Source organism: Glycine max, chromosome 13, assembly GCF_000004515.6.
Source record: "Glycine max cultivar Williams 82 chromosome 13, Glycine_max_v4.0, whole genome shotgun sequence".
NCBI lineage: Eukaryota > Viridiplantae > Streptophyta > Magnoliopsida > Fabales > Fabaceae > Glycine > Glycine max.
The window spans coordinates 9386684-9458772 of NC_038249.2; the positions used below are offsets into that span (position 1 = coordinate 9386684).

The 72089-nt window shown below is 33.4% G+C and overlaps 5 protein-coding genes and 1 pseudogene across 9 annotated transcripts; 1 reads left to right on the top strand and 5 right to left on the bottom strand.

Moving 5' to 3' along the window:
* Positions 1–5081: 5081 nt before the first annotated feature.
* On the bottom strand, positions 5082–7056 carry LOC102669502 (protein MAIN-LIKE 1-like). Its single transcript, XM_006595219.1, has 6 exons — positions 6835–7056; positions 6683–6721; positions 6329–6601; positions 6066–6226; positions 5341–5875; positions 5082–5258 (listed from the first exon to the last, which is right to left on the bottom strand). Exons 1-6 carry the CDS (start codon positions 7054–7056, stop codon positions 5082–5084), a joined length of 1407 nt encoding a protein of 468 aa, XP_006595282.1.
* Positions 7057–15715: 8659 nt separating this feature from the next.
* Positions 15716–17938, top strand: LOC100797847 (transcription repressor MYB5). The gene is made up of 2 exons (XM_006593760.4): positions 15716–16371; positions 16496–17938. Exons 1-2 carry the CDS (start codon positions 16022–16024, stop codon positions 17208–17210), a joined length of 1065 nt encoding a protein of 354 aa, XP_006593823.1. The 5' UTR covers positions 15716–16021; the 3' UTR covers positions 17211–17938.
* Positions 17939–25827: 7889 nt separating this feature from the next.
* Positions 25828–36207, bottom strand: LOC100796243 (multiple RNA-binding domain-containing protein 1). Its single transcript, XM_006593759.4, has 15 exons — positions 35941–36207; positions 35468–35578; positions 35254–35368; positions 34405–35141; positions 34042–34173; positions 33072–33158; positions 32849–32972; positions 31621–31944; positions 31154–31218; positions 29764–29935; positions 28462–28566; positions 28264–28365; positions 28005–28178; positions 26361–26492; positions 25828–26109 (listed from the first exon to the last, which is right to left on the bottom strand). Coding segments are annotated over exons 1-15 (2556 nt in total). The 5' UTR covers positions 35943–36207; the 3' UTR covers positions 25828–25935.
* Positions 36208–37750: 1543 nt separating this feature from the next.
* LOC100795718 (blue-light photoreceptor PHR2-like) lies at positions 37751–40052 on the bottom strand (annotated as a pseudogene).
* Positions 40053–41157: 1105 nt separating this feature from the next.
* On the bottom strand, positions 41158–51785 carry LOC100820030 (NAD kinase 2, chloroplastic). Of its 2 annotated transcripts, XM_003542095.5 has the most exons (8): positions 51275–51771; positions 47939–49912; positions 44245–44366; positions 43991–44132; positions 43113–43337; positions 42722–42796; positions 41808–41909; positions 41158–41593 (listed from the first exon to the last, which is right to left on the bottom strand). In XM_003542095.5, the coding sequence occupies exons 1-8, from the start codon at positions 51482–51484 to the stop codon at positions 41390–41392; spliced, it is 3054 nt and encodes a 1017-aa protein (XP_003542143.1). In that variant the 5' UTR covers positions 51485–51771; the 3' UTR covers positions 41158–41389. The 2 variants fall into 2 exon arrangements, 1 of the variants encoding a protein (XP_003542143.1); XR_417501.4 differs by lacking the exons at positions 41158–41593; positions 43991–44132 and having other exon boundaries at positions 41842–41909; positions 51275–51785.
* Positions 51786–55124: 3339 nt separating this feature from the next.
* Positions 55125–68839, bottom strand: LOC100795185 (ubinuclein-1). 4 transcript variants are annotated; one of them, XM_026124975.2, is made up of 13 exons: positions 68259–68839; positions 66165–66251; positions 65914–66003; positions 65683–65759; positions 64292–64886; positions 62232–62340; positions 62031–62140; positions 61719–61802; positions 59387–59512; positions 58840–58971; positions 58703–58750; positions 57505–57606; positions 55125–56239 (listed from the first exon to the last, which is right to left on the bottom strand). In XM_026124975.2, the coding sequence occupies exons 1-13, from the start codon at positions 68505–68507 to the stop codon at positions 55784–55786; spliced, it is 2265 nt and encodes a 754-aa protein (XP_025980760.1). In that variant the 5' UTR covers positions 68508–68839; the 3' UTR covers positions 55125–55783. The 4 variants fall into 4 exon arrangements, with proteins under 4 accessions (XP_025980760.1, XP_006593818.1, XP_040863800.1 ...); XM_006593755.4 differs by having other exon boundaries at positions 61719–61805; XM_041007866.1 differs by having other exon boundaries at positions 62232–62331; positions 68259–68838.
* Positions 68840–72089: the final 3250 nt, after the last annotated feature.

Below are 72089 nucleotides of genomic sequence, written 5' to 3' on the forward strand. Positions count from 1 at the left end.
TGCAGTATACAAGTGGAAGCTTCTCCTATATGGAAAATACAGGGCATCCTTGCCTTATATAGGCAAAGGATAAAACAGAAAAATAACAAAATAAACTTTCATATGGATTTTGGTCGCAGCCCAACAAAAAGTTTGGGAAATCGTTTTTTTTAAGTCATGGCTTGAAATGGATACTTCGTCATCAGGGTTTAGGTACATCATCATCCTATCGTCAATTTAGGTACAAATTTACCAAACATGCATAACAGCAAAAAGGGAAAAAAACTTGCCTATTGGATGCTTCTTCATCAATAGCCTAGGAAAATAAAAAAGGAACCAAAAATAGAGTTGAAAAATCAGTAAGAAAAAATAACTATTATTAAGAAGAAAACATGCATAACAACAAACAAAATTAGAATCTTGCAAATAAAAACAAATAGTAATGAAACAAACATGCATAACGGCAAAAGAGGAAAAAGTGTGCCTGTTGGATGCTTCTTCATCGATAGCCCAGGAAAATAAAAAGGAACCAAAAACAGAATTGAAAAACCAATAAGAAAAAATAACTATCATTAAGAAGAAAGCATGCATAACAACAAACAAAATTAAAACCTTCCAAATAGAAGCAAATATCAATGAAACAAACATGCATAACAGTAAAAGGGGAAAAAACTTGTCTGCTGGATGCTTCTTCGTTGATAGATTGCCAACCTACAATCACAAAGAAATGGTAAATCATTTCCTTACCGCTTCAAATTTAAAAGAATAAGCATGGAGAAAAATAAAGCCTTAGTGCCAGAACAGATTAATAAAGCATCACCAATAACAAAGCATCCTTACAATCTCCTTGTATCTCTCCTCATCTAACCCTCTTCTCGAAAATAAAGCATGCATAGTTCAATTGTTAAATACCATATTAGGCAGCCAAGATCAATGTCAAAACTGGGAAAAATAACTAAAAATTAGAACCTTGCAAATAAAAAAAAATAGTAATGAAACAAACATGCATAACAACAAAAGAGGAAAAAACGTGCCTACTGGATGCTTCTTTGTCGATAGCTCGGGAAAATAAATAAAAAGAAACCAAAAACAGAATTGAAAAATTAGTAAGAAAAAATAACTATTATTAAGAAGAAAACATGCATAACAACAAACAAAATTAAAACCTTTCAAATAGAAGCAAATATCAATGAAACAAACATGCATAACAGTAAAAGGGGAAAAAACTTGCCTGTTGGATGCTTCTTCGTTGATAGCCTGACAAAATTAAAAGGAATGAAAAGAGGAAAACGGTGACAGATTATTGAAAAAGATAAAAGGAAGGGGAAAAAAAGTGGAAAAGAAAAAACCTTTGTGAGAAACAGGAACTTTCTGGTAAGAGGAACTTGCATGAATGATCCTAACACCGATTTTCATGTTGGGTCGAGACCAATTGTAAGCGATTGAACGCGAAATACCATTGAGCCACAAACACCCTGATCCAAATAAAAATTGCAAAAAATACAAAATGATAATGTGAGGTGCAGAGCTTGCATGCAAATCCAGATAATTAAGAACTGAGGAAAATGCATAAAAACTCGAAATCAGACAAAAAACGGTGATAGATTAGCGATAAGCAAAAGGGGCTTACACGATCAGTATGTATATCCTTTGTAACCTTCGATGGCTTCACGAATCTCTTTCCTGCGGAGGAAAATGATGACAAATTATTGAAAAAGATAGAAGGAAGGGAAAAAAGAGTGAAAAAGAGACATGCACAACAGTCCCTCCTTGAACTGCAAAAACAACGAAAGAGGAAGAAGAGAGCCAAGCGAATAAAACCCGGAATGACCAACCCAAAAGCACAACCTCACACCAAGAACAAAATCAGCAGAGCACGTGGCAGCAGAAAATAAATCAAGCATGGACGTGTCAACAAAAACTACAAATGGGAAAATTGAAACTGCAATATCAGAACCAACGCAACAAAAAGCAGCAATCCACGTGCTAGAAAACCAAGCCCAAAACTGGAGGGATATAAATTGACGAAAAAGTCAAGAAAATTACCACATGTCAAGCTCTCAGCCATGGGCACACCAGTAATTTTGACATACCTCAGTTTTATTAGATAGATATTGATGATTGATGCATTAAATAATATTAAATAAAAATAACATAATATTTATAATTGAATTATATTAATAATTAAATTTCATAACTCATAATATAAAGTGTTGAAAATTATGCCTGACGTAACATACAAGTGTGCGAAACCCGACTAAAATGAAACGAGGATCGATCACACACAAAGTAAAACTCATCTAACAACTATACCCAATTAACTTTTATACAAAATATTTTTTTATGGATGTTTTAATATGTTAAATTACATGAATAATATATCAAAACACATAACGTCTTATTTCAAAATAAAATATAAAAAAATATGTTTTTCTTATATGTCACAAAAATATCAATAATTACTCATTTTTTATCAATTTTCTTTTCAATGTACACCAACAAATAATCAATAAAAAAATTATTTTCCATATCATTACTCATTGTAAGCTTGTTATTAAAATATTAAACTAAAATATGAAAAACTAAAAATGCATTTCTTTTATGTGGTGCGGTGTATTTTAGTCTTTTTCAATCTAGCCGGCAAAAACTAATTGCATAATAATTTAAACAATAATAAAATATTAAAGATAAAATATGAAAAAAAATATTGATTTTATAATTTAGAAATAAAGTTAACACATAAAAACTAATTGTATAACAATTCAAATTAATATATATATATATATATATATATATATATATATATAATATTAACTCTTAAATCATTTTTTTGTTAGAAATCCAATCAAGTGAGATTAACTCTGAAGGAATAAAGATCACCAAATAAGTTTTGCATCTCTCAATACATTATCAGAAAATTGAACGGTTAGCATATTTTAAAAACTAAGTCATCTATCAACTATAGTAAACCTTATTAGATTTTCAAATTAGATTATTTTACTTAATAAAAAATAATTTGTTTTAAAATAAATAAATAATACTAATCTATTAATTTTTTAGATGAGAAAAAATTCAGAGGGGACAGGATCCCTCCTCCTAACCTGGGTCCGCCTCCGAGTTCAACGACATATCATCACTGGCGAAGCTTTGTTGTGATTAAGGGGTCGTGACATCCCAAAAACCATTATATAATATTCATATTTACATTTTTAATTGTCACTGATAATTTGTTATAACATCCTTCTATACTTCCTACACCCCCTAAAAGACATGAACGGACACAAATACCCCTATCTCTCCCAAGTAAGCCACGTCTCCCCCCAATACCATCATCGACCCAAACATCACTGCCGCAACCATCCAACACCACCGTCCACGACCATCATGCAGAAAAACAACTCTAATGAAGTCGAGAACAAAAGAAAGCTGTAAAATTTGACTCTATCCTAGAAAGGCATTTCCATAATACACTGTTTTTTTTAATACCTCGATCATTGTTTTTATGATAGTATAAAAACATAATTCTAGAAAAAAAAAAAAAACCTTCTCAGATGTATAAATACATAATTTTGGAAAGGTCTGGAAGTATAAAAAATAGTATTCCATAAAAACCTTTTCAAAAGTACAAAAATATGCTTTTAGAAAGGTTTTTTCAGAATAAATTATTTTTTATACTTCTAACAAGGCTTTTATGAAATTATATTTTGTACTTTCAAGATGGTCTTTCTGTAATTATATTTTTATACTTCTAGAAAAACCTTATAGGAAGTATAAAAAAATAAGTATATTTTGGAAAGACCTTTTTGGAATAGGGCAATTTGTACACCTATCTTTGATTCTTGATTCATCTATGACTTTGCGCCTTCTTTCCTGCATTTGGGTGGTTCGACGCTGGTGTAAGGTGGTTTGCAAAAAGTGGTTTGGCGCTAGTATTGGGTGGAGGCGAGGCTTTGGAAGAGGCAGGAGTATTTGTGCCAATTCAGGTCCTTTGGGTGTGTAGAAAGCAAAAGAAAGAGGTGCAGGAAGTAAAATCTGAATCACTAAGCACACAACAAATATGAAGATTGCAAGATGCCTTTGTTTTGGAAGAGAGTGTTGTTAGGTGCACCAGCATTATTGTTGGTGCACCCAACATTCTAAAAAATTGACAAAATTGTCTTTGTTTGATTTTCTTCTTACGTACCGATCAACTTGATTCGTAAGAGAAAAATAATAATTTATTAATTATACAATATATTTAAAGATATTTATTTCATTAATTATAATATAATTAAATATATTTATTTATTTTATTAATTATAATATATTTATAAATATTGATTTATTATAAATAATTAATTTTTAATATATTTTTTTAGAATAAATTTGTTTAGAAGATGATATTAAAATACTTACTCAATCTCATTATAATTATTGTTTAAGATTATTTTATACATATTAATAAAAATCAATAAATACATAAAAGATAATAATAATTTTATAAAATTAATATTATCATCATTAATTTATTTTTTATTTTTATAATTAATCATATCATTAATATTATAAAGAATATAAAAAAATAATTAGTATTATATTAAAAATTAAAATACTAACTACTTTATAATACATTTTTTTACATGATCATTAGTATAAGAGGGAAAATAGTAATTATAAGAAAATTTAAAAATATTAGTACATTATATAAAATAAGGATCTTAGATAACGAATGATGTCCATTTTTTGTTTAATTTTTTTTCTACGAAAATATTAATTTATTTTTTTGTATGACCTCTATTCATGATGTCCATTTTTTGTTTAATTTATTTTTTTCTACACCCTTTTCAACTTCTTTATTTCAATTATATTTAAAATTATTTTTTATTAGTTGGTAAACTAAGTTAACTAGACCATTTATAATAATTTACATATATTATAACTAAGTTAACTAGACCATTTTAATAACACGTGTGTATATTGACACAAATGGAATACACAATCAATAGAAATAAATAAAACTAACATTACTACTGAAAATAAATAAAACCAACAATACTCATAAAATGAGTTCATGTACAATATATGTATATACATGGAATATCAATATAAAATATGTAAATAAACTACGCCTGATCCGTACGCCGCCTGCATTTAGACCTAACATATACTAGATGATCCTGTGTCACACTCCTGGCCAACCTGAGGAATTCTTCGATCACCTCATGTGTCAATGAGCCTGACGTGACCACCCCTAGACTCAGATGGCGCTCCAACATCTCAGCAGTGTCATCACAAACTTCCTATTACATACAAAACAAACTAATTACACAAATTATTATGCAAATATTGAGGTAAATGACATAAATTATTAGTATTACTTACCACTGCATGTCTAGGCTCCTCCGCAGATGTCGACGATGCTCCTGGCTCCGGCACGTGAGGGATATTCGTCTGCGAGACCTGAGGGACGACTCGGGGCTGAGGGGCATGACCATGAGGTAGAGGATCTAATGTGTGGCCTAGTGTCATGAAAGGATGCGAGATGCGGAAGAACCAGTACATGTAGTCACTAGAACACTGACCTGACACAATGCACACCTCACCTGCTGGAACGATATGATCCGAGTAGTGCATCCACCTGTCGTGTATATCATCATACGACACCCATGAATCGACAGGAGGAGCAGGAATGGTATGCGTGTATCCAAACTGCCGCATGACCCTCTCTGGTCGGTAATAAACAGCAACAGGCCCCCAGCGCAAGAGACCGAAATAGCATGATCTGACGTGGAAGTCTCGGACCGATCGATGCTCCCCATATGGGATCCAACAGACATCCGGAATTCGAAGTCGGTCCAGGCGCTCCCTATACGCCGGTGTATGAATGCTTTTCACGGTCTTCTTCGTCGCAATCCACCTACATGCACGCGGATAATCCTCATTGTACTCCTAATCAACAATGCAGTCCGCGACTAACAGAAAGTGCTCGTAAATCCAGCACTACAGATGTAACATCAAAATTATAAACATTAATAATGAAAGTGTAACAAAATTTAAAGTTGAACATTGTTGAGGCTAAACGAATGAAAAACATATTTGTTACCTACAGTAGTGTGATGTAACCGTCAAGCTGTCGGTTGTGGCTCATAGATGCATCGTTCAGCTGGTCGTACATATGTACCAAAGCAGTCACTCCCCAGGCGTACCTCTCCGTCATACTGAGGTCACGAAGGGCCTCCAAGTAGACAACATGGACATTGGTTGCACTCTTGTTAGCAAACAGAGTGCAACCCAAAAGATGAAGAAGATATGCGCGAGCCGAAGCTGTCCAATGACCTGCCTGGCATCGGCGCTCATATATATCACATACCCATTGCAGACGTACATACGGTCCACGACACTGGGCTGTCTCAGCCCTGGCAGACTCTGCAGAGACCATCAATAAGTCCACCAGCATCTGAACTGCATCGTCCACGTGCAAGGGCTCAAAGGCGTGTAAGTCGCCAACCACGGGAAGATGGAGAAGCGAGGATACGTCGTCCAGCGTGATGGTGAGCTCTCCCACCGGGAGATGGAAACTAGACGTCTCTCGGTGCCACCACTTCACAAACGCGGACAAAAGTCCCCGATTGTCGGTGTTTACCTAACACGCGATCAGAGGACTTAGTCTTGTACCAACAACAAGTCCCTCAATGGCAGGGACATGCCTGCCTAAAATGTGGACCTTCCTCCCATGAGAAGATAACTTCAACTCAGGACGCTCCTGAATTGAAGTATAAAGGAATGCAAAATTCGTTAAAATCATCATTTAAAGGAAAACTAATTTCAATCATAAAGTATAATTTACAAGTAACTAAAAATAAATATTATAAATACCTCTCCCGTCCAAACACTGCAAGCAACGTGATCCGCATACTGGGTTAACACGGATGGGTTGCTCGGACCACCCGAAAATCCCTCATGCTCATCCTCAGCAGCCTCTGTGCCTGTGTCCGCAGGAATGTCTGCCACAATGTCCTCTACAGCAGTTGGTGCCTCCATCGGGTCATCCTGAACATCTGGCATAGGGATCACTGGCTCATCGTGCGCCGCAGTCATCACGATCTCCTTTGCCCACACCTCTGCCAGTAACCTGACCTAAGACACGACCTAATCCTCTGGTCCTAACCATGATCTGCAAATGAGTACCGCAAAATCCATCACTCATTTCATTTTCTCAAATTTCATGCGTCTAACGCATATAGGCATTATGTTTTATCAGGCACTACTTGGTAGAAAAAGGATATTCGAACTTTGAAATTAAGATATATGCATTGCTTATAAGTGACACTGATTTGGGACAACAAAGCACCATCACCCAATGCTTGTTGAAGCATTTGGTTGACTCAATTCAATTACTCTAATGGCCACTTGTTGTTTTATCATATGTTTTAGTTATTAGAGAGAAACTTGCTGAGCTTTATGAATCTGAGAAACAATGGTCAACAGCATCTCAAATGCTTAGTGGTATTGACCTTGATTCAGGAATCTGAGAAACAGATCATTCCTGTTAACATCAGTATAGTATACCCTAATTCCATGCATGGTTTTGGTTGTGTTCCTCTCATTCAATGGATCAAAGTTAGGGCTTTGTTGCAAGAATTAAGGGTAAAATTTAGGGAAATTTCATTAAAAAGAATTAGTCAAACTGAATAGGCATATGGGATATGTGGGGGATTGATGGTCTACAAGCAAAAGAATAAGGGTTAAAGAATTATCAGGCACTCAAAGAATAATACTCTTAAGGGCAGAGATTTGATTGTTATCTTAAGGATCCATAATAAAAGTAAAGAAAGCTGTAGAAATTGAGAATCTCCCCCAGTTTCATTAGGTGTTGGTGGGGGTAGCATAATTGGATTCCTAAGATCAGCATTTAGGACTGTGGAAGGTGTTGGTGGGGGATGCATCTTTGTGCCCGTGCTTACTCTAGTTGTGATTTTTATCTTTGTAATAATGAGACTAGTTTTACTTGCAATATATGGTTTGTAATATTTGGATAATTTCATACAAACACTAGGTATCTCTTATAATTTTTTAAATGAAGTAATTCATGCTAATCAATCAATACTATTTATCTATAATCATAATTCATACAAGCACTAGGTGTCAACATCTCAATATAATCATAATTCATGCTAATCAATATATACTATTTGGATAATTTCCTAAAAGAGGATTATTCAAGCGTTTGAGAAGTACAATGTGGAGAAAGACGTTGCGGAGCAGATAAAGAAGGAGTTCGATAAGAGGCACGAACCCACTTGGCATTGCATTGTTGGTCGTAATTTTGGTAAGCTTTTTTTTTAATTACTTGTCAATGATTTTGGTACTTGGGTTTACTCAGATTTATGGTTTATATGATTTTTCTTTAGTAGAAATTGAGTAGATGTAGATCTATGTAAGTTAGTCCTTGGTTGCTTCTCTGCGTGATTGGAATTTAGAAGGGATGTTGAAACCTAGGTTTTTGTTGTTGTTCTTGTTGTTTACTTTCTGCTTATCTCTATTCTCTAGCGGAAAGTTGTGGGATGAATGGTATATGATTATGTAGTTTAGTTGGTGTGGTTTGTGTTGTGTACTTGTGTTGATCATTCACCATTCCTAATGTATTGTGGTGTGTAATGGTGACAGACATTTTGTTCCACTAGGCCCTGAACTCAACTCTTTGGTTGTACCCTCATAAGCTTCAGTGGATGAGTGAAGTCTTAAGTCGTTTTCTTGAATTAGTGGTTACTGGAGGAGAACATGGTTGAATGTAACATTGACTATTTACATGTCAATATAATCATAATTCATGCTAATCAATATATACTATTTGGATAATTCCCTAAAAGAGGATATATCTATATATATAGAAAAGTTTATCTAAATAGACCCATAAATGTAACGATTGATGTGTGTTTTATTCTATTCATCATATACTTTATATAACAAGCCTAACTAATATGTATGTCTATGAAAAAAGGATATTAGGTGCTAACCGGGACAAGATTTTTTTCTAATGTGTCCAAGAGTCAGTAATTAGTCATGAAGATATATTTTAGATGCAAATTACAATGTTCAAGTTCAACAATATTGAAACAACCAAAAACAAAATAAGGCAAGCAAACCTAATTAAAGGGGGAGCATTGATTTGCAGGCAATGATTGTACATTCTAAATTAAAATACCCTAAATTAAAATACCCTAATTTCAAAAAAAGCTCACAATGTATCAAAAATTTGGCATTTTTTCAATTAAAATGAAACTGTGACTTTTACGGATCAAGTGATTCGTAAACTGTTTGTTAGTAGTTTATGGATCACGTGATCCGTAAACTACTAACAAACAGTTTACAAATCAGGTGATCCGTAAACAGCCTAGCAACTTCCCGATAGCGGTTTCCGCCATCGCCGGCAACAATGGTGGAAAAAACAAAACTCGAAGAAGAAGCAGAAACGCGAAGAAGAAGCAGACCCACACCTTCCTCTTAATCACGGCAACAATGGCGGCTGGGGAGGTTCACTTGGGAGGCGAAGAAGAAGAAGAAGAATGAAGAAGATGGAATCGCGGCGCAGAAGAAGAAGACTGAAGAAGCAGAAGACTCCGAGGAAGAAGAACCAGAACTCTAAGGAAGAAGAAGCTGAATCATGGCGCAGGAGAGAGAGAGGTGAGAGAGTTGTTTTTTTAAAAAAAAATACTCAGGGGCTTAAAGGACTTTTCCCAATAATTGCTGGGTGCACCAGCAAAATTGCTGGGTGCACCTAGCAGTGCTCTTTGGAAGGCATGCAAGCTAGACATGTCACTTTTTCTACTTACCCCTTGCTAAACTTACCTCCCTGTTTGCTAAGTTAACTCCATTTCTTCTCATTAAATTTAGTTACCAATTATACCTTTTTAATCTTGTTTTTGCACTCACCTCTTGATTTCACATTCCTCTTCTTCCATTCAAACTGCTTAAAATGAAATCATATATGCAACAATGAAATTAGATTTGCAAAATGAAATTAGATATGTACAAAATGAAATCAAATCTACAAAAATTGAAGCAAAACGAAACCAGATCTAGATTTGAAGATGATTTCTCTCTTCATTTTCAATGTTGGTTCACAATGGGTGTGGGCAAAGCGTCGACAATAGGTGTGCGACGATCTTGCATGAAGGCCATCCCTTGCCGAACCAAACAATCGCAACAACCATTATTCTTCCTCTTAACACACTCAAACCAATTTTTATTGTTGAAAGTAAAAGTGAAACCAAGGTTTCAAGCCAGTTTTTATTTGCTCTGATGTGGGGTTTTTAGTCGGCAATGTTGTGACACTAGCAACAACCATTCTTCTTCCTCTCAACACCCTCTACCTTTGCTTCTTTGAAACCGATCACCTAATCGGTGACAAAGTCATGTTTTCTATTTTGGGGTTTCAATTTGGATCTCAATTTATAGTTGTTTGGGTTTTGGGTCTGTTCGCAGGTCTGATTGAGGTTGCAAGGGGGAGTAAAGGCAACGAATAATAAAGGATTCACAATGGTTTTGAGGTCGAGCGATTTGTGGAGGTTCATGGTGTGTTGGGTTAGAAGATTTTGTGAAGGTTCATGGTGGAGGTGGTTTATGGAGACAAAATGAAAAACACAATCATGGGGGGTGTAAAAATAGGGTTAAAAGGATATGGTCGGTATTAACAAATTTAATAAGAGGGGGTTAACTTAGCAAACTGGGAGGTGCATTTATCAAGAGCCTTTCTACTTATATACACAATAGTCTTTAGAGTGTTACTTGGTGCACCCAGCATTTTTGTTGAGGCCCCTAGCATGTAGGGTGAAATGGCAAAAATGTCCTTCACCCTAATATAAATAAAGCTGCAGTTTCATCCGTACGGCACACACATCCTTCTTTTTCCTCTTCCTACGACCTTCTTCTTCCTCTTCTTATTCCTACGACCCTTCGTCTTCCTCTTCATACGAGGCTTCTTGTTCGTCTTTCTCTTCCTACGGTGCTTTTTCTTCCTGTCATCGTTCATGTTCATGGTTGTTCCTTGCGGTTCTTCTTCTTCCTCCACTTTCCACGCAGCTATGGTTTTTCTTCTTTCCTTCATCTTCCTTCACTTCTTGTGCCGCTGTGGTTCTTCTTCTTCCTCTCCAACAAAAAAAATGACATTTTTTTTGAAAAAACTCCATACAAATTTGGGTCATACGGATTGTTGATCCGTATGAGTTTTTTTTTTGTTAAATAATTTTTTTCAAATTTTATTCTTATAAATTTGTTTTTTTGGAAATTTTTGATTTGTCAATTATTATTTAAATTGTTTTGTAGTGTAATGTTGTTTTATAATGTTAGTGAAATTTTATAATTTTTTCTTATTTATACGTTAAGTATTGATTTTATTTATAAAAAAATATATTAATTATTACTAAGATTAGATTAGATTGCTAAAATTAAGATTAGATTGGTGAAATAATTAATTTTCAATATTGTTATATTATATTTGTGTAACTTTTAAAAAAATTGAAACAAATATTTAAAAGATATTGAATTTGTTACTTATGAAAAATATTGAAATAATAATTAAAAATAATTTAAATTTTTTAGTTACAAAAAATATTTAAATGAAAATTTTTAATAATTAAAATTTGTTATAAAAATATTGAAACTCAATTTTTAATTGTACAATAAATCTAATAGTTATAAAAAATATTGATACCAAAATTTAAAATTTAAAGTATGATAAGATTGCTAGTTTAAGATAATAATTGAAATCAAATTTAAAAATATATTAAATTTGTTAGTTATAAGAAATATGGAAACCAAAATTTAAAATATGATAAGATTGTTAGTTTAAGGTAATGATTGAAATTAAATTTAAAAATATATTTGATTTTGTAGTTATAAAAAATATTGAAACCAAAATTTAAAATTTAAAATATGATAAGATTGTTAGTTTTAGATAATAATTTAAAATCAAATTTAAAAATATATTAAATTTCTTAGTCATAAGAAATATGGAAACCAAAATTTAAAATATGATAAGATTGTTAGTTTAAGATAATGATTGGAATTAAATTTAAAAATATATTTGATTTTGTAATTATAAAAAATATTGAAACCAAAATTTAAAATATGAGAAGATCGTTAGTTTAAGATAATGATTGAAATCAAATTTAAAAATATATTATTTTGGTAGTTATAAAAAATATTGAAACCAAAATTTAAGATTTAAAATTTATTTATTAATCCATATGTTTTAATTTTTTAAAAATAATTTTTTTAGAAATTTTTTATTCATTTAATTTATTTACAAAATTTGATAATTAAAAAAATTTGATATTTTTAACATATGTAAATACTTATTAAACTATCATTTTTATTTATAATTTATATCTGTAAACAAATTAATTATTATATAAAAAATAATCATCACAAATTTTATTATGTAACATTAAATATAAATTAGAAATTTTAGTGTTATATATAGCGACACTATTTGTTTATAACATAATGTGTCAATTAACTCAGCTGGTTTGGGTGTTTTATTAATATTGTCAGAGACTCAAGTTCGACGATCTCTTCTTGTATCATTAATTTTAAATTAAATCGTAAATTATATTTTTGAAAAATAACATAAAATAAAAATCCTATGGATTCGTATGACCCATACAACAATTCGTATGTATTTCGCGTATCTCTTCTTCTCCGACAACAAAAACTGACCAAAATTTAACGTATACTTCTCAGCATCGCACGTACATCACCGGAGACCAAATACGTTTCAAATCGACCTTAACAGAAGCAACCTACACTAAGTGACAGAGATTTTATGGGAAAAAAATGGCAATGCAGAAATGAAAAACTCATTCTGTTATTTATAACCGAAAATATCATAAGGATATTTTTGACATTTCAAAAAATTGATTGGTGTCCCAGGAAAAATGTTGGGTGCCCCAAGTAATTCCCTAGTCTTTACCTAGCCTAAGCTTTCTTACAATGACCTACATAGCCCATTGGCTTGGTTGCCACCTATCCTAGGGTGCATGCTATTTAGTTCAGAATTTCCAAACAATTTTAAAGTATGGATAATGATGATTTCTCTTAAAACTCATTTTTTTATTTGAAATATCATATTGTATAAAAAATAGTTTGGTTTTGGAAATACTAATCATTATTTAATTATATTTGGGAGTACCAATTAATTAATATACTATCACTAAAATTAATCTTTTATATTTATCAAATAAAAGCACTATTATTTTATGTGAAATAAACAACATTTTATGTGAAATGGTTGTTATTTTATGTTAAAATAGTTATTATTTTATGTGCATAAAATGACACATGAAAGAGAAATGTATCTATAAATTTGTCACAATCAGTGACATTTATTATAACTAGTGTTTTATTTTATTGCAAGTTTTCAAATAAATAAAATAATTAACCTACCTGATGTGTTGGTGTGCATGTATATATGAACTTAATTTCACAAAAGTCATACATAAGAACTCGCTTCACCTACGAAGATATAATTTTTAAGATTAGCAAGAAAATTGAATTTCGTGCCCAAGAATTTATTGTGTGCATATGATCGATCGAACAAATATTGGACCTTCAAGAGCATACTTGTTGTTCAAAGAATAATTTGGAAGTTATGAAAATGTTAGGTGTACACAAAAGAATCTAAAAAATTATTCAAGAGATTTAAAGACATTGATTAAAGACTATGATGCACATGTTTATATTGAAAACTTTATGAGAAACAAGAAGTAAATCCATCATAATAATATTATGCATATGAGGCATATGGACAACGTCAATTGAAACATGTTTTTTGAGCAGATGGTATTTTTAAGAATAAATTAGATTAAGATATATGTTTCGTCCTATAAAATTTTCAAAGTTTGTTTTTTGTTTTACAAAAATAAAAATTATTTATTTTTTCATTCTTGCAAAATTAAATATATTACTTTTTGACCCTAAAGTAAGATTTGGGCCTACCCAAATTTCACGTTCTTTATAATTTAAACTTTAAAATACTATTTGTGGAAGCTAAAAAAATCTTAATTATCAATTTGGTTTTTAAATTATTTTTAAAGAATCAATTTGATTCTTATGTTTTTAAAAATTTAATTTGATGTTTAAGATTTTTTAAAATGCACCAACTAATTTAATCCTTTCTGTTCAATTATACTTACACATACCTTTCGAGTGTAAATTAAAAATGCTTATTTTTGGCGTGAACTCATTTTAAAACGAAATTGGGAGGTTTGTTTTAATTGTTTAGCAATCTCATCATTTCTGTAAGTTAAGAGTCGTTACACTACGCTCCTAGTTTAACCAAAAAAGAATTTATAATTACAATTCTAAGTCTCATTAATAAAATAAGTTATTTATGATCGATTAAAATCAATAATAGAAAATTTACAAAGTTACGGTCAAGTATCCAAACAAATTTTCACCGTAAACAAATACGTTTGCTGCCTATATATCTATCTGTGTGTGTGGTCAAAGAGTGTTTGATATTTTAATTCATTGTTTTAATATTTAATTAATATTTTAATTTCTTAAAAATTTATTACATTCATCTATTGTCAACTAATTTATATCTCCAGAGGAAAAGAAAGAAAAAAGTGTCAAACAAATATGTATAATATTATTGAAATATTCATGTATCCTTGTTAATTTTTCAACATCCAATGATCACTGAAAAGATCACTTTATATATTTTTCCAATGTAAAATCTGTGGTTTATTTGAATAGTATACCTTTTACCATGTTGTCACTGTCAGCATTTGTCCTTCGTTGTTCAGAATAATTTCTAACTAACTAATTACGTACAAATTTTTACATTTCATATTTTAACATTTCCTATATTTTCATAAAATATCAAAGTACTCAACATATAACGAGAGAATCTCTAAAAAAAACATATGACGAGAAAAGATAAATTAAAAAAAAAGGAGAAAAATATCAGTAATCGTAAAAGTAAATATATAAAATAATATGAAATAATTAAAAATGACTTGTAGACATTCCCAATCTTTTTGATAACTATAAAGAGTAAGATTTTAGTGTTTGGTAGGTATGAAATAGAGAGGAAATAAGAAGCAAAGGTAGAAGAAGAAAAAATTAAGAAATAAAAAAGTGTGTATCCCATTCTTTTTTATTTCTTCATAAAAATGAAAGCAATTTATGCATACAAGAAGTTAAAAAATTTGGCTCATCAAAAGGGGCATATCATGTTAATTTGATGCTATATATGGCTTTTTATTTATTTTATTAATTTCTCTTAAATTAACACTTCTATTTTCACTCGTTTTTCATCTACTTTCATTCATTCAATTTCTCTCTTCTCTATTTCTATTTCTTCCTACTAATTACTTATATGTTATAAAAGTGTCATGATGTGATAAAGAAAAGAAAAAAAAATAGTAAGAAAAATTATTAAATAATCTCACAACAAATAAACAAGTATGATAATTAAGTATTGTCGATCAATTCTCAATAACTAAACTCTATCAATAAATAGTGAAACGTGTTCAATTTTATTTTATTTTTATAAGCACGTGTTGTCACTTAATAACACGTTCTTTTAACTGAAATTAAACAATTAAGTAACTAAATCACATAATTAAGATTACAATTGCAGCTAAAAAAACTGAAATTACTGGCAGTTAATCCTTGCATCGTGTTTGCTTGTACTTTGTACTACCACACACATTTAGGTATATACTATATTTTTATTTTAAAAGATTAAAAAAAAAAAAGAGAGACAGAGAAACAGAATAATTAAAGGCAACAATAAAAGACAAAAAGGTTTAGTTGTTATAGCAACAGAGATATCCATCCACACGTGGATGTCAGTGCCGCGCCTCAGCGCGTGTTCATTGGTGTTTAAAAGCAGAAAAAGGAAAAAAGAAGATAACAGAGAGAGAGAATTATATAGAAACCCCTTCCAATTTTCCATTATCATTTCCTTTCCAAACCCAAAACTCACTCACTATATACTCTTCATTCTTCGTTCCACTTCCATTAATTGCCCTAATTTCAGAAGAAGAAGAAAATGAGGAATCCATCATCAACAACAACAACAGCAGCAACAACAACAACCAAGACCAAGGTGAAGAACAATAGTAACAACAACATTGGTAGCAACAACTCTCCATGTTGTAACAAGGTTGGGTTGAAGCGAGGTCCATGGACGCCAGAAGAAGACGAGGTATTAGCGAATTACATCAAGAAAGAAGGAGAAGGACGGTGGAGAACGCTCCCCAAGCGCGCCGGACTTCTCCGCTGCGGCAAGAGCTGCCGCCTTCGCTGGATGAACTACCTCCGCCCCTCCGTTAAGCGGGGCCACATCGCCCCCGACGAGGAAGATCTCATCCTCCGCCTCCACCGCCTCCTCGGCAACCGGTACTTATATCACCTTCTGTTTAGATTCAGGATTTAGGGTTAGGGATGAAAAATTAGGGTTAGTTCTTACATTTTTTTTCTATCTAGGGTTTATTAATTTGTTATCTCTATACTGGATTGGCAGGTGGTCTTTGATAGCTGGGAGGATTCCTGGAAGAACAGATAATGAAATAAAAAACTATTGGAACACCCATCTAAGTAAAAAGCTTATTAGCCAAGGGATTGATCCAAGAACTCATAAGCCTCTTAACCCAGCATCCATTAATGTTCCTTCTTCTTCCACTACTTCTTCTAAACCTCTTCCAATGATCATTACCAACAACCATATTAACCCTGTTCATCACGATCTCACCAACATGTTTAATCAAGGAGTTCATCAAGTTCATCATCTGGGTCAACATCACCACCAACCTCCAGCTTCTAATCCCTATGATAACCATAACCCAGTACCTGCTGCTGCCACCGGTGATGTTTCTGCAATGGCTTTCATGGACAACAACAACGAGGATTGCAACGATGATATCAACATCAATTATTACTCCGACGATGTTTTTTCTTCCTTCCTCAACTCTTTGATCAACGATGATGCTTTTGCGGCGCAACAGCATCACGTGCAAACGGAAATCCCCACACCCAGTGAGCGTAGCATCATGAATCCACTTCCATGTGATGATCGTGTTGGTGGTCATCTGGGTTCAATCGCCACTGCTTCTGCAGCGCAAGGTTACGATGATGAACTTGGGGTTCTGTGGGAATCGCCACTCGTGAATGCTGCTACTTTCAGCCAACACGTTGACGATCACATCACCAAGAGGGTTCATGATCACCACAATCAATAGTATCTAATACTGTTGTTATTAGTTAACTGCTGCATCAAAGGGTTCAAGAATACTTGTGTTGTTGTCTATCCTGCTGTGAAAAGATGGAGAGAGTTAGTAAGAAGGACATTAAAGAAAGTTGTCAAGAAAGATCTTACATTAAATAATATTCTTGAAGCTAGCTATGGTCTTTAACCGAGATGAATAACGTCTAATAATTCATATAGTCGACCTTACTTAATGGAATAATTAAGCTTTTCGTTGTTGTAATTGTGTTGTTGTGGTGCTTCCATATATAAGTTATTGTTGCTTTTGTTGTGTTGAAATTTTAGTATTGGACTTGGTGAGTTTGGTGTGCTTAATTTCATGTCATGCATGTTTGCCTCTAGCTAGCTTTCTGCCCTTGATCTATTCAAAACAAGACAGATTTTAATGTATTAATGTACTATGATTTGTATTTTAAGTTATAGTAGTGCTTTACATTAATGGATTTAGTTTTTTTTTTATAACACATTAATGGATTTAGGCAAGATGAATAGAATTGAGATTATTTGATACTACGTGTGTCTTCTCCACTTTAAATAAACTTCACTCTTCATCATTTAAAGGATAATTTTGTTCGTGTTCCATTTTGATATTCTTTGTGTGAACGAAAGAAGTCTTTATTATAACAATCAATTATGAGTTTGAAGATATTAAGATATCAAACTCTATGAATGATGTAATGATATATACATTATGAAATTATCCGTTGTGTAATATTTACTATTTTCTTGAAGACAGAATCTAATTGTTGGAGAAAAAATCAAATATGTAATGGGAAAAATGAAAGCATGGAAATTACAACATTTTTTTATATCAGCGTGTGTGTGTATATATATATATATATATATATATATATATATATATATATATATATATATATATATATATATATATATATATATATTTCTTCACACACTTAATTAATATAAAATGTCTCCTATTTATTCTAAGGAAATAAAAAGCTTGAGAGCTTTAAATAATGACTACACTATAGCCTCAATTACATAATTCTTTGAATTAATACAAGTGCGCACATGCATGACTATCCACACAACTTCATCCAATTTCTAATTGTTGCAACCTCTAACAATCGTCTAGAATGGAAGTTTGAATTTACCTTCAAGGGCATGTTTGATATAGCACAAACATATGCCTTAGTAGTCTTTCTCCATATATGGAAACATAAGTACACTAGGATCTCTTGTGCAGTTTCTTGAAGTTTGCATCCCTTTATATTGCCATCATGAAGAGGGCAGCAGGTCAGCGGGTACAGCTTCACAAAGTTGAAGAAGCACAAATCATTCCTTACATTCTGAAGCGTAACAAAGAAAAATTTACGTTAATCCCAAGTGTATTGAGTGTATTTGGATAAGCTAATTCAATAAGTTTATTAATTTAGTCATCGCAAAAATAACATATAATATATTGGCCGTACAAGGTATCTTAACCCTTCTATAAGCACACACATTACAAGGTAATGTTATTTATCTTAGTAAAGCATAAGATCCAATGATCATTCAAGAAAAGAAAAGAAAAAGAAAAAGAAAAACCTTTACCTTAGTAATTTATTAGATTAAATTAAAAATTTTACAAGGTCTAACATTTGCAATGTCACCTTTTGAAGATAATATTATTCAATCATCTTTTCCTCGGGTTTATAACAAAGTGTCAAAGTCAACCTAGTATGACTAATCACCTACTATAATAATCGACCAATATTAATTATTTTATAATACTCTGACTTAACGTACTCTGAGTTCACCTATATTCATCTCACTTACTCTAATGTTAAAAAAGAAAATTACCCTCCCAAAAAAATGGCACACTTGAAGCATATGAAATTCCACAATATATATATATATATATATATATATATATATATATATATATATATATATATATATATATATATATATATATATATATATATATATATATATATATATATATATATATATATATGCATGATGCTCACAATGAAATCAACCTGTCTCTATAACATATAAGTGGAACTTAATTGGCTGAACCAGCATGCCATAAGAGCGCTATTGGAAAGCTATGGACATCGATCTGACAATAAAGTGAACTTCTTAGATTAACTAAGAAGCTCAACGTTTGGAATCAAGATGGTACATATAATAATGACTCAAAATGAGAAAAGAAGATATATTGTTGAAAACTCTAGAAACAACTTGAATGGCTGAATATAGAAGAATCTATAAATTGGATGCCATATGTATCGAATGAAGGATGGTGATATAGCTCAGATTTCTTCTATTTATTTGCTACAATAATTAAAGCAAGTCTAAAAGTTAGAGGAGAAATCGATATCATCAATTACTTTAAGAAAAAGACCCCCACTCAGGATCTTCGTCAAAACCAACAACGAAAATAATCTCATAACTAATGTTATACTGAAAAAAAAATGAAGTTTTCATATTGAGAAGCCGCCAAAAAGTGGTCTAAAAACATCAAGATGGTGCACATGATATAATATGTCAAAGTCAGGAAAGAAAATAAAGAATGTAAAAATATCCTATAAATTACTTGAGTGACCCAACATAGAAAAATAATGAAGTTATAGGCTATGATTACTCAAAAGAAATAGAATGATATTAAATCTTAATTCTTCATATATAATTATATGATTTAAATTTAATTTTCTTAATCTTATATAAAATGTTTTTTCTCTTTTATATATATAATGAGAAATATTATTTACATGCATAAAGCTACATTCGGCTTATACACAATACTAGAACCAATAATCATGAATGAGAGAGAATAAAAGATAAAGAGAGAAGATGAAGGGATACAAAAAATGGACCTGTACTACATAAAAAAAGAAACATGTGTCAAAGGCTGAGTAATTTTTTTAATACTATTGATGAAGAGTACCTAATCACCTAACCAAATTTGTAACTCAAAATTAATTAACTTCCAACTAAATTGTAACTTAATATTTAATTGTAATAGCTTCTTGCTAGCTGGAAGTGCATATTTGCACTTACAGATTCCAATATCAAATAAAATGCAACCAAATCAGCAAATTATGGATCATAAGTAGAAGTAGTCATGCATCTAGCCAATATAGAAAAAATGTTTAACCATAAGACAAAGGTTTCATTCAATCTACTTAACCACCTAAGCTACTAAAAGTAAAATGAACAAAACTTAACTACAGAAGCAGAACCTAACTCCATGCTTAATCATTTTGCAATCAGCAATTGAGAAACAAAGGCTTAATTACCATGTGATCATGAGGTAGAACTTAGAAGCAACAAATAGTTAACTATTGATAGTAGAAGCTAAATATGAGACATATTAACCACACAAGACAGAAAAAAATCAAATAAATATCAATGTTTCAAAGTAGAAGTTCACATCATTAATGCTTAACCACTAACAACAGAAGCAAACAATAGCTAAATAGTGTCAGGCAAATAGTCACCACCAGCTAGCCAACATGAGTCTAAATAAGCCTTCAGCAAGTAAAATTAGAAAATCAGAGAACACCAAACGATTTCACTAGCCAAAACAAAGAAACATAATCTACAATAACATACTACTTCAAGAGTCTATCACCAAATACACGAGAATAAGGAATTACTTTACCAGCCCTGCATATAACAACTTCAAAATCCCCAACATTTGCATCAGGCAAATAGTCACCATAACGCAAGCTAAGCAAGCAAAGTCAAGAACTTACCAAGGAGCTCTAGCTCAATTGGTTGAGCGATCAAGATACATGAATTGTTATAAACTTTCTGATATCTATTTTCGATTCTTACACTTAAAAAAAGAAGTCAAAGAACTTGAGCATACTACCAATATATGATATTTCCGACAAATCCCGACACAGGCTTTTCCTCTCTATGCAAATGCATCACAGGTATCTCTTCATTCACATGCACCATAAAAGTAATGTTTTATTAGAAGTTAATTGAGTCAGTTGGATTAGTTGGAAAACCAATCAATGGCTAGTTATTAATTTGATAATTTCGGTTATATTTGTCATTTTGTCAAGTGAAGTCAATTGGCTACCAATTGCCCATGTATAAATAGGAGGACCAACTCGTTGTGGGATTAATTTTTCATTCACTCCAATAATAGAAAACATTCTGTTCTTTAATTTCTGATATTTATAATATGGTGGTATCATAAAACAAAGTCAAGGAATTGCACAATTTCCCCACAATTAACAAAATCCATAAGCCACCAACAACTAGGAATTTCTTCATATCTCTTCACTCATCTGATTGTGGCAGGGGTCAGAACACGAGCCTAAGAAGGTCGAAAGTGGAAATAAGACAATTTATTGTAACTATAATATTCCTTAATATTGGTCTCGTTTTAGGTTTGGAGAATCAGGGTACTAACTAGAGTTTTCGAGATAGTAGACCCTGATATATATCGGTTTTGTTTGATTACCCTGTACAACTGTATCCAATTTTCTACTAACTTTTCGTCCTTTGCATTTGGGTACACCTCTATGTTGGTCTTGCGGAGGACCAAGTCTCCCAAGATGAATAATGTGAGAACAAGATTGTCTTTCTCACAAACAAAAAGCCAATGTTCGGTGTGAACTTAAGGGATGCTTAATTCCGACATGAGTAAGAATCAAAATGAAGGTTGAAATTGTGATTGAAAATGGTGGGTAATGACAAACCATGATGAAGATGAGTAACAATGCTGGTTGTTGGACCACACTCCAACGCTCAAGTAATAACATCTAAAAAAACTAAGAATGTGATATAGAATTAGTATGTACCTCTGAAAGGTGCAATTACCCACTTTATATTTGTATCACCTGACATCATAGACTCTAATAAGGCAATGAATTTTTATTTTTTTCTCACAAGTATCTTGTTCAGAAGCAATTATGTATGAGATATTAAACACTAAATATAAACATTTCTTGCACGAGAGATTAGACAATGATTGCTATCATTTATTAATTTATAACCAACTAGACTGTTTAGTTTATTATCTCACTATTATTATTTTTTTTTTTTAAGAGAATCTCGCTATTAAGTTAGTCATTGAATTGATAGCCTTCGTGAGAATAAAATATATCTAGACTGGATCTTCAAGTGGTTATTTATTAGGCCTCATATTAAACTAGACCTCAATCCAAAATAATTTCAAACATTCATGTCCCAAATTACTAATTAGCTATAGTAGAGATTTTAAGATTGGACCAAACTAACTAACTAGTATAACTTGATTAATCAAGAACCTGTTCACGGATTGATTTGGTCCATCCTTTTCAGTCCAATAGTTAATAAATTAGCTTCTTTTTTTATAACAAAAGTTAACAAATTAGCAATTAATCATTAAATCAGGTACAAACTATACCACACAAACCAATCATTGTTCAAGCTCTGTCTCACCAAAAATATGAAATTTAATCCTGATTGTCAAGCCCTAACATTGATAATGGCTTGGAGACCTGAACCAAACTTTCAACCAAAAATACACTCGTTATTTATTTACCAAATGATTTATTATTTTAAATAAAAAATATATTTATTCATAATACTTTCTTAATTTATATCTTTTTTATTAATTCAACTCTTATTATTATTTTTGTTTTATAACTTATAACATGATTCTTATAATTTAATTTAAAATTTAACTTGAGTTTTTTTTTATACATTCATCTTAGTTTACTATTTAATATTTTATATATATATATATATCATTATCTTAATCACACTTCAATCATATATGAATTAATGTGTTTATAGGTTTAATTTAAAGATATCGGCTATAACTCAGCTAAGAATGTTTAATTTATCAGTAACTTAGTATTTTCAGTTCAATAATTGGTTCAATTTAAAAAATATTGATCGTAATTCATTATTTACTTAAAGAAGTAAAAAAGATCCAACGTTTCAGTAACTCATCCCAACGTGAATTGGTATTAGCTAGATTTGGGTCATATTTAAAGTTGTATTGACTGCATTTGATATTACACTATATTTTAAGGTATATATATATTTTTAAAAGAATTAAGAATTAAAATAACTTATATGCGTTCTACGTAACATTCTAATGATATTACACTTTTAATTAATTCATTTCAATATTATAATAATGTTAATTTTTTGCAACTTGGTGATTATCAAACCAATACAAACATCTTGATTTTATACTTTCAGAATATTATTATTTTTATATTAATTTTTTTTTATTACCCATAGAAATGTATTAGCCAAATCACTTTTTACATTCAAGTGACGATATCGTATTGTTTTTAAAAAATTATTAACTTAATCACTCTACTTTTTTTAAATGATAAAATTTTCACGAATCCTACCAAAATCGACTCAACATCAACCATGACCCAACCTAATTTACACGCATTTCTAATCAATTTTAATTATTGTCAATTATATATAATTATGCAATCAAATAATTGTTCAACGCATTTCAATTTACACGTGATTGAAACTTGAAAGGATTAAAAAGAAAAGAAAAGGTGAGATAATTATTACAGGCGGTTGATTGCATGTCAGAAAAGTTATTTATCAAAAATCTATCAATTTTAACTTCCTTGGAGAAATTATAAAGTCTGACAATTTTCCAAATATGGAAGGCCACAAATAATCTAACAAAATAGTAATGATCCTCAACTCAACTCCGACTCAAACTACCAGTCTTTGCAACTTGTATATTGACTTCGACTTTGCAAACTGATTTGACCGTTTGATATACAAATTTTACTATGACTATTTGATTTGTTGTTACAATGCAATTTATGTATGAGAAAAATTAAAGTACACTTTTACAGTACCGGTCTTTTATGGAAAAAAAAACTTTATTTTGTATTATTCTACTTCAAATACTTATATCTGATAATAGTCTCAAACTACACAATCTCCTTTTTTAAAAAAACAAAATCATAGTACCATCATTACTTTTTCACATATACATATCTTGGAAATAACATAAAAATGTGGGAAAAATTCTAAATTCGAAATATTTTCTCTACACCTATATGCAAGTAATTGGATGGCTTGTACAACAACCTATTAAGGTGTGACATTCCATGCATAGACTTGTACACACGAGATGTACGTATTAAATCAATTAATATTACAAATAATTATATAAAATATTTATGTTTTAAAATTAATTTATCACTTAATATATATAGCAACGATGTATATTATTTGTACATGAATCTCTTTAATTTCTCTTTCACATCTCTACGATCTTTTGCCGGTCAAAAACTTGAGTTTTAATTAGCTTTCTTTATTCACCAGAAACTGATATCTTAACTCGTTTTAAAAATCAGAAATGCTTATTTATGTAGCCATTAAACAATAAAAGGGATATCCAGAGCAACTAAAGGTATTCTTCTTAACGTACAATAGCAACAACAAAACTTCAACCTAAGATGATATGCAGATTATGCAAACACAACTACCATTAGGCCAAACCTTAGTAAGTTACTTAAGGTATTGTTCGATGTATGAAAATGAATTTGATATCAATTTTGGATTCAGTAACTTTTGCTACATTATTTAGTATGTATAGTACAGTACAATTAAATTTCTAATTCTGAATATGATAACTTCATAAAACTGAAAAATAACCAAGCAATGTGAATTTATTCGCCTAGCATATTCTTTTTATATTCTTGCGGGAGAAGAGGAAACAAATAATAATCAAGATAAATAGTTGTTAACCCAAACAAAAATGTTAGAAATAGCACAAATACACGTATAGCTGGAAAATAAAACGCACAAACATGCAAACAAAACTAAGCATCCAATTCATCATGCATTCATTCGAAAGATTAGTCTTTAGTAGCTCTTAGTCAAAAAATACTCCAAGCAAACACAAAACTATTGTTGGATGGCAAGGACTCACTTGGAAAACTTGCAACATGGAGAACATCATGCTCGAAAAAGACAAAGTTGAGCATTCACTTCATGGTTGAAGTTGAGGCACACACATTTGAGAAATTGAGAGCCCTCCTCCCATCTTCATTACTCTCCCAGCTACCTCAACTTTGGATTCTCATTTTAATATCCAAAATTTGGATCAACCAGTCATGATGTGGAGAAGGGAAAGTTGATAAGTGAAGAGTTTGTGTTATGTATATTTGTTTTGTGACATGCTGTTAGGTCGGAGCAGTTGAGGAGTAGTAACTGAAAATCTATGGCTATGGCTAGGTAGATGCTTGCATTGGGAATTGACTGTTAGATTTGAGAGTCCAGAGAACTAAGAATGAAGGAATTTATTGACCAAGTCTAGCACTAACCAAAGTTACCAAACGTTCTTCACGCCATCCAAACCAACTTTCCTTTCAGCTTTCAAAGTCCAACACTGCTTCTCTCAAGCAGTGGCAGAGAGACAGACGGCACCTCTTTCAAGTTCTAACCCACATTTAATTAATTATCTTGAAATTTGATTAAATCAATATCCACCGACTCCAAAGAAAAAAAAATGATAAAATGGAATTACAATGATGGGAATATAAAAGTTTAGTGTAAATAGGTGAACACAATTTTACGGGAGATAGAATTATGGATGAAGAATAGAAACCTAAACTTAGAGAAGTTATTTTAACACTTGATGATAAGAAGCAACATGGCATGTTTATATAAACTTGGAAACCTATGACAAAATTGTGATCCCAGAATTTCCAGGACATACGCAAAATACTGTTTAAATCTTTGGAGCTGTACTAGTCAGCCATTCTTCCAAACTTCATCTTCCCTTCATCCAAGAAGTCAACCTGCTTCCTTTTCTTGGAAAATTTCATAGCACTTTGAAATCCATTCTGTTCATCACTAAATTGGGCAGCTGTTCGAGCCCGCAGTTCTTCCAAGCTCTCAGCTTCTTTCGCTCTCTCTATCACCTGAAAATAATAAGAGCTATTAGTTCTCAAATACTTCAAATTTTAACAGGCCTTCTCGATGCCCAATAAAAAAGCATACAGGGTGTGTTTGGTTTAACATTAGATTGAACAGGCACACATTCCCATGCCCATTTTGAGAAAAGTAGGAATTCATAGCTTTTGATTAAACAGCCATTTGGGGGCCTCCCAACGGAAAACCAAACACCACGCACTCACTAAATTTCTCAAATTCAAAATTTAGTTTCACTAACCAGATGCCTCCCATAGAGATGGGTGCTTGAAAGTGCTTTGAGGGCATTTTGTGCCTCCTGCTGAGTAACATACTCTACAAAAGCAAAGCCTCTATGGTTTCCAAACTTCATTGGCAACCTTAAGCTCTTAATCTGCACAGTTTAGAGCAATCAAACATTAGTGAAAACAAAGCAGTAAAATGCACCAGAAAACTAGATCTACATGTTTTGGCTGAAATAATAAACAGATTTAATCAAAACTCATGTGAGTTTCATGCACGAGGCTTCACTTTTAGATATCAGCTAAAATTTAGCTAACACAGGATTGAAAACTGAGATGAAATAGTCATATAACTCCTATAAACAATAGCTAAAACTAATTAACACACAAATTGTTGGGATATCAGGTCCGTTAATGTGTCTCAATTTTTCGTGAATCTCATTTCAACATGTAAGATGTAACTGACATCATTTGGATTTGGCATACAAGGTAATTGTACAAAAATCATGTGCAAGTCCAGGCTCATTATTCTGGACCCACTATCAACATAATTGCACATTATCATTTTAATTAGCAGTAAAGAACTCAAATATTCAAAATAAAGCAAATATTAAACCTTTTTTTGTAGCAGGTTACTGATTGCAAACACCTTAGGAGTGGTTCAATATCAACCAACTGGCATAATATGTCTTAAAATTTTGATCCACTACAGACAACACTCAACTAAAATCCAAAACATTCTATTGGATGCATCAAACCATGGATAAGATAACTACTGGAGGTTGGTATATTCCACAGGACGTGACTGGTGATAGATGCATTCAGAAATAATTTAGAGAGGAAGAATGAATATTTACAACCAAATAGCAATTGGCACAAAACAGGGATGGCAACATGTAGGGTTTAGGTAAGGTACTATAACTCCTGTCTCCATACCCACATTTAAAAATATATACCCATACCTTACCCATATTCACATGGGAAGCAACCTCAATACCTGTACCCTTATTATCCGATGAGTACCTATACTCACTCAATACCTGCATTTTGGTTGACTTGAATATGGTCTCTCATTATGTGTTTGACAAATTAATAGAACATGGATGCTATCATATTCATAATACTAAACCCTAAACCCTAAACTCATACCCAAACCCAAACCCATAACCTGCATTTTGGTTGACTTGAATATGGTCTCTCATTATGTGTTTGTTTGACAAATTAATAGAACATGGGTGCTATCATATTCATAATACTAATATTAATGATGAAAAATCAATAAAAAAAAGAGCACTGATTAAAAGCAAAATATATAACTTAAATGAGGAAAACATTCAAAGATATTCTAATTTTGAATTTTTAAAGCATTAAAAATAGAGTTCATTAATTTAATTAACAAACTATTTTTTAAAATTTCAAATTTTAGTTATAAAATAACATAAATATATTACGCAGATATGAGTAAGGTTGGGTCACTTGGGTGGTATAATACCCATACTTGCAGCCATACCAGCAAAATTTTGTAGGTAAAACTACTTATAAGTCATAACCAAACCCCCGTAGCTTATTTGACAGATCGCAGGTAATTTTAAAGGGTACGCATTGGGTTTGGATCCGAGTGCCACCCCTAGCATAAATTAACTCTCTGAATAGTAATTAATCACCTGGCCGAATGGGCTAAACAATCGTCTCAGGTCCTTCTCTGTTGCCTCAAAAGCAACATTTTTTATGAGCAATTTTGTTGAACTCCTATCCTTCTCAAGTGTCTTTTGTTTTTGCCCATCATTCTTGACATTACAAGGTTGTAAAATAAGAGCATGGCTGTCCAAAACTGTCCCCTGAATTAAAAAGAAAATAGAATTAAAAAAAAAAAAAAAACAGAAGTAGAATTCGGATCTCAAAATGCAAATAACATGTAAATACCTGTAAATCTTTGCAAACATTTGTAGCAGTTTCAGGGGAGTCAAACTCAACAAATCCAAACCCCATAGAAACATTTTTCCCATTTTTCAAATGCTTCTTCACCTATTTGTGAAAGCAACAAAACCAAAATAAGAGAAGCAACAAAACAAAAATATGAAATATAGCCAAGTCATAAAGAGTTAGAAATAAAACCAATACCTTGACACTCAAAATGCTTCCCTCTTTCATGTGTTCAGTTAAATGTTTCCTCAGACTTTCATCTATAGTCTTGAAATTTAGGTTCTTGACAAACAGGGACCGGGCCTGAAGCATGACAGATTAGTTAATAATTAATAATGAGGAACGGGCAGTATGGATTAGTTAGAAGCAACTAATTTCAACAATTTAAAAAATATTGAATATTTCTCCATAGAGGCATCATGATGCAAAAATATAGATAGATGACAAATTTCATTATTGGAAAGAACAGACTTGATAGCTTGAATTCCCTATAGGAATATACTTACTTGGTGTGACTTTTCTTTTCTTTTAGCTAAACTGTAAGTCTAAACTATAGTTAGTAGTTAGACTATGGATAGTTAGTTTAACAGTTAGGATGGCTGTGTGACACCTGTCACTAACTAACTCGGGTTAGTTGACAATTACATAACTGTAACTGTTATATAAACTGAAGCATAATCAGTTTCTGTTTGGGTTGAATACAATTATACAATCAACATTTTCACCTCAGTTTAGTTTTCTAAATTCTCTTAGATTCATTTATTCCCACATCACTTCACTACCATTTTATAAAACATCATTTTTTCAAAAATATAAAATGCTCAGGGACATATTGACTTGACAGTCCAGCTAAAGGATTACTTTAATCATATGATACACACTGAGGGTAGACACTTGACAAGTCAGTGACTATGTATTTAAGTAGAACCCTAGAGAACATAAACAAGACAAGGACATACCTTTCCTTCCAGAGAATACATATCCTTCAAGATTTATAATAAATACAGAAAAAGAAATTTGCAATTTGAGGTACTGTTCTTATAAACTAGAAAGTATAGAATGGGCCAAAATTAAAATAAGTACCTTCAAGAAAAGTTATAAATGTTTAGTGGATAAATACTTATGTTACAACAATAAATAGAAAAAAGGAAAGAAAATTTTCTCTCTAAAATTTAGGGGGTTAAATATCCAATGTCTGTCCTTTTTCAATAATTTGGTCTTGATTGTATCACCATCAGACTGAAGTATTTTGCTAGCATCAAGTAATTTTCCCACAGAGGACTTTAACAGGTGGTAAAATGTTGAATGAATGTCTCATTTTTATCCTTCTTTTGTTGTCACTTGCATATAAAATGGCCTAAAACTCTGCTTATGTTTGTCCTCTGACCTTATCTTTCCTTCTCTTATTCTCAAAAGACTAATGCATCAGATCAGAAAAGACAATACCACATTAAAATAGAGGAAAAGTATAGTGAAAGAAAAGGATTTAATAGGTCAAACCTGTACTCTGTCTGAATCAATATCCACATCTGTTATTCTTTCCACTTGTTGCTCCAATATCTGCCTCTTGGCTTCATTTTCACCAATTGCACCATTTATTTCATTATTTTTAGATGTTGAACTTTGGCTAAGAATATTGGAAGGAGCCCACTCCAAGTATAATGGAGCATCTCTACATTAATTGAATATGAAAGAAGTTAAGAACCTACAATGGATCAAGACAGGAAAGGTTTTGGAACCCCCATCGATATCATGGGCAGCAGATTTATTTATATAGGTGTTGGAACACCTATTGTTAGCATTTATGATCTTTTTTATTATTATTTTGGAAACGGAAGGAGGGGTTGCTTTAACCAAGAATATTCACACATCCAAGAGAGGCAAAGCAAAATTGTGGTTTTATGTAGCATCTCAAAGTTACTTTCCACTCCCAACCAGCAGATTTTAGTCCAGTTACCACAGTAATACAAGTAACTTCGTACCTCATTGCCCAGAGGCTCTTCGCTATGCGAAGGTATGAGGGAGGGATGTTGTACGCAGTCTTACCCTTGCATATGCAAAGAGGCTGTTTCCGGATTCGAACCGATGACCAACAAGTCACCAAGGCACAACTTTACCACAGTAATACAAGTAAAAACCAAAAAGTTAAAGCCTCAATTTTGGGTTATTCTTCCACAATAGGACCTCAAGAGTAACTAAGGTGCGTGTATGAAAGGGTAAAAAGGGAGTGGTGTAGGAAATCATAGCTAATAGAGAGAAGATGCAACATCATTTAATGACCTGGCAAGAATGATAGGGTGTAAGAGAATTCTGTTGCTTTTTTTTTTTGAGGGGGGGAGGGCACATATGACACGATAGTGGGATGGTAAGAGATAGCTGAAAATTAGTTGGGAATCTAGGGAGACTGGACACTTTCAAATTGCCTAGACCACTTTCATTTTCTTTAGCATTCATAACCTGTCATCACCTTGATACAGGCCTGGGATTAGCATTAATACTATATACAAATTCTATTATATCTCTGATACCTATCATTCCATTTCTTTTTTCATATGCTCTATACCTCCCACTCCCACACTCCTCCCTTTGTGTGCAAGAGAGAAAGAGTTCTGACAAAACCATTCTCACTCAATGCTTTCCATTTTCAAAATAACACAGAAGACAGAGCAGTACGGTTGTAGACCTGCCTAAAACTTATAGCTAGCACAATAGCAATAAGTTTATTTTCTTCTTTTTTTATGAAAATCAAGAGAGAAGGAAACAATAAATTCATTCATGGAGGACAGCCTAAAGGGTAGATTATCCATTGATAGAAGTTAAATTAAAATATTACATTATTACTGAACACTACTAGGTGAAACTTATGACCAGAAGAAAAATAGATTATTACTTGAAACGCTTGTAAGCTAAACCTCTAAAAGCTGCTCGAGCTTCCACTGGTTCGAGGAAAACAACCTGAAATATCATCTCCAAATGATTCAAAGCTTGACATAAATATCATTACACAATGAACAAGTAACAGTGACAGCAATAACTTTTCCAATACCTCACTGCTGAAGACAGTTTACCAATCCACTAAATAAGAAAAGCAACAAAAATGCCAAGATAGGATAATGAGCTAGAAAAGATCCTTTAAAATCTTAATTCAATACACCCCTCTAACTCCCCAAGACTGTTTCATATCCACATACTCTGATGGAAGAAATACTATTAAAACTAGAACAAATTAATGAAAAATGTATTAGAAATAAGGACAGAAACTAGGCTATAAGATAGGATAATGAGCTAGCAAATATCCAATATAAACTGCAAAGGCATGTCAAAAACATAAAAAAAAAATAAGAATGAAAAATATACCAGCGCCAATGTCTTTGTTGGAGGGAGAATTATTTTATCCAAACTACCAAATTTCCCAAACATCTTTGCAAGTTCATTTTCTGTAGAACCATATGGCAAGTTCTTCACTAAAAGCACATGATTGCTTCTTTTTAATTCATCTGTTTTATTATTAGCAAGTTCCTCCAAAGCCTCCACATTCACTCCAGCATTTTTAAATGCCTTTTTTGTCTCTGAAATCACTTGAGTCTCTCCCAAAGCAATACGTACAGCAAGATCATCAGCTTCTCGGTCAAGTAAATCACTTTTACTAACACCAAATTTCCGGGCAATGTTTTCCACAACCTATTAACAGCGAAACATGCCTAAAATATATATACAAGGAAATGCACAACCATAAAGCAAAAGAGAGCATTTTTAAGAAACATTTTAGGAAGAAAAAAGAACAACAATAATGTTAATTCCATTACAAGAAAACAAGATCTTCTTTGCACCCATCAAAGGCCAAAAACAAAAGAAAATGATATGGGAATAAAGATTATATTCATCTATTGTCAAGAAAATATATGAATGCATTTTTGAATGAGAAATGCCAGCATTGCAATTTTCCTGCTACCCAGGCCTCTAAAACAAGAAACTATACTTATATAACCCTGAATGATTTTTTATAGAAATGGAACTTATTACAAAGAGAAAAAATTCCAAAACAAAGAATACCAGCTGAAAGAAATTTTTTTAAAAACTAAAACTCTATGGATGCTAGAAATAGCAACTCCATTAAAATAGCCATTAGCTAAACACTATTGTGAGGCCATAATAACAATCAAGCCTAAGTTATGAGGTAGAGAGGTAATGCTTAACATGAGAGAAATCCATTCCAATCAACGTAAAATTACATATTCCCACAATTTTATTTGTCAAATCCTTGGAACCAAATAAGTAGAAACTGTTCCAGAGTAGAAAAAAACCAAGAACCCTCCAAAAACTTTATCCCATGAGAAAATTATCACTAACAGTGTAGGAACAAGTGACCATGGCTTCAGAAGTAGAGCAGCACACACAAACAAGGGACAGCTCAATAATGGTGAAAAACTGAAAACTAATAAGAAAATGTTGTTATTTTCTTTTGAAAAATGAAGTTAATAGGCATATTTCAGAATTTTAATTTACTGATGCCTACTCAGCTATTCAACAAAACCAGAAATACTAGAATCATGGTTAGCAATTTATCAAGTTTCAAGAAACATACAGTATCAGAGCGCATGAACAGACTATTCCATGCTCTAGTATCTCCGCTAGCTTCATCTGCTTGCCTTTTTTCCTGTCTCTGTTGTTTGAGGGTTTTCGAGCTTTGGTCCTTCAAAACATTGTTCCTACAAGAAAATTGCAAACCATACACTATTATGCTAATTCCAATAGAATGGCATCAGAATTTTAACACTGTTCATAGTGCAATATTTATTTTCACTTACTCTTGATTATCAGAATGTCTTTGTAAGGCTGGCATTACATGCAATAATCTTCCTTGAAAGATTGAATTGTCTAACTCTTCTTGAGCCCTGATAACCAATTATCACGAGGTCATGTAAATTATCAGCAAAACAATTTTTACTAACTCATTGTCAGCAGCTGACAAGCACCAGCTTATGTTTTGAAATAATGTTAGTATAAGACGAGGTGGCAGCTTTCTGAGGCCTATAGTTGTAGCTACATTTCAGATAGCAGGGGATTACACACTAACAACCTATGTTTGATTTATTGCAGAAAACCTCTTACTCAAATTCCAAGATGTTGAGAATCTTTCAGGTCTTCTCAACAACTAAACTTACCAAGCAATATATATTATTTTGACTTCATAGTCTTAATGCAAAATCCAGATTTGGAGCATTGAAGTATAAAAAGAAAATACTATTTTTAGTTAAAAAAGGTATTGTTTAAAAGAAACAAGGGCAAACAAAAACATTTGGATTAGATGCCTTAGATACACAGAGAAACATAGAGAAGACACCCACCCTTGGATGGACAATGGGGTGAACATTAAAAGGTCATAAAAACAATCCAGTCCAAGCACAGATTTAAGAACTATGGACTGAGAAGAATACTTAAAGATAATAACGTTTCATTAAGTCCAAATACAAGAAAAGAGAGGCATTGAGACATATCATAGTAAAGTCTTTCCCTCCTCGGTTCTACCAAATCCACTAAAGTTAAACAGAAGAAATTGTTCCAAACTGAAAAGAAAAACCTAAAATTAACCAAAACCATCAAAGAAGTAAAGAACCAACTCTAGAGAGAAGTGGCAATAGGCAAGTCTAAGTAGTAAAATGGTCCAAAAATCATTGTCAACCTGGAGATTCATTCTACAATGAAATGGGTTAACTTGACACTTTAAAAGAATATCCTACAGACAACAACTTCCAGTTCCAGGCACCGAATTGTTACCTGGCTGCAATATTTGGGGCTGTATAAAGAATGTATGCTATTCCTTTGGATCGCTTTGTATCTTTATTAACAACTAGATGAACCTGTGAGACACTTCCAAAGCGACTGAAATGTTCTTCCAGTTCCTCCTCACTGTAACAAAACAATGGAATGATTCAAACCAACTAGAAATAAAAGAAGCATTAAGTTCAAGTGAAACCATAAAAAGCACCTATAGATATAGGTATTGCAGATAATTCAACTAGCTTAATTAAAACATTCTTTGGAAAACAATGTAATTTGAAAAGTTGCCAAAATAATATCACACATGCATCCATAATAGAATTCAAGAAAAAAAGAGAAGATATATATGTATATAAGTACGTGGTCGTATATGGCAGATTACGGACAAACAACCGACAGGAATCAAAAACTCCTTTCTCGTCTTCTGATTTTGATAATTGCCCCCCTTGCTCAGTCACGTTCACTTGAGTCTTTCCATTGGTAACATTCTCTCCACTAGTATCTTCTTTGCCCTCTAGATCTACATCTACCTCTCGAGCACCATTTCTTGAATCACAATTGTCTTCATCTTTACCAGCATTACTATGATCATCTCTATCACTGTCAATGCATGAGGAATCATTGTCATCATCATCATCTTCACCATCACTACTTTCAGAATCAGACCACTCTGTCGTCACCCTACTCTTGAAATAATCCATATCAGAAATGACTTTATCGCGTTCAGGCTCATGTGACTTGTTCTTGGGTTCAGAATCCTCCAGAAAACCATCTTCTAATGAGCCACTCTGATCACTTGCAACCGATGCCCCGTCGTTATCCTTATTTGGCATTGCCTGCCTGTTGTCAACATTAGTTGCAATTGATGTATCATTCGCCCACATTTTAGACTTAACCCGAGGCTGCATGACCTGAAGAAAATCCTGAAGCTGCGGGTCATCAACATCATCACCAACACTGCCCTTTGAATTCTCTCCTTGTCCCTTATTAGCTCTAGCAGGTTTCTCCACATCTGGGGCAGTCACTTTATCGTCTTTCTTCTTCGAATGTCGACTCCATGGACGAGGAAGATTTTCATCCCCATGTTTTCGAGCCACCTGCTTGGTTAACGAGAAGAACATTATTGTAAAACACATTTTGTGGCTTTCAGTCTCAATAACACAAATTTGAATAAAAGACACAATAGAAAAAGGCATATATATAACAGACCTCACAAATAATTCTAGATGTCCGAAGGAAATTTTTATTGAAATATCGAATGGCTTCCTGAGCTTCATCTTCAGTACGATATCCAATAAAAGCAAATTGGCGACTCTTACCATCTCTGAATTAACAAGCAAGTCCAAACATATAGAACAGTTGTTATGATTTCAAAATTCTATGTTGTGCACCGAGGAAAGAAAGAGAAAGAGTAGTATAGTACTTGGTGCGCATAAGCTTGGCATCGGTGATTATTCCTCCTTTTCCAGAAAAGAATTCCCGCAGTTCATCCTCGGCGACATCTTTCGGCAAATTCTTCACGCATATCCTCGACCTGCAGAATCACAATGGTGCATTGGTTCTCACTCAGTGTGAGTTTCTCATTTATTATTATTATTATTATTTAATAAAGAGAGATGAATGGATGGCACTTGGATACAGAAATCAAGAAAGTGCAGAAACATAGCCTAGTAAAAATTGAAAAATACCAACAATTGGCAAGAATATAAAATCCCCCATGTAGACAGAGCAAAGGAGTAACAATGTAATGAACCCCCTGAGTTATTTACATAAAGAAATCAATCTATAAACCATGATATGAGACTAATAAGTACTATGTAACACGCACGGTGATAATTTTGATTAGTTCAGAAGGTGAGAAATTGATGGAAGAAACAGTGGCAAGGGTGCACTTACATGAGGCGATTGCACTTGGATACAGAAATCAAGCAAGGGTAGCTACAATTCACGACAGAGGTCAGAGAGGAACTAGGCTAAGGATTCTCCTCTTTAACCCTAAAATGTGTGGTTCTGAGTGTTGTTGGAGATTTTAGGGCTTGGTGGTGTCTGTGCGTCTGTGTGCTGCGCAGTGGGAGGGAGGAAGGGATACTATACGAAGCCAGACACCTCAACACAATATTCAATGTCCGCAAAGCATGAGAGAGAAGCTTAGGTCAAAGGCAAGAATATCAGCTCAAGATTTTATTTGTCAATTATTATTTAAATTGTTTCATAGTGTAACGTTGTTTTATAATTTTAATGAAATTTTATAATTTTTCCTTATTTAGTGAAATTTTATAATTTTTCCTTATTTATATGCTAAGTATTAATTTTATTTATAAAAAATATATTACTTATTATATGTTAAGTATTAATTTTTAAAAAATATATAAAAAATATATTACACACAAGGTTCCCTGAAATAATTCACCTAGTCATCTGCTCCCTCGAACATAAAGTTCAAGATTATCACAGGATCCAAACACAAACAACAGAGGAAGTGAGTTATCACATGCCTAACTAATATAGAAAAATAAGACAACATATAGGTATAAATATTATATAACAAAATACAATTTACTTGAGCATAACTCACGTTATTTCACCATACGACAAGACAAACCATACACTAGCAAGTCAAGTCACTCTCACTATGTAATATCACAGGGAGACCAGTCAGCGTCACAGTGTTTTGCGAGAATGCTCCAATCATGCGGGATCAGCACAAACTTAAAGGAGCACTCAAACCGGGTGACCCCAAGGCCTACACTCCAAAGAGTCCATCAGGGTCTCTCCCTCCTGATTCAAGTCCAACACAGAAAGCATTTTAGCACACAGACTCTATCTATGAACTGTACAAAACACACAACTCCTCAATTGTTCTCAAATATTTTTAATTCATTGCCCTTTAAGGGTCTTAGTATTAACTCGTCGCCCTTAAAGAGTTTTGGCATTAACTCGTCGCCCTTAAAGGGTCTTATAGTCGTGTGATTGTACAATCCACCGTTTATAATTCAATGCACACAACATCTCAATCATGTGCATACTCAATTAATAACATACACTCGATTTCAATCACAATGTTATAATCTCAAAATAACATGTTATCACACCTCATAAATCATACACACTTTACTTATGAACTATGCAATACACACAACTACTCAATTATTTTTAAAATCATTTTAACTCATCGCGCTTGTGATTCAACTTGTTGGGTTCCCACAATGGATCCTATCACAATACTCGTCGCGCAAAACTCATTGCCCTTAAAGGGTCTTACAGTTTTGTGATTGCACAATTCATAGCTCACAACACAATACACATCTCAATATACATGTATTACATCATTCATCACATGTTCAATTCACCACATACTCACAATTTGAATCATCATTTCATATCCTCACTATAACAATTTATACAAAAGACTATCACAACCTAGGGAGTAAAACCTCTCAAATAATATTACACAATTATATCAAAATCATAGGTCAAAATATACAAATATCAAGAGCACAATTTATCAAGCGATTCTCATTAGAACATCAATATTTTATTTATAATCATAAAGGAAAAATTGCAATTTAATAAACATCCCAAAATAAAACCCTAAATTAATCCTCTAAGGATCCATACACGTGTTCTCACTAACCCCCAATTGTGAATAACTCATCCCTTACCTCTAAGCGGACTCACGTGTCTTTCGACAATGATAGTGAAATCTCTAGCGGTTCCCCGAGATTTCTCCAGTTTTTCCTCCGACTGCTTCGATAGAGTTCCCAAACGTCAAAGAGACGGAGAAGGGGTTGAAGCCTCCATTTTTACTATCTTCGTGCAATTCCTTTTTCTCTCCCTGTGAATATTATCTCACAAATCCCAACAGTGAAAGTGTGCAGAATTGAATTGCGAACCACATATCAAAATTTCATGAAAGTCCAACGGTTAACAAAATTGGGATGGTAGTTTTACTGAGACCATTTTGGGTTTCTGTGGGAAAAGAGAAAGCTACGGTGTAAAGGGTATTTATCTTAGCTATGACATGTTTATGCAATTCCCAACGGTGAGAATGCTAGAAATTGGGTTTCAAACGTGGTGCTCAAATTTGACAACGGTCCAACGGTGAATGAGTTCGAGACCGTAGTTTTTCTGAAACAAGTTTGGTGGGTTACGAGCAAAAGAAAGGGCTTTGGGAAGAGAAGAGAGAAAAACGAAAATGAAGGGAAGATAAGGCATCGTCAGTCTGAAAACTGACCTAACACGTCTCTACTTATAGCTAGGGTACTTACAACTTATTATTTACTTTATTATTTATTTTTATTATTTTATATAAAAAAAACTCTATTTTATTCTCTATCAAATGAATAAATAAAATACTTTTTTTCTCTCAAACTATTATTTTATTATAACTATTTTTATTTATTTATTTAATTATAAAATATCATTATTCTCTAAAATTTTATTTACGAAAAAATGAAATGCTACACATCGCGTGCCTGGAACATGGATACAATGAAGGATATAATGTTAACATGCATTATATTGCATAACATGATTATCGAAGATGAACAAGATACATTCAATGGTAACACCGATGTTAATTATGATCACGTAGATAATGACATTTTAAATGTTGAAGTATCTGGTGGTGCTCCTCTTGCTTTTACTACCTACTTGTAAACAAAATGTGTTATGCATATAAGATAAATTCATCAGAATTTCAAATAGACTTAGTGAAGCATATTTGGAAACGTTATAGTCACAATAATAATGAAATTTAATTTTTCTATGGCATTAATGTGTTGTATTTTTTTTATATCAGATTTATGTATTTCATTTGTTTAACATTTAGTCATAAATAAAAATTAAATTTATGCTCATTTTCCTATTTCTTAATATTTATAAATTTTTTCCTTACATGTTTTATTAATTAAATTTAATTACTTAATTAATTATATTTAATTTAATAAATACTTAAAAGTTGGATCCATGTGAGACCTATTAAAAACTATCTAAGATTTTAAAATGAGATCTAACTCTAAAAAACAATGAGAAAGATCTTCAAACCTACCTGACACTCTACTTGTGATATACTGAAAAGTAATATAGATCTCAATTTAGAATCTCTCACTAAAAATACTCTTAGAGTCTGTTTGGATGGAAAAATTTAATAGGATAATTCCATTTTTAAAGGATTTTAATTACTTTTTAGTGAAATAAGATGTATGGATAAAAAATTTGAAAAGAAATTAAAATTTCAGTATTTTGTTCAGGTATTTTAATTAACTTAAATATTAGGATTTGAAATTCTTTCAAAAAATGAAAGAATTTGAAATTCTTTTGTGAACTTAGGATAAGAACATGTTACGTTCTCTTGCACCTTCATCATTTTCAACAGTTTCTCCCTCTTTTCTCTCTTGCAACACTTAGGATCCTTGGCGAGCTCCATCAGCACCGTCTCAGGCTTCCCGACCCACACGACGAGATCAGAGCCGCATGCCTGGAGGCTGCAACAGAAGTTAGAGACGGAGTTGATGAGGAAGGCGGCTCAGTAGGGGCTAGTCTTGTCGAAGTCGGATGCCGACTTGCCGTAGTTAGAGGGGTCGAAGCAGTAGACGGGGAGGACAGAGAAGGAGTCGTTATTGGCGGTGAGACACTCATTGTCGAGGAGGCGGAGGTCGTTGCGGAACCAGACGAGGGTGGAGCAGTGGAGGGCGGCGACATTGGAAGGGTCGTCGGGGCGGTGGGGAGCAAGGGGCGTGGAGGGGATTGGCGGAGATGGTGGATTTGAAGGAGGTTTGGGAAGGAGAATGAGTGGTGGTGGAGAGAGAAAGGTGTGTAAGGGATGAGGCTTGGGTTGGGACTTTGAGCTTGCTTGGTTGAAGGGTGATTGATGGGATGTTCTTGGGTTGGCGAAGAGGAAAATAGTGGGGAGAGAGAGAAAGGTGTGTAAGGGATGAGGCTTGGGTTGGGACTTTGAGCTTGCTTGGTTGAAGGGTGATTGATGGGATGTTCTTGGGTTGGCTGCTTCATGCTCTTTCTGCTTCGGAAATTGTTTCAATCTTATTTTTATAACTAATTTTGTTTTTTTTTATTACATGCTCAATCCTATTTTTACTAAAAAAAATGTTTTATTCAAATATAAAATTTTTAAAAAAATGCATTTGATTATTTTATCAAAATAAAAAATTTTGAAAAAGAAGAAATTTAATTTCTTTATCCAAACACAAAATTTTAAAAATGAAGAAATTTAATATTTTATCCAAACACAAAATTTTAAAAATGAAAGAATTTAAATTAAAGCCTTTGAAATTCTTAAAATTTAAAATTCTTTAGAATTTTAAATTTTCCCCTCCAAACACACTCTTAGACTCTATTCTCACATACTTTTAGATTATTTTTTTTAATGGCACGGTGGGTGCTAAGATGAATCCGTTGGAGCTTGTATCGTACAGCAACATTACATAATTTCTACTTTAATTTTTTCTCTCCTTATTTACCTTTGTCCTGCCCAAGGTAGAATATGCAGTAGTATATTTTTGCAAATATTGTATTTTTTGAAGAAAAAAACTCTTTTTTTTTTACTTAGCTTCAGGGCAATGAATCAAATATTGTAATCAATACCATCCTTTTTTAACGTGATTATTAGAAACTTAGGACAAAACATTGCCACTTAAACTCAAGCTATAAAATTTTCCCTACATCTAAGTGTCTGTTATAAAGTGATGATAATAACAAAGTGCAACATTTTTCTTTCTTTTTCTATTCTTCAGGTGCACATAGTTTACTTTTCTTTAGGTGAAGCCTCATAGTCACTTTTGTTGGCTTTAATTGGTCCAAATTATACTCTCATAAGCATCTTAAGCAGACTAATACATATCTTAGAAACAGAAAGTAACCAAATAGCCAAACACTAATAAATCTTAAAATCCTGGCAAGAAAATGGAAATTACTTGGCTAGATTTTGTAACTCAGTCAGCTGACACATAAGTGAAAGAATTGCAGTTTCTGCTTTCCACATTTTTGCATGAAAATAGTTTGTAGGTCAGAAAGAATTCATATTTTCCCAAGGAAATAAAGAAGTCTAGCAAACAGTGACAAATTTTCACATGGAACAAAGAGCTTCTTCTAAGATTAAAAAAAATTACTACATTTTATAAATGTATATACAACAGCATCTTGCCATTATGACATGTTGAAAAAACATTGGCAAACCCTATCTTCACAATGGTAGCCAATGTAATAAAGTGTAGGTATCTGCTATATATCTAAGTTCTGTAATCTCAATGTACAAGCTGTACAGTAATTATAGAAGCCCTATCCTCACGTTAGGGTAATGCATATCTGTTCTTCACTTTCACATGCATCACAGAGCCTTTTGATCAAGCCTCTCATTCCAATTTAGGCAGCGAATCAAGCTACTGAACCAATCACCCGTTTGGTCAAACTTGTTAACAGTTGGAAGGGGATGCTGGCTCATCGATATTCGGACAGAATCGCCTCTCGAGAGTTGCTGCCTTCTCTTCCCATCAAATGAAACCCAGGCATTACTTCTAGCATCTTCCGGAATCTGTTATTAGTAAACCCTATGTTAAGTGTGTAACTCACATCCTTTTACTAAACCCTGAATTGTTAATCACAAATGAATGCCTAAGTCTCAGATCATAATTTATCACGTATCTTTTTCTAACACATGCCGGAGATGCAACTTAACTTAAAAAGGGAAAACATTTGGCATAGGAGACACATCATAAGCCATGAAAGAAAAGAATGATTAACCTCACCTTTAATTCTAGTTGAGCAGAATCTGGAAGTATAACTGGCCTAAATGAGAGTGAATGTGGACAGATTGGGGTAAACAGTATGCAAGGGACATTAGGATGGACCTGCAGTATTCTTTTGCATTAGATAAAAACATCAAGGAGAGCAATTATGAATTCCAGTATAAACTAAAAAGCATGCATTGGTCCATATATTGTACTGATACGGCGACACCATGCCATTGGAAGATGTACATATATTATATTTGAGAAGTTCTATGACATAAAATCATACAAGATGACTTCTATGTTTCTATACTAATTCAAATAATGACAATAGTTATTTATTCACTGTCTAGAAGAGGAACAGGCGTTTACTTTATTACATCTAAAGATTGATTTACTCTTTCTACAAGAATCTACATGTATTCACTACTTTTAGTTCACATACTACAAGCTAAGCTACAATTGGAAGCGTAAAATAAAGTATATTTTCTTTAAGGGATATTTTTATTTTTAGGGAAGCAACAAATGAAAGGCGTACTCTATTTAGGTATTTATTTCACAAAAGGGAAAAACTCGAGAGAAGAAAACAAAATAAACATAACAATGTTTAGATATTGTGCACTGCAACTCATTCAGCATTGTCTACCGACATTTGCACAATAGGAAAAAGAGGATTATAACTTGAACAACATTACTAGATTCACTACCATCACTACCTCCTTGTTACATTATAAAGAATCTTATCCAGTAATCTTTTAAGTTTTCACCTATAGAGCAATGCTGTAAAATATGGAAGACACCTCAACACAATATTCAATGTCTACGTCTCTTGTGCAGAGAAAGCATGAGAGAGAAGCTTAGGTCAAAGGCAAGAATATCAGGTCAAGACATCTAATAATTCCATAATGAGTAAATCTCTAAAACAAGCTTACCATGGAACCTCCGGCAGCTGTAGAATAGGCAGTACTTCCTGTAGGGGTGGCCACAATGACTCCATCACCTTGTACCTGAAAGACATGACATGAGTCATACAGAAGGTATGCCACTGCTTTATAAAGGTGTTTTGAGATGAGTTGAGAATCAGAAATATTTAATGTATAGATTTATTAGGATTTGATTTATAGGAAACATATCTGATTTAGAGGAAATTGAACATTCTCTCATTATCAGTATTTATTGTAATGACCACTATATACTAGAGCATCCGCTGTGTACTTTGACACACAATTTCACTCGATTATCCCTCTATATTGACTGTTCTCATCATAGAATATAAAAAATGCAGATATCTAGAGAGCACATAATAAAGACTCTAAAACTCACTTTGGTTATAAGTCGATCATGTTCATAGCATTCAATCTTTGAAAGGTATGGATTAGAACCCCGATCAACAACAACCTCATTGAGGATGTCAAATACTTTCCCTGGCATTGCTTTACCTTTACGAAAAATTTCACATCGGAGGCGCATTCTAAGAGTAATATACACACCATCTCGTGTATTATTTCCATGGATGACTTGTCGTAGGTCTTGCTTGTAATCTTCAAACTGCAGACAGAAGTCAAACAAATAAAATAAAGCTATCTATGCTATTTTATAGTAAAATAAAGGTTTAATTGCAAAAAAAGTTCCCTTATTTTTCTCATTTTACTAAATCTGTCTCCCTATTTTTTAATTCACTATCGGAGTCCTCCTATTTTTTCAAAAATCACTATTTGAGTCCTCATAGAAAAAATTGAACGTTGACCATTAACATATTTTACACATCTCACATTCTCGTTGCTCAATTTGGGTTCGTGTTGCTGATTTTGGGAATTATGGATTTTTGATAATGTGAAGGTTAGGGATTTTAAGTGGATAAAGTTTACGTTTTGTGGTTGGGATAATTGTTTTTGAGATAATTATTAGTTACCTAATTACTAATGAGGATAAATTGAAAATAACGTAAATAATAAATCACTTTAGTTACCAATAATGATATTTTCTAAACACATAAATACCTCTTAAACGATCAACTATATGCGAACATGTGATAGTCAACATTCAATTTTTCCTCTAGGACTTAGATCGTGAATTTTGAAAAATATGGGGATTCCGATAGTGAATTAAAAAATAGGGGGACCGATTTAGTGAAATGGAAACAATAGGAGGACACTTTTTACAATTAAGCCTAAAATAAATTATGAATTTGGAAAGCTAACATCATGAGAAGTCAGAAAACCAAGGGAGCCAAGGTTAAATGACACAATAGGGGGAACAGCATCTCTGAATAGATTTGACGCATGCAGTATAACGCCATCTCCACCCAAGCATGCCACAAAATCGACTTTCTCATGTAGATCACTGAATCAAAGACACTTGATATGTTTAACAAACATTGAACGAAAGCAAGACATTTTTAGGAGCAGAAAAAACTGCTCTGAAGCTATTCATATAAATTTACAAACTCCAGTACCTGGTATCTTGACTATAGAAGGTCTGAACAAATCCAAAGCCTGGAATTCTAGCAAATATGTCATGCACATCAGGTTCCACAAGAACATTCATTTTCTCTTGGTGATAAAGAAAAGAAGCAACCTGCAGATTAGATATAGAACTGTATTAAGAATGGATGTAGTGAAATTATTTATAGAAGTTCATAATAAATACTCACCATTACCATAATATCATATGAATTAAAAACGAACCAAAGGCTCTTGAATACCATTCAAAGCTCAGAACTACTCCAGTCTCCTGTTCCCTAACAGATTTTATTCCTACATTACTCTGAGCCTTTATTTGATAAGGAAGTAGGTTTAATCTCCTTTCTGGTCCATTCTTATTATTGAAAATCTAGATCCAACCATCCCCAAAACATTGCTGCACAGAAAATTTTCCATGACCTATTCTCTACATTTTACATCTAAATGTTGTGAATGCAACACTTTTACTTAAACCAATATTTTTCACCTCTCCAATTTTCCGTATTTGAAAAATCCTTACAAATTAAACCCAGGAAAGGGACAAACAAAATGTTATAGCTTTGGGTTTTATAATTACCCTAAATCATTCTTTTATCAAGAAATTCAAAATATCTGAAACTAGAGTTAAAATAAATAATAAAAATCTACCAATCATAAACAATTGATTATCATAATGAGCACATATAAATGAACAATTACAGACCGATCTCCTTGGACCTGTATACTTTTGCAGTCAACATCATTCATAGCCTTGATATCTAAGGTATCGGACCCGGTATTGTTGAACGATTACAGACCGATCTCATTGATAGGGTGCATGTACAAGATAGTGACTAAGATTTTGGCTAATAGACTGAAGAAGATCATGTCTAACTTTATAGATGAGAGACAATCAACATTCATAGAAGGAAGGCACATGTTACACAGTGTATTAATAACAAATGAGGTGATTGAGGAAGCTAAAAGAAACCAGGAGCTGTGCATGGTATTCAAGGTTGACTACGAGAAGGCGTACGATTCTGTCTCATGGGACTCCTGATTTACATGATGAGAAGAATGAGATTTTGTACCAAATGGATACAGTGGATTGAGGAGTGCTTAAAATCTGCATCTGTTTCGGTTCTCATAAATGATAGCCCTGCATCCGAGTTCTCCCCACAAAGAGGACTCCGACAAGGGGACCCTTTAACACCGTTTCTCTTCAACATATTTGCTGAAGCCTTAAATGACCTGATGTCAGAAGCTGTGGGGAAAGGTTTATTTAGTGGTTTTCCAGTTGGTAGAAATAAGTTGGAAATTAGCATCCTCCAATATGCAGATGACACAATTTTCTTTGGTGAAACATCTATGCAGAATGTCAGAGCAATTAAGGCAATTTTGAGGACCTTTGAAATGGTGTCAGGCCTTAAAATCAATTTTGCCAAAAGCAGCTTTGGAGCATTTGGCATGTCACAACAATGGACACTTCATGCAACAGATTACCTCAATTATAGCTTGTTGTCCTTTCCTTTTACCTATCTTGGTGTTCCTATTGGAGCAAATCCAAGAAGATGTCAGACGTGAGACCCTATCTTGAGAAAATGTGAGAGAAAACTAGCGAAATGGAAGCAAAGACACTTGTCTTTCGGGGGGAGAGTGACTCTTATACAGTCAGTCCTAACATCCATTCCTATTAATTTCTTTTCATTTTTCAGGATTTCTAAGAAGGTGATGGACAAGTTGGTGAGCCTACAAAGGAAGTTTCTATGGGGTGGTGCACATGAGCAAAACAAGATAGCCTAGGTCAAGTGGGACACAGTATGCCTCCCAAAAGAAAATGGGGGCCTGAGAATCAAAGACATCAACGCTTTCAACCTAGCATTGCTTGGGAAATGGAAGTGGAACCTTCTTCAGCATCAGGGAGAATTGTGGGCAAGGGTACTTGAATCTAAGTATGGAGGGTGGAGGAGTCTGAATGAGGCACCGAGAGCTAATACCGAATCCATATGGTGGAGGGACTTGAAGTTGCTTTCGAATCATCCGCAACATAGTGAGGCAATGCAGGATACAATTGTGTGGAAGGTTGGAAAAGGTGACAAGTTCAAATTTTGGGAGGATAACTGGACTGGTGGAGATGCTTCGTTGTCAGCTAAATATCCTAGGCTGTATGCCATTTCTTGTCAGCAAAACCAAATTATCCAGCAGTTGGGAGATTGAAAAGACACGGGGTGGGAGTGGACCAATGTTCGATAGCGAGATTGATTTGGTTGTATCATTCCTAAAAGATGTTGATTGCAAAAGTATACAGCCTCAGTACGAAGATCAGTGGGTGTGGTCGGCAGATCAGAGAGGTCAATACACAGCTAGAAGTGCTTATATTGTGATGAGGGGGGACATATCAGAGGAGACCGAGGGTGGAGCTTTTCAGGAATTATGGAAACTTAAGATTCCAAATAAAATTTCAGCGTTTGTATGGAGGCTACTCAAGGATAGACTACCGACTAGAGTAAACTTGAGAAGACGACAGGTTGAGGTAGAGGATAGCACATGCCCTTTTTGTAGAAATATGGAGGAGAGCGCACGTCACTTGTTTTTTCAGTGTAGTGGAATTCTTCCTGTATGGTGGGAATCACTGTCTTGGACAAATACTGTGGGTGCTTTCCCACAAAATCCAAAGCAGCATTTCCTCTATCATATAGGTGGAATGAAGGGCGGAGCGAGGGCTAACAGGTGGAAGTGGTGGTGGCTTGCACTCACATGAACAATTTGGAAGCACAAAAATAATGTCATCTTTTCAAAGTTACCTTTGATGCCAACAAAATGTTGGACGATGCACTTTTCTTACTTTGGATGTGGCTTAGGAATTTGGAGAAGGGTTTCAGCACTCATTACAATCATTGGTCCAACAATCTTAGTATAGGCTTTAGTCAGTCGTTGTGGACTTAATGTTAATTGAATGTTACACCTTACTGTCAGCTTTCTAGCTAGACAATGGTTCCCAGCTTGACTAATTTATGGTTTGCGTGGAACCATTTGTGTGGCTATTAACTTTAATATGTATATTTTGGTACCTCTGGTACTCAAGTAATATAATCATTATTGTTTGCCATTAAAAAAAAACATATAAATGAACTCAACCTTAAAAGAGTCCAAACCTTAAATGAAATCTTATATAATAAAACCTTTTATTGAGAACCTATACAGAATTCCATACATATTTGTTACATAATTATATAATTGCAAATAATATGAAAATTATTTATATAATTAGATATAAAATTATATATAAAATAATAACACAATACAACATAATTATAATATATTTTTATATTTTTTATTATATGAACTATTAAATAGTCAAGTCACTCAAGCTAGGCTTGTTAATTAAATAGGTATAATCCCTATCTCAAGCTCAATTGATTTACTACATGAGACAAACCAAACCCAAGCCTTTTTACTCAGCTCACCCACAATCCAACAACTTTGACACTTTAGATTAATGGGGGAGATGAGTATATAAGGCTGATCAAAGAAACAACTATAAGCATGGAGGATGGAAAACAATGTCAATGTTTGTCATCTTCAATGCTAAATCTTTGGGCAAATATAGTGTTCCTAAACACTCTGATGCGAAGACCATAGAAATACCAAAGAAGACAATTTCTTTGAACCATTTTCATGCTTTTTGGAGTCTAAGAAAATCATTACCATTTTTGCTTCTTCCATTAGTTCTTCCCCCAGCTTTTTCAACAATAACACATTCTTTGGCATAGACTTCCACATAAGCATCTGCTGCTGGGTGCTAGGATGAGTGAAAGCCAAAGAAGATTCAGTCACTTTTTCTCTGGTACAAGAAAATCCATCTGTTCGAACTAGGAACATCTCAGCTTTCTTTCTTGATTGCACTCTTACAACTCCTGTTGAAGAAGCACACATATCTCCTTCAATGGATCCCAAGTCGTCATCATTTAAGGCTAACCTATCCTTAACCATATGATCTTCAATCCTTTGAGAGGTAGTTGTGACATTATCAAAATCATCCTTCACAATGATGGAAGCATTGGCATTAGTCATGTAAGGCATTTCCCGTTCACTAAATTCATTTACTGTTGTCCTAACAGAACTACAGGTACTCCCGTTCACTACCTTCCTATTGCTGCTAACTGCAATCTGGAACTCTCTAGATGGATGATCCACATGGGCTGAACCATTTGAACTTTCTGGACCTAAACTTTTAGGTTTGGGATTGTCACTACTGCTGACATTCACACCTCCCTGTAGTCTTGTGATATTCATGTTCCTTGGTTGCAGAGAGCATTCTGACCTTCTAATCTGATAATTGACATAAGAGGGTGGTGAGATCTTCCGGCTTCCCAAAAATTTCGACATCTCTCTTTTGGAAAAGATATCACAAGGAGGAACTTGAGCTTCTAAAGGGTTAATTTTTCTGAAGTCACTTGGAAAAGATCCTTCCTCATTAGCAGCAGTGGCTTCTGATAATTCCCCATTATCAGTAGAAACTTCACTCAAGGCTGTAGTACCTAGTGGTTTACCATTATGCTTCTTTTGGGAGGTACTTCTGTCAAATGTTCCAACAGAACTATGTGTTGTGTTCAAACTCTCTTGCAATGAATTGATATCCTTTTCCAGGGAGGATCTCTCTGCAGTCACTGAAGAGTCCTGAGGTTTTGCAGAACCATTTGTATTACGAGATAACATGTCATAGGGTGTAACTGGTGGATTAGAAACAATCTGTGATGAAGATCGAGTCATGTACTGCCTCCACCGGGAGACCATGGAAGATGTTCGCAAAACTCCTTCCTTGCTGTGAAGATAGATAGGCCTTTTGCTGCAATCTGAAACATAAGATGCAAACTTCACAACCTGTTCCATTGTAGGTGCAGTCCTAACTTCAACCGGGATTTTTACCAATTCAATTCTTCCAGATGAAATAGCATCTTGCAGAGCCGCTTGACAGAAGTTATCTTTTACAGTCTCTGCTCTGAGATCTATAATAGTTTTATATCCTTTATCCAGTAACCACTTTAGGCCTTCTTCTGTTACCTGACCACCAGTCCAAAAGGCTGGCTCTGTGTCTTTGGATTCCGACTCATCTTTAGAAGCAGATAAATATACAGGACTCCAATTTGCAAATAGTGTGTGACAAGGACAACCCTCCCCACGAGGAAAACCAGAATCATAGCAGACATTCTTCAGTCTTTGAAGTTTTCTCCATACATTTAAGCTTCGATCATCATCAGCTATTAAATAGTTCTCAAGAGCAACATGTAAGCTCTCAGAACATCTTTTCATCTCACTCCTGAAAAGGGCAAGCGGGGGGAGCTTATCCTCTGTTGTGCTAACCTCTGCAGCACGAAAGGAATTCATAATTGAGGATCTTCCAGAAAGAATATCCTCTCTACCTTTGTTCACAAGGGATATCATACATCCAAGGACAGAAACTATTTTATCCTCTAGTTGAGGTTTCTCATCTGATGGAACCTCATATGAGACGCTACATTCACCAGTCAATGGGTTACATAATGCATCCATTAATGCAGAATGAAGCCTTTCTGAATTCCTAAAGATCCTACAAAATGCCTCAACTTCAGCAATATCGCCTGGAACTGGACCCATCCAAGACAACTGTGATGGATCATTGGACTGGAAGGAATTCAAGTTCTAAAAAGAAAAGTATCAAAAACAAATTTGAAAGATGGATGTCAGTCCATGACATGAATTACAGGAGTTAAATCATTGATGCATATAAACTGAAATATTAAACAAAAGAAAAAGTGAAAAACAAAGAATAAGATGACAAAGACAGTAACAACAATATGCTAATAAAGGACACATACAAAATTAAGAAAATAAATTCACTGTAGTTGAATTTGATATTCCAGGTTTTAGATGTACTCAGCAGTGCCCATTTGTTCATATTGCAAATTAACTAAGAAAATAAAGCAAATGGTTTCACCAGTAGCATGCATTAGGATTGGCCAAGTACGCATTCAAAAAACAAAGGAAATAAAAAATGTCAAAAGAAATCACATAGCACAAAGATGAAACATGTTAGGCATGGGCAAAATTCAGAGAGAAGGAAAAATTATTTCCTTATTTGCATTTCTTACTTCATACCACTGAGTGAGGAGTTCACCACCGATATTTATATTGAATGAACAAGAAACCACATTGGAAATAACAAGATAAAATGAGCAGCAATAATTTCCCCTCATTTTGAGGCAAACAGTTCAACAATCACAAAACAAATTTCAGTAACGGACTATAGCGTGATTGGATAAAATGAAGCTAAACAGTAAAATGAATTGTTTGTCTTAGATTTTGGGTATCCAAAATCAATTCTGTCATCAGTATAGTTGATTTTCAGAGAAGGAAAAAAATTTAACTTTTCTGCTGACAGTAAGTGATTTCTGCTGACAATAATTTATTAATTAAACTCCCCAACAAGGAGAAAGTATCATCACTTTCACATCAAACACAATATTTTATAATAAAACCGAATCCACTAAGAATCTTAATCTAAATATAAAAAACTTGTCCCGATAAAAAGCATGTTTGGTTTGCAGTTGTAAAATTACGTTCAAGACAAAACTCATGTTTTTGTATTCATTTTGCTTTTATTCATTGGATTTGCATTGAAACGCATATTACAACATCCATTGTAGTTGTATTGAAACATATGTCAGAACATTTCAAACTGCAAATCAAACATGCACAAAGTATTGTGCTGTGCTTTCCAAAAAAAAAAAAAAGTATTGCGCTGTGCCTCCCAGTCCCAGGCACAACTAATAAAAAATTCAAAATAACAATAAAATAATTTCAAAAAAGACCTTGTTACTCTCATTGTTATCTTAATTAATTATTTCTTTTATAACAAATTCCACTGTGCTCGCGTCAGAATTGCTTAATCGAGTAAGTCCCTAGAACGGTGTATACAGTTAAAGAAACTAAAAAAAAAAAAAAAAGAAACATATCATAAACTAAACAAAGAGAATGTTAAAAAAGAAAAGAAAAGAAAGGAACCTGAGAGTCGAGACCGAAACTCAAGGAAAAAGAGTTGGAAAGTTGAGCGCTGATGACCAAGTTGAGGTGTCTACGGAGTCTTCTTCCCTTCCTCCGAAACTCAAAGCCCAGGCCCAGGCCCAGGCCCAATGAGGGAGGGGGCTTGAAGAAACACTGGTACGAGGTGACAGAGCTGCGGTCATGTCCGCCGAGAATGCCATGTCGATACATGCTATCATCGGAGTTCAACCAACGATCCACAAAATAAAAAATAAAAATAATGATGTTTTTGTTATAAATAAAAATAGAATGGTTATTTTTAAAAAAATTTTATATTTCTGGATGGTTAAGATAATGATGATGTTGTTGTATAGGGAAAATGAGAATGAAAATGGAAAGATTATTGTGGTTGGAGCATGGCGGAGGATAATAATAATTTTGGTGGTGGAGGCAACATGTCCTGTCTATGGACATATGCCGATTATGCTCTTTCTTGAATCTTTGATTTGATGTGATGCTTATGTGTGGCTTTTAGCGATTTTTCCTTCTCGTTATCCATTTTTCTTGTTCACGTTTCATTGGCCCAGCTCACCATCGCACCATCTTATTTATCTCACTGTTGTTCTCATTTTCATAATAATAATAATAATAATAATAAAACAATTATTATTAAAAGTTGGTCTTACTTTCTGTATTTTCTAGAACGAAGAAATTGAGGCGTTTAAGAATGAAATTAAAAAAAAAAAAAGGGTGCAGAATATGTGAAATTGTCAATATGATTTGGGACTAGTCTAGAGCAGCCGGATGACCCTACCATTTTTGCTGCTAGATTGTTTCACATTTTCCCCGTCAGCATAAGGCAAAAGGAAGAAGATAGATGATTGAAAATTTGGCTTTGTATTTTTTATTTCAATTTTTTTTTTAATTTTTGATAAATTTTATTTTCCAAAAATTAGTTTTTCACATTTTATTTCAACTTTAAAAGAAATTTATGAATTTTATCCTTTGGTATTTTACTCCTAATATAATTATATTTTTTTTATTCCACTTTTTTTTTGGGTAAATTTTACCTCAATTTTTATTTTTTTTGACAAATTTTATTTCCAATATTTGTGTTTATTAATGAAAAAATACTCGAGTAAAATTCACAAATATTTTTAAAAATTGAAAATAAAATGTGTCAAATTAAAAAATTAAAATAAAATTCGTTAAAAATTAAAAATTAATTAAAAAATATAATTAAACCTTAAAATTTAGGTAAGATTCAGTATAGTCTAAATATACCACATACTTACATTTTTATTTATGATTATGTAAGAAATAATTAAGTTTATATTAGGATCTAAAACATAAAAAGGGTATAATAAATTGCATATTTCTTGAAGTATTCTTCTAAAGAAACGCAATCTCATCAATTGTTAAAAGTGTATACACTTATATTAGGACTTCTTACAACCCAAACTCTTCACGTGAAAATTCTTCAAGACAAAAGAATTTCGTTTCTACCATCACTACTCCAACACCAATAATATTGTTTGGTGTTTTCAAAGTGGAGGATCACATATGGCAAGAAATTGCATTGTCAAACTTGTGACTTACTGTCGAAAGCTTGGCCACTATAACAACATTTGTAAGGAACCTGGTAATGGAAGTGGAGGAGGCAATAGTGGAAAGGTTCAGGTCGAAAGGTTGAATACTACAAGACAAATTCTTATCACAAATGTTACGAGACTATTCAATCTGACGACCTCATTCAAAGAGATGGACACTTCCAAAATAACGAAGTTAATGATTTTTTAGTTTTAAGCCCATTAGGATTTAAGACTTTGGTCGAATGAGTTAGAAAATAACTAGCAACTTAGAGTTTGTTTTATTTCCCTAAGACAAAATCGTTCTTTTACTTTGTAGTTATGATGTATGTAGAACCTTATTAAGTATTTTAGTTTAATGTTTATTTTTCCTCTTTGTGTCGTGCAAGACTCTGTTTCTTGGAATAACGATGTTATTTTCTAAACTTATTTTGGGTCAATTTCCTATTCATCATGCTTACATATGATTTTGTATCTTTTCACCTTAGTTTGTTCTTCAGGTGATAAATTCGTTTTTCAATTGTTATCCCTTTTTATGATTTTTCTTTAAAATCTTCTTGTATAATTCTTTGATAAAGGCAAGGATTATTCTAGATCACTTGCTCTTATATTTAACTTGATCATTTCCTTCAATAACTCCAGACTTAGAAAACTTTTCATCAACATGCCACTTGTACAATGTTGGTTCTTTCCTTAAGACCAAAGTAAAGGTTTATTATAGTTCATGTATGCCTGATTTTTTACTATTGAACAAAATTGCAACACCCTAGTTTTCTTAATTTCGTGACTAAGTGTTTGATTAATAATGTAAGAGAATATAACTTTAAATTATGTTGTTTGACATAATAATTAACTAGAATTTTGTGTTTTGTTATGTGCTATGTTGTTTTTCTTTTATAGATATTCATATAGAGAGTGTACATTCTGAGAGTGTTGGACTTTATGAGTGAGTTTTAGTTGCAGTCATTGGAGGGGTGTAGTTGGAGGGGAAACTGGTGTAAGTAGTAACAATCCTACATTTTCTAAAAGTATATGTGTGTGATAGAAAAAGTTCACATCTTTCTATCCTTTATTAGCCTTTTCCTTCTCATTCAAGTCCTTACTCCTCTTGTGGGAGATTGAATTCTACACCATTTTGAAGCTTGATTCTCTCTCTTCCCTAGAGACTCCTTAGTTGATTTCAAGTTGGTAAGCTCATAGTCTCTTTCTTTTATGTCTCTTAGTTCATTCTTCTTCTTCCAAGAGCTTGGGAAATGGGTCTCATCTCAACTCTTAATTAAAGGATGAAAATTTAATTGAAGCTCCATTTAATATTGATCTAGCTATCCTCTAGTTGATTTCATAGCAAAAGTTGAGTAAAGATCATTCTTGAATCACCAAGTTTCCTTCCCTAGCTTTCTCAAAGAGAATCTCAAATTCATTGGGTAAGGGAAGCTTTAGCTTGATTGAGTAATTTGCTTGTATAATCTATGCTTGGAATGTTACTTTTCAGTGTGGAATGATGATTATATGTTGTGTTTGATGTAAACTTCGGATTTGGACTTGTTTTGTAGCCTTTAAGGGTGTCAAAGCATGGATTCATGAAGAACTTTGTGAAGATTTGCAGTTTTAGTTTAAGCTAATTTTTTACATAATAGGGTTTGGACGGATTTAGCTCAAGCTAATTTTAGTCAATGAGTCTGGACGAATTTAGATTAAGCTAACGTATTTTAGCTCAAACAAATTTTAAATAGAATGAATCTGAACGAATTTAGTTTAAGCTAATTTTTTAACTTAAGCTAAGTTTTTCTAGCTTTAGATAATTTTAGGAAAAATGTTTTACTGAGCTTTAATACTTAGAGTTTAAAAAGCAATTTCAAGTACATATAAAATTACTATGAGTCTTTATAATCATGTTAAAGTTGATTATGAGTTGAGATAAGGTAATTCATATTCCTATGCGGATTAGGGTGAGGTGATTGCAAGGATTCTAGATATGAAATGTGTTATTTTTCTTAGTAAACTAAAGATAAATTTATGAATAAGGTGAACATATAAATAGTGAATTAATGATACGACGAATGTTATGTAATGTATTTTCAATTGTAATGGTCACAACTATACAAGGATTAAGATGTCACACTAAAGTTCTAGAACTATGTTGAAAAAGTTTACACTTTTATTAAAAATAAAATGCATGATGTTCAAAGTGAGAGATTGTCTTATTTGGGCTTATGGAGGTGCTATATGGACCCATAAGCAAAATATGAGGAACATGGTGAATTTATAACATAGAGGACACATGCAATATAACATTGTGGATGTGTACATAACATTACATGTGAGACACATAAATAGAGAAATATAAGATTGTGGATGTGTACATAACATTACATGTGGATAAACACATAAATAGTGTTCGACAAGATCTCAACCTAGTAGTGAAGATTTTCATAATGACTAACAAGAATGTGCCTATAGATAGATGAGTCAGCAAATTCCTACAGACCTAAAGTCTTGCAAACCTTAAAGAGTCCTAAGTTTCACGGGTGCAAAGTGGTACCTATAGTATATAATGGTTACTAAATTAAACTTAAGATTTTTTTTTTTTCACTACTTTAATCTTCTAAGGACCATGGTAACACTTTAGATATTTGGACGACTAATTTGATGACACTTTTTTTATTAAACACTAATAATTTGAGATTACTTATGTTTGTTTTTATCAAAAACTACTTTTGTTTCATCAAAATTCCAAGCTTACTGCAGAAGCACCACTACCTGCGAGAAGCATCATCCAGATATGACTTACCAACCAACAAATCTACCTATATACAAAAATGGCAACAATAAGTAGAATATGAATTAATTTTGGGAGAGGAAATTGAGCCAAAGAAAAAAAATTAGGGGGGAAAAACTGAAAAATACATTCTGTTGAGTAAACATCCTAGTTGATATCATGTTAGCTTGACTGCTCAAGACCAGGTAGAGAAGTTGGCTGAAGGTTTGATTTCGGGGGAACACCTGCAGACTGCTTTAGGGATCTTGTTTTTTCTTCTCCTTGCAGAGAAGCTCCTATCTTCTCAGGGCGAAAGTGAGTTCCTTCCAAACCCTGTTCTAGCTTTCTCTTTACCTTCTTCTTTATTAAAACACCATCAGCACCCTTGACATCATCCAGAGAACCACCTGAACTTCCCTTTGCTTTTTCTTGTTTTGGACCATTGACAGGATTGTGAACCCGTGCGGTGGTGACTGTATTAGAAACTGTCTTGTTTACTGAAGCATGAGGATGACCACTAGAGTCTGTAGCTAATCTTTCTCGCAAGGGCTGTTGCAAAGTAATTGGACTAGGATCAACTTGAACATTCTCCTCTGGTCGAGGTGCCAACAACTTTTTCCTCTTGATTTTCTCCTGATCCTAACAATGAGTAACCAGTGAGATAGAAAACTAAAAACATCATTCTCATAAATATCAAATCCTAATTGTCATTTGTACATACAAAAAACAGAAAGCAAGTTCTCCAATTCTTCTGATGTTAATGGTCAAAATGTATTCAAAACATTTAAATTCATGAAAAATTATATGCCACATAAATAAATTCCTACCCCTCCTCCCCAATTTTATGGCCATACAGAAATGGTTTATTAGGAAATAGATGTCTAGTAAAAATACCAAGATAAACCTTACACAAGCTACGTTGCTTTAAGTGTTTGAACAGAGAAGAAACAAATAAAGGAAAGCTCCTATATAAAAGCCTAGATAGCAACGGGAAGGGACATGATTATTGGAGCATCCTCATTTTGGAAGGCCAAAGACTAAAGACAGCATCAGTTGTCAGAATTAATATTAGAATTCATACTTGCAAAAGAATTAGTCTCTCATGTGGCACAGATAATTCTGAGTCAATCTTTGATGAATCTTTGTCATCGACAGAAAAAGTTAAATTGCACCCAATTTTGATAGCAACATCTAGAAGGAGTGGATTGCTTAGGTGATGTTTTCTTGAGGTGCACCAGACAAAGCTGACTATAATGGTAGTACAACTTGTCTGTCAGCATGCAAGGAGCAGCAGTGCACTAGTTCCAACTTTTGAGGTAAAAGAAACAGGGCTTGGGCTTGGTCTAGGAAGGTTTGATAGCAGCGTCAATGCAAGGGGTTTGGGCTTGGTCTAGGAAGGGTTCCCCAAGTAGAAGTCAACTAAAGGGGCAGAGAGAGAGGGAGCAGAGCAGAGTACAGAAAATGCCAAAAGCCACCGAACAAAAAATATCAATCTCCCAGTCAGATTCTTCAAATTGCAAAACCATGTCTGAATAAGAATCCATAAATTGCAAAATCTGAATTTCCATTCTTAGCCAAGGTGAATCAGATTTGACATATCCAGGAAATAATAGCTCAATAAGTTAACATTTTAACAATATTTTCAGTGATTCATAATTAATAGTTATTTATTTAAAGCTATAATTAAGGTAAGGATGAGAAGAAAAATTAAAAGACTCCTGTTTGGTTTCCAACATAGTCATGCCTCATAGGTATTTGCAGGCTAGACCACAAATTATGATTGTGAAACTCTTCAATTTTCAAAACAGAGAACATGTGAACTGTAAAGGCTGCTTTGTTTTAATAGAGATTTTAGAATATTACTATACCAAAGTTAAAAGCTATTATTTATTGCAAATGCATACCTTATGTCTGCTGTACAGTGCTCTGCGCCTCTCTTTTGACCTGCAAATTGCACGCTTGATCCCATGGTTGTCCATGTAACCATTTGGCCATAACTCTGCAAGCTGAAGACAATGCACTTGAAAGTAAGAAAAAATATGTTTATAAAAAGCAAACATTAATTTAGACACCACAAACTGCAATGCATATGCACTACACACAGTCGCACAAACAAAAAGTAACACAAGCTTCTGAAATAAGAGAATCATTTATGAGGACTCAGAAGGGGAAAAATGCATGGGTGAAAATACAATTTAGAATCCTTTTCGTTTCAATGTTTTCGGCATAGTTATCAATCCTAGAGAGCAATGCTTAACAGCCAAACCTCAAAAGATATGGCAGGATAGTGAATAACATTATTACTATTTTAGAGATTATTATACAGATATATGATCCATCATTATGTACATAATTACATATGCTAAACAAATACTTATAATTAATATTTCTTGGCTGATTCCCAACTATCAATAAAAAATCATAGGTCTTAAGAAAAACAAACAATTAATAAAAACAAAAATGAAGAAAAATATATATCAAGTCAGAATAGAGATGAGAATAGAGATGGGAGGCTCCACAGGTTTGGTTGCATAGCAAAACAAAGACGAGAGAGAAGAAAGGGGTTATCAATCACAGAAATCAAGAAGAGGAAACATAGGAAAATTGAGGGCAAGGGTTATATACGTTTTCTGAAAATGGAGGGAAGTCAAATTTTACACTTAAAGTACCCTCAAAAATGCTTTTCACTTTAGAGGCAGAAAAGAATTTTCACTGGCTTCTCTGCAAAAGAGGCTACAACAGTTGTGAGCAAAAACACCCCATCTACTGCAGTTTTGACACATCTGAATGACATTCTACTCTGCACCTCTGTAATTGCACCACGATTGTGCACTATTGATAACTATGGTATTGAGAAGAAGGGATAGAAGAGATTTTAAATAGTACTAATTTAGAAATTTTAACTTGAACTAGGAGATATAGAATAGAAAATAAACCAAATCAAACCCAGAGGAAGAAGGTACTGAAAGTCTGAAATGTAAAAACAAATTAAGGTTGTGATTCTATGTAGCATAAATTCATCATTCAACTCCAGATAAACCTTGAAATCCATTAACTCTGCTAGACAAATATTGAGAGGAAGGCATAGAAAATTTGAACCACCTCAGCATACAACTTTCTGATTTGCGGACCCGAATTTTCATCTAACCCCTGGAACAATTGCAAATAAGATTCATAAGAACAAACTTCAAACCACACAGGATCTACAAAATAAATACTTAAGGTTCAAACTTCTGTACATCAACAAAGAGGTCATAGAGATCACAAATCTTGTCTTCCAATGCAGTGTCCATACTAAAATTCTTTTTAGTTATTGGTTTCCCATCAGGACCTAATTCTTGTTCCCCAGATGCTGCAGCTTGCTGCTGTAGCTGAAATGCAGGAAAACATGAAAAAGCATTGCATATTAAATAACCAAAATCTTCATCAATCAATCATAAGTACAGTTATTTCCTGTAAAATTGCAACCAAGATACAATGGAAACATCAGGAAATATATCAACAAAACTAGATTCAGTTTCATAATTACAACTAATGAAATCCTTTTCCAGGTAAAAATGATCCATAAGTAAACATGACAAAATAAGGATTTACATATAAAACTCAAAATTGCATTGAATGGATATAAAGAAGCATCCATAAGAAAGAGTGAAAATAAGTATACTATGGACTATAACTATAATAGGGGGAACCAAAAAGTAGCTACGTGAACCAGCTAAAACAAGCAAGAAGTACTGAATATTTGATTTTGATATGGAATGAAATAGCAAGTGTAACTATAATAACCTTGGATTCTATGGTTGGGGCCTGCATCTTAATCATCTCAATAACTTCCTTCTTTATCAGTTGAAACCTAACATCTTTCTCCTGCTTCGCAGACAAACCCATACTGATCATAATTTTTAAGTTTCTCTGTAGCAGGAAGATATTGAATGAGAAGATAAGTTTCAATTCTAGCATTAATGGTAACTAAAATTACCTATCTAACGATGAATACAAATATAAATATAAATTATAAACAAAGAGAAGAATAGTTGCAAAAAATCATTGACAACATAAACAATAAATAATAGGTGGGAAATTACTTTTTTTTGGATTGGATTGTAAAAGAACAGAGCTCATGGTTGAGTTTGTTTGGTTTTTATACTGAAGAATAAGTTTTGAAATATAATTATATAAAATCACTTGAAAATAGTTCACTTGCCATAAAATTAATTTTGTAGTGATTGGAATAGAGATTTTTTCTTTTTTGAAAATCACCAGCTCCTACTGTTAGTGTTAGAAAAAAAAACATTTATTATGTAAACAGTGTATCCATTACGACAAATTAGGGATTTAGATTGATTTTTCATATCCATGATTGATTCTTTCTACACTAATCCATGATTATAAATCAAGAGCGTGGGTATAGAACACACACGATGTTCAACACATTCTTTCTTAGCTGGAATCAGTTCTATTAACCAAGGCAACAAAGTTTTTTCCTAAATCTGTTTCTATGGCATTAAAAATTTGAGCTTGGGAAACTTGATCCATTACAATTAGTGCGGGTTTGGTTCAATTTATTTAAAGGAATAACTACTTATTTTGGCCCGCTTCATGAGAGTTTTTATGAAATAAGCTAGTATTTCTCCCAAAATAATCTTATACCAGTCTTGCACTTAGAATCAATTCAGGAAGGCCATCTGTCACTTTGGAGTCCCCAAAGTCTAAAGCAAACAGGTGAAGGAAGACCAGTTTTTATTAAAATGAAAGTTGACAAACAATCAATTTGAAATAAGAATTTCATAGACTCAGTCATGGCTCAAGCTAGGGTGGGCAAACCCTCATAGGTCTCCCACGGTGGGAGATGATTTTTTCCCCATTAGATTTATTATCTTTTAAATCAAAGGTCCAATTTTGTTTTTTTTTTATAATAGATAATTATCTTTCCTGGTTTGCCCTTGACACCCTCGCCACTTTCCACCGCAAAACCTCCACTTGCAGTAGCCTCACTCTCCTCTCTCTCCCCATCAGTTCCCCCTTCGTCCAACCCAAGACACCCTCTGCCCCATTCTCGCTCTCCTCTCTACAACCATCTCTCCCTAGGCTCCCACCACAACCGTGACACGGACTCTCCATTGCCGTTGCGCCTCCCTAGTCTGGTTCTGCAACAACTGCCCCACTGCCACCAACAACGAGCCCTCTCCTTCCTCCCCGTCTACCGCTTCAACCGCACTAACTATGCCAAGTCTTCCAGCAGCGCTGCTGCACCGCCCTGGTTGAGTCCATCTCGGACCTGTGCCAGAGCCTCCAGGCTCACAGCTTCAATCTGGTAATGCACATCTGGAAGCCCAAGTCAGTGCTGGTGGACTTGGCGAAGGCCATCAACACTGGTTTTCTTTTTTGTCTACAGTGGGTTGTGATTTATTTGGGTTTTAGGTGATTGTTTTCGGTAGTGGTTTGTAATTGTAGTTTATAGTGGTTGCAGTAGAGGTTCTGTCATCCTAGGGTGCTTTGTGGTGGAGGTGTTGGCGGTGGCTTGCGTCATCGCAGCAGAGGTGAAGCGACAAGATGGAGTGAGAGAGAAGGGGGCAGAGACAGATTGGGAAAAAAGAAGAAAAAAAAATTTAATCCTTTATTTAAAAAGTAATAAATCTAATGGTGAAAAAATCATCTACCACTGTGGGAGACCTATGAGTATTGTCCACCCTAGTTTGAGCCCTTAGACATGACATTGAAGTACACCATAAAAAGGGAAAAGGATGAAAAAAAAGGAAGAAAAGAGAATCAATCTTTAAGAAGGTCACAAAAGTAAGTCACTCAATCAAACCACACAATGTGATTAGGTCACAAATGTATTCAAAGCCTAAATATGGTATTGTTATATCATAACCTAATCATCAAGCAGACTACAAATTGTACAAAAGTTCAGGATAGTGGACTGGACAGCAAGATAGGTGATTTGAGAGATGCAATAATTAGTTTCAATTTAAAAATTTTGTATAACTTTTGGGTTCAACAATAAAAAGGCAGCCTAGTGCTATAAAGCTCATGCTGAGCATTGGGGGGGATTATAACCGCAAACTAAAAAATATATACTAAAGGATTATCTGTTACGTTTATCAAGCTTAAATACCTTTAGCGTTCTGAGCTGAATCAGATGCCCAAGAATACTCATAAGACGGTTAAGTAACTCCTTTGATACTTTCCCTTGGCTTGCCTGCTGCAACAAAAACATATAGTCAATATTACAATATGATAAATATTTGATACTAACTATCAGATCCAGTGAAATTGAAATCATTTCAAAACATTCACATTCATTCTCTCTCTATTCTAAAACAATGTTCAAACTGAGAAGACTTTTGAGAAGAAGAAAAAAATACAAAATTGTGCATATATCTAGAAGCATTTAGCATAACAAGAAGAAAACAAAATTTGCCAATACCGCTAATCTGGCAACTTTAGCAAGTTTCAGCTTTATTTCTCTAGGCAATCTCCGTTTGACACCCTGAGGTGTGGTATCAACCTCCTGGTTTTCCATAGTTGGCGGCCTTGCTGTAATAATATTTAAAAGAAAAACTTAGCATTAGCAACAAACTTCCCACATTTCCTATAATTTGAGCTTTAAAACATTTTCCAAACTTACATTCTGCAACTATCTTCTCCAACTCTCGAATAGCTTTCTCAAGTGTTGTAGTTTTAGGCCTAGCACTAGAACCATCTTTCTTGAGCACATTTTCAGATTTCTGCATAAGCTTCAAATCAGATCTTGATTAACACGGTATATGTTACACACATAACAGCCCACTTTCACAACTTTTGTTGTCAGAAGTCATATTAATAAGAACATGTTATCTCACCAAGTGCATGCTACATGGATAGTATAGTTTGCCAAAATCTTAAAGAAAAACCAGCCATGTATACCAATATCCCTTAAATAGAAATTATTTTGATTGAAAAATGATGATCTGCAACCGCCAAGTTAACAAGTCAATGGAGTAAATTGAAGCAATAATGCTGCACTGTTAAGATCCAATCACAAGGTATGAGACTTGAATCCCACAATAATAGTCAACAGTGGATAGCGTCACAGGGTCACTCCCAAAAACATTAGTGGGATGACGGCTATTTGAATATATATGTGTATATAAAATAACATATAAAATATTTCTTATTCTTTCTTGTATATATATTTCTTATTATGATATTATATTATATTATTTGATTATTTCATTTTCTATTTACATATAATTTTTTTTATAATATTTATATGTCATTATTATTATATACACTACTTTTGTCCCTAAATATAGACTCTTTTTAAATTTGTTTGTCCTTTTTTATAAGATTCTTTTCAAGTTGTATTTTGCATATTTTTCACCACAATACCCTTAATTACTTTACAATAAATGCTATAAATTATTAAGACAATTTCATTCTTTCTCTTATAGGATTGGAGAAGACTAGGACACATTAATTAATTAGGTAAAAAGTAATTAAGTGGAAAAAGAGATGATGAGTTACAATAATTTTAAGGGTAATTTTGAAAAAATAATACAAATTGCTAACAAATTTAATGTTGATAACTAAATTAACCAACTTTCTTCAAGGATGTGAATTAGTTAAAAGAGTTTTATATTTAGGGACAAAGGTAGTAATATATTAATATGGTATACACTATACATTTGTCTCTATTATATAATATATCATGTGTTAATATTTTTCTATATTTTTAAATATTATAGAATACTCTATCAGGGCAAGCCCTAGCACAACGGTAAATTTGTGCCTTGGTGACCAGTTGGTCATGTATTTGAATCCGAAAACAGCCTCTTTGCATATGCAAGAATAAGGTTGCGTATAATGACCCTCCTCCATACCTTCACATAGCAAGGAGCCTTTGGGCACTAGGGTATGTTAGTTTTTTAGTTTTTATTATAGAATACTTTATAGTATAATATATGGTTGATTATAAAAATAAAAAGCAAAAGAAAACCTCCCCAATTGTAGGATTGTTTGGGTTGGAGAGTAGCCCAATTTAGGGTACAACACCCACTCCCAGCCAAAAACAAAGTAAGAAATCTTGGGCTCTCCTAATACAATAGTTAGCTTTGTGGTGTGGTTCTCTCAAGATTCTTATCAATTCGCATCAAAGCTTTTCACCGTGTCTCTTAATTGCAAACAAGTGATGTGGATGGTGATGACAACATTGCAGTATTTGCTCAGAACTAGTCAAAGAACTAGTGCATAGCCAATCTGAATGGGCATTGGGGCTGCAGAGCATGGTGAGATGATAGGATCCAATTACAAGGTATGAGACTTGTGTCCCATGTTGGAAGTATGGGATTCAGGTGTGGCATTTATAACGCTTTTTTGAGCACTCTAACTACAACTGTTTTTGTATTATGATTATCTCAAGGTTCTTATCACACTTTCCCTGGCACACAGCATGTCATGCTTCAATATAATCTGCTAATCGCAATGGAAGTGATCAACTAGAAGTGCTTATTTGGTGGGCAGTTCCATGCTTCATATGGTAACTATGGCTTAGAATGGAGAATCCTTTAATTTAAAGCTGAATAGAAAAAATGAATTGATATAAATGCAGCAGCGAACCTTTTTGTTGGTATTAAATGTTTCATTAAATTAAATTAATCATATTGGAAATAAAATAAAGACAACAGAAAAGCAGCTACGTAAACTTACTGGTGCTTGTATAGCAGATTTTCCGACATACAAGTTAAGATCTGGCAGTTCATGGATGTCATTTTTATCTTTTGACCGACCAGCCTTTTCTAGATTGTCAACACTAATTGAGATTTTTCCAGGCTGGGATTTGGATTTTGCAGATGCACTTTTTTCATGGTACTTCTGACGAGAAGTATCAAGCAAGCCACTTGCATCTTTATATTTATCACTTGTGTTCTTAGATTGAAGTACTCTAGTCTTCTGTTTTTCAGCATCTTCTGCAGCAGCAGGAGCATTAGTTGATACTTTCGAACAAACAGGAGGATCCAACATTGGTCTTGTGTCAGCAGTTTTCCTTTTCAAACTAATTCCAGACACATCCAATTGATTCTGAAATGTCATGTCTTCATAATGTTCACCAGGTACACCCAAATTATGGGAGGAACTAATCGTATTTTTCACAGGTAACGATGCAGTCTTTCCAGCAGCAGTCTTGCCCACTTTTACATGTTTATTTGATACATGACTATCAATATGTTCTCCAGGATTCTTCGGTACATCTTTTCGGCGCCTTTTCTTTGCTTGCTGGATAGGTAATACTGGAGGTTCATTTCTTGTAATATAGAAAGAAACAGAAAATCAATAAAATCAGGAATTTGTGTGAAAAATTCATCTACTCCAAACTACAATTTTAATAGACTCAAAATGTTGGCACAACATATGTAAATAAGTGTCACAGGAAAGAATATTCAACCATAAGCCAAGAAAAATTGTTATCAGGAACAGGAAGAAAGAACTTCACAATATCAGATACTAATAAAGATATTAAGTTATAACTGATGAAAAGTTTAACTCAGAGTGACAGGTTAGTTTAAAGTACATAAAAGTAAATTCAAAGTTTAGATCAAAATAGTGTAATAGACCAATAATCAGCAATGAAACAAGACCAACATTTCAAGCATTAAAATTAACAAGTTACAGGAACCCCAACATTAGTTGTTGTCACTACTCAAACTATGACTGTGAATGATACATGATCTCATTTCGTGTTCATATAAAAACACAAGCAAATATATAACTTATGGTGGCAATATTATTCCACTGACTTTAATATTATACCCATCAATTAAAAAAGAGAGAAGTGCAAAGACTTTCAAAATTAAGTGGTTTACAAAGAAAAGAGATAGACATAAAGAGCACAACCCAGTGCATGAGGTTCCAACCTAATGGGATTTGAGGAGGGAAGATGTACACAGACTTGGCCCCAGAAGTAAAGAGGCTATTTCCAGGACTCAAACTGGTGACCTCAAGGCCACAAGGCAGCAGCCTTAGTGTTGCACCAAGGCTAGCCCTCACACAAAGAAAAGAAATTGACATACACAGAAAATATTCAAACAAAAAACACTTACATGCGTTCCAATTTCCCCCTATTTACAAAGAATCCATCATGTTTGATTGAAGAATTATCAACCTCAAAATACTCATCCTGCAGAAAGAACAGTAGAACTACATAAAAAAAATATGCAAGGTGAAATGGCAACAATATAGGACAATACAATTCCTATCAACATCAATGAAAGGTCAAATAGTCATAATGGCATGAGTCATGACAAATCAAAACAGTATAAAAAGATACCAACCAATTCAGCATCATCAATGAAAGAGTCGTCTGTATCATATTGATCATCAGGAACATCAAGTGCATCCTCCTCATCACTGCTGTCCTTACCCTAAAAATGATTCAGAGTCCCATTATTCCCAACATGGAAAGTAGCTCAAAAAATTTAATAGAATACTTACATGTGCATCTATGATATGAATTTATAGTAGAAACCAATTCATTTTTGTACAGAGCATTGAGTAACAATCTCAGGAAGCAACACACCCATACCATGTAAAGGCGTTCAATCTTCTCTATTACAGCACTGAAACGGTTTGTCTGAGGTGCACCCTGTTCTTCAATCTCCATAGGTTGTCCCTAAAACGACAGGTGATATTAAAATAGAGAAACACAAAACCATAGTCCCATACAATTTCAAAAGACAATATGCTGATTCCTGCTGGTATACAAGTACCCAGAAGACCAATAATTATACTGTAGCATAAAACAAGATTGAGTCAATTCAAGGCTTGATTACCTTGACTCCATACAATTTCATGCTATAAATAAATAGATATATACTACATACTGCACGTATTGTATAGTTTAAAAGGACAGAATTCCAAACAACAGCACTTGACCTATTAAAAAAAAGTAGGAGCCAGATACTGGTGAACTGTAGCCTATTTACTTTTAGATGTTGGCTAAATTTATTTGTTTCTCAAATAATAAAGCCTTATTCAGATCTATCTATTAATCTCAAGAAAGTTCAGCTAATAAAAATAACTACATATAAGAATATGTATTGAAGGTAGAAGACAAAGGTATGGAACAACTAAAAAATCATGCAAATAATACTGATTTGATTTATTGATTTTTATGCCAAATCCCTTTAACAAAGGGTTAGCCTTGAATCAACAGTAATGTTACTGCTGTGACCAGGAAGTCATGGGTTCACCTCTTGGGAAAAAGCCTCTCCACTTGGCGGGGGTAAGGCTTTGTGCATCTACCCCCAGAACCCAAGAGGTGAGGGCCTCGCACACTGGATCACCTTTTTATTAACTACCTTAAACTAATGAGAAAAAATTAAGGCTTCAGTTATGAAACTAGTTAGCATAACATTAACTCCAATTATACCTATATATCAATTTAAATAAAAACAAATAACATGATGTTCCATCGGTTCACCAAATTTAAAAGAGGGCCACACATTAATAGTGTTACTGTATTTGGATTTGCATTCTGGCACATTTTCACGACAAGTCAGCTAACTGACGTAAAAGCAACATTTACTTGCTTTATCATTGATGCAATCATACCATGCCAAAACCAGTGTTGCTAAATAGCAGCCAAGGCAGAATGGCAAGGTGGATTTTTTGCCAACCACCATAGGCAATTTGTGAAGAAAGGCCTGCCACGGCAGTACCATAAATCACAATGGCATGTTTATATGGAAGAATTTTGGCCTTCCACCATCCGCCATTGATAACACTGGCCAAAACACAAACACAAACAGACAGAAATTAAGTGAATAGGCATAACACACTCAACCTAATAAATATTTAGTCAAATACAAGTACTTCCATGAGCAATTCAACTTTGCCACAACAAAACCCTTTTTAAATAATTTTCCATAAGAGCAGTGCCACACAGCACAAACCATTGTCCAAAACCAACAAGAAACATCATGGCATAACACAAATCCAAATTAAGTCAATAGGCATAACGCATTCAACCTAATAAATATGAAGTCAAATACAAGTACTTCCACAAGCAATTTGATTTTGGCATGACAAAACCCTTTTAAATAATTTTCCATACGCGCAGCGCCAGGCAGCACAAACCATTGTCCAAAACCAACAAGAAACATCATGGCATAACACAAATACAAATTAAGTCAATAGGCATAACACATTCAACCTAATAAATTTCAAGTCAAATACAAGCACTTTCACCAACAATTCAACTTTGCCACGACAAAACCCTTTCGAATAATTTCCCGTAAGATAAGCGTGACACGGCACAAAACGTTGTCAAAAACCGACAAGAAACATCCAGGCACTTCCCAGTTAACAGCATGCCAGCTCAATCATTAACAGTTTAGCAGAACGTAAACCTAAAAAACTACACTATCCTAATTCCTAACCCTTATTTCAGTCCGGAAAAAAAAAACAGTCACAGCTCAGTCAAAAACCACTCTTACAAAATACAATTAAAAATATCATCCATACACCACAGTAACCCTCTCACACATTGCAACCTACTCACCGAATCACAATGTACGTAAACAGAAATGTCAGAAACAGAAACACATAAACCTAAACGAAAATTTCAGAAACACATCATTACCCGAACCAACAACTCGGAACCTAAAAAGAGGCTCACCGGAGCGATTCTGGACTCGAGCGCAGGGTTCGCATTGGGAGCGCGGTGCTCCGGTGCGGAAGCGGATCCATTGTTGACCTTGTTGGCGTCCTTCATGAGCTTCTTCCACGACACTATGGTGGTCTCTCCCGGGCGGAGCTCCACCGTGAACATTTGCCTGTCGCCTTTCTTCACGAACGACGACGGAGCCCTCGCCGCCGCCGACGAGGAATCGTCGCCCCCGCCGAGAGGAGCCGCCTCCCCCGCCATATGAGCAGTGCCGATTGGCGAGTTTCTCGGGCGTCGGTGCGAGATTTCGGGGAGAAATTGTTAGGGCGCGAGAAACATGGCGGAAAGCGAAACAATAATAATAATAATAATAATAATAATAATAATAATAATAAGCCCTAGAAACTGAAAATGAAGAACAGAGAACGAGAACGAGAAGAGGAAGGAGTGAAGAGGTGAATTGGGATTGCGCGGGATTCAAAAATGAGAGAGATAAGAAAATAAAAGAAAATATTGTGAAAAAATTAAAGGAAAAAGAAAAAGGGATTGTGGAGGGGTTTTAAGTTTAACTGCAATTTTGACTCGGTCGTAAAAATTTTCCGGTCTTTGTTTTCCGAGAATGGGTGGGAGGGAAAAGGGATTTGGGTCGGGTTAAGTTATTCTATGGGCCGGGTCCTGTGTTCAATTCAACATGATAGATTTTTTTTGTTTTCCATGTAAAAAAAATTGGAAGTTTTGTAATTGTTAGTTTAAACCGTCTGTGTTTTTTTAGTTTAATTTTTATGTATTTTTAACATAAAAAATTACACTAACCTTTGAAAAGCAACAACTCACCAAAGTTTCAAAAATAATAGACGATGTGATATTACATCCATAATAGTCAATAGAGCTTCCATTACAAATTTCACACATGTCATCATGGATGGAGCTTCATGCAAAAGAACAAAAGGAATAAATAAGACATCACTCAGGATCAGCGATTCCTGAACCCAACATGGCAAAGACAACACTTATACCGTAAATGGTTTTCATACTATACTTTTGTAAATAGTTTTTCTATTATTATTGTTATTGTAGAAAAGTCTTCAAAGTCTCTCTTCTCCACCATTTCATATGATTGTTTTTCATTTCTCCTTTCTCACTTCTTTCTTCTTCTCATACCTCTCTTCAATTATATTCTTCAGACGAATCAAATCCTTGCCACTAGAGCATTGTTTTGATGTCATTGTACAGACAATTGTTCAGACTACTCATCATCTTCATGCGACTTTGGAGACAACACCTATGTTTTTTCCTTTGCTCGCAACTTGGTTATGGTTTTTGTTCCTTCTCTCTTGCATCTTATCTTTTCTTTTACATTTTCCCTTTTTTTTTAAAAAAAACTTCATTAGATCATAGGTTGCACATTAATACAATTATTGAAATGTGACACATTAAAACACCTTTTTCTTATCACATTTAAAAACCTACTGCACTATAATCAAAACAGTTTTCACCTTCAAAGTCAAAAGGCCTTTCCCTAACAAAGACGTCATTTGGACCGCACACAAGAAAAGACAATTAGGCTTCACAGTTATTCTTTTCTTTTTGCCATTTTATTTCACTTTTTTTTTATCAAAACATTGAATTTAGATTTTTATTTATATTTGCTAGATCAATTTGAGGTGGACTTGAATCAGTCATCAATATCTACTACAAAGAATATAGGTATGATGTATTTCTTCTTATAAATTCAACTATTTTGTATTGTTTCTATTTTTTGAGCTAAATGAATTTAATATAAATTTTGGCTTGAAAATTCCTAAATAATTATTAAAAATTGAAAATTAAATGTAATTCATGATAACTATTTATAATATTGAACTAAAATTCTCAAAAAGTTTCATCAAAACATAAAATTGTTTGCTATAAAATTTGGAAATGGTCAACTTTTTACATGTGAATCGATCCCTAATCAAGTTGTTTATGCGCGAAACTGTTGACAATGATGAAGTGACAAAAATAGCACAAGAAGGGGAGGTTGAATTGTATTTTCAAAAAAATTTAATTCCTTTTTAAAAATAAAGAGTATTTGGATATAAGTTTTAAAAGAGAAAAATTATAATGAAAAATTGCTATGAGCTCCAAACAAAAATGCAACCAGTTTATTTTTATAAAAAGGCTTTACAGTTCAGAGCTATGTTTCAAAAAGACTTGTTTAGTCATAAAGACTTTGATGAAGAGGTCTAGTTTTAAGTTCCTTAAGACAAGGTTTTTCTGCCTTAATGATTTCCACAAACAAGTTAACAAATCAACACATAAATTAGTGCTTAATTGATAAGGTTAATTTGGGAAATTCAAAAACAATTAACATCGACAGCAATGGTTTAGGGAAGGCAAAAAAAAATGCAATTTTAAGTTAGGGGTGTTCATGTAGTAAGTGCTAACCTGAGGGGAAGTTAGCATAATTTGCTCTATTCTATAAGCAATGCATGCATTTGAAAAATAATCTAAGAATTTTATATAATTTAATACTTCTACTAGAGTGTTAACTTCATCTTAATTTTAATATTTCTCTCAATACTTTGAAGACTGAATATAAATCAAGACCCTTAATATGAAAAATGTGCACCAAATCTTAAATTAATTTTAAGATTAATACAATATTTTTTCAAATCATTTGCCTTAAAGTTTTAAATTTTCTAAATTCAAATAAAAAACCAAAAATAGTTTCATATTGTAAAAATTATTCAAATCGAGTCTCTATAGAGGAAATAGATTGTTCTTCTATGTATAGAAAATATCCAATACAAAAGAATCTCCAATTGAATGTGTGATCTCATTATTAACATTTTCATCAAAAAATGATTTTCTACGGATTATACGTTTTTTCACGAAATTTCAACTCTATATCTATTTCAATAACTAATTTGTGTGGAATCCAAAGTCAAAGTAAAACTATTTTCCCAATAATTTTCTAAATAAACAACGACCTTTTAAATAATCTATAGTAACATCTATATGCATACCTTTCGACTATAAAATCTTACTGACAAAATTAACAACAAACAAAATATCATACCAAATATTCATCCCTGATAAAAATTCAAAGTTTTCAATCTCATAAGTTGCTAAACACATGCATGGCTTCACTTTTTAATTTAGGATCTTCACAACATTTTGATAACTGAAGCAAATAATCTCTTATCTTTGGTGCTTGAGATTTTATTACTTTGACACTTTCAATTCTACTCTCCCATCTAGTTTGAGATAATAATTTCATAGTAAATTTTGCATATATTACCTTGCAAAATTTTCCATCATTTGGTGGATGAAGCAAATAAAGAATAAATGCATTGCAAAACTCCAAAAAAAATAACTCTAGGAGATAAATTAGTCATATCACATAAAACTAAATTCAAGTTATTGTAAAAAGAACTTGTTAGGTTTCAGCATACTGAGAAGTGCTACTCTAGAGGAAATATCTACTATGTTTTTCCCCAATTGGAAGTAGGTAAGTGTGCCATAGTTGCAAGAAATTCACCTACTTTTTTAAGGATCCAATTGTTGACATTGTAACGGCCTTTGTGTATGTTCTATAAGGCTAAGGCAGGACAATTAAGGCCTTCACCTTAGGCCCTTTTAAAATTATTTTTCTTATACATATATTTTTTTAGGAAAAAACAATTTTAAATTATGTATATTGTTTGTTAGTATGATTATACAACTTACAAAAAAGATACACATACATATATTGTTGTAAATTATTTGAAAGGTTTTATTACTCATTTAAAATGTAATAACTAAAGGGATTGAGTATCTTCATCAAGGTTTTAATCATCCCATTATTCACTTTGAAATCAA

What these genes read in the sequence shown, in the direction of transcription:
- LOC100820030 (XM_003542095.5), bottom strand. Translation starts at nt 51,484, where the DNA reads ATGTATCGACATGGCATTCTCGGCGGACATGACCGCAGCTCTGTCACC. An exon ending in CAGCTGCCGGAGGTTCCATG is followed by an intron (nt 41,910 to 42,721) that starts GTAAGCTTGTTT and finishes AGAATACTGCAG; the next exon opens with GTCCATCCTAATGTCCCTTG. An exon ending in CTGCTCAACTAGAATTAAAG is followed by an intron (nt 41,594 to 41,807) that starts GTGAGGTTAATC and finishes TACTAATAACAG; the next exon opens with ATTCCGGAAGATGCTAGAAG.
- LOC102669502 (XM_006595219.1), bottom strand. Translation starts at nt 7,056, where the DNA reads ATGACTGCGGCGCACGATGAGCCAGTGATCCCTATGCCAGATGTTCAG. An exon ending in GACGGTTACATCACACTACT is followed by an intron (nt 5,876 to 6,065) that starts GTAGGTAACAAA and finishes GCGTGCATGTAG; the next exon opens with GTGGATTGCGACGAAGAAGA. An exon ending in AGGAGCCTAGACATGCAGTG is followed by an intron (nt 5,259 to 5,340) that starts GTAAGTAATACT and finishes TGTATGTAATAG; the next exon opens with GAAGTTTGTGATGACACTGC.
- LOC100796243 (XM_006593759.4), bottom strand. An exon ending in GCCCCAAATATTGCAGCCAG is followed by an intron (nt 33,159 to 34,041) that starts GTAACAATTCGG and finishes ATTGGTTATCAG; the next exon opens with GGCTCAAGAAGAGTTAGACA. An exon ending in TTGATTCAGACAGAGTACAG is followed by an intron (nt 28,567 to 29,763) that starts GTTTGACCTATT and finishes GTCATGCTTCAG; the next exon opens with GCCCGGTCCCTGTTTGTCAA.
- LOC100795185 (XM_006593755.4), bottom strand. Translation starts at nt 68,507, where the DNA reads ATGGCGGGGGAGGCGGCTCCTCTCGGCGGGGGCGACGATTCCTCGTCG. An exon ending in TTCAGCTCAGAACGCTAAAG is followed by an intron (nt 59,513 to 61,718) that starts GTATTTAAGCTT and finishes TTCCTGCTACAG; the next exon opens with AGAAACTTAAAAATTATGAT. An exon ending in TCTATGACCTCTTTGTTGAT is followed by an intron (nt 58,751 to 58,839) that starts GTACAGAAGTTT and finishes CAATTGTTCCAG; the next exon opens with GGGTTAGATGAAAATTCGGG.
- LOC100797847 (XM_006593760.4), top strand. Translation starts at nt 16,022, where the DNA reads ATGAGGAATCCATCATCAACAACAACAACAGCAGCAACAACAACAACC. An exon ending in CACCGCCTCCTCGGCAACCG is followed by an intron (nt 16,372 to 16,495) that starts GTACTTATATCA and finishes CTGGATTGGCAG; the next exon opens with GTGGTCTTTGATAGCTGGGA.